This window comes from Pan paniscus, chromosome 15 (genome assembly GCF_029289425.2).
Source record: "Pan paniscus chromosome 15, NHGRI_mPanPan1-v2.0_pri, whole genome shotgun sequence".
In the NCBI taxonomy this organism is placed as follows: Eukaryota; Metazoa; Chordata; class Mammalia; order Primates; family Hominidae; genus Pan; species Pan paniscus.
The window spans coordinates 55,256,030-55,328,118 of NC_073264.2; positions in this window are offsets into that span (position 1 = coordinate 55,256,030).

A 72,089-nucleotide genomic window follows, 5' to 3' on the forward strand; every position below is an offset into this window, starting at 1 on the left:
TTAAATATTACTTTTTTGTTTTGTTTTTAGAGACAGGGTCTCGGCTCTGTTACCCAGGCTGGAGTACAGCTCACTGCAGCCTCGAACTCCTAAGCTCAAGAGATTCTCCTGCCTTAGACTCCTGAGGAGCTGGGACTATAGGCGTGTGTCACCACACCCAGCTAATTCTTTTCTTTTTGTAGAGACAGGTTCTTGGTGTGTTACCCAGGCTGGCCTCTAACTCCTGGGCTCAACTGATCCTCTTACCTCAGTCTCCCAAAATGCTGGGTGTGAGATACCATTCCCAGCCTCATTAAATATTACTTTGGAATGGAATAATTAAAGCTCAGAAAATAAATTTCCCCTAGATTGGCTATTAGTAGACGCAAACTCTAAGTTTTACCATCTTCCAATTCATTCTTTGCCATTAGATTTGCTCCTTTCCCCAAAAAGGGGGCAATAAAATAGTAGGCACTGACCCAACTCCTATGATTTCACATTGTCATATTTATATGACAAATATGTGTGTGTGTGTGTGCACTTGTGTGTTTATGTACATGCACATATATGCTCACTGTTACCCATTTCCCTTATATATAAGGACACTCAAGTGATGTCCAGGGTAGCACATACAATTTTTTAAGCACGTAAACATACTTGAATATACTCAAAAACATAAGCAACCATTGCTTTACATTTTGCATTAATTACCAAGACTCTATTTTAAAAACCAGTATCTTTAAAGATATTTCTGATAATGTGAGTAATACATCAATTGGGTAAAGGAGAAGTGTTTGATGAGTTAAGGATGACAATCAATGCTACCTGGATACTAGCCACTAGAAAGATTAAACCACTAGCCCACAGTCTTCAAAAGACTTCCAACTTTTGACTGACCAACTCCCTAGATACTAGCTCTAGAACAGCTAACTTGCTATTGAAGGCCTCTAATGAGCAACTGGTAATGTTCCCTGAGATAATTACATTCACAGCTAATTAGCCCTTCATTATCTTTTAAACAAATGAATTTCTTAGTTACCAGATTTCCTTGCAGAATTACTTTTTAATGCTCTAAAATGAAGTTCTGTTGATACTTTTAATAAACTGTGTATCAAAAATCATTCTACAAAATGTAGCCTCTTTAGACTTTTGCTCTGAATAAAAAATATACAAATAATAATAATTTAATCTGAATCAAGAAAAGCCAAAAACAAAAAAAAAACCCTCTGACCATGAACAGAACTACCAAGGAGCAGTATATACGGAACACACTGCCTATGTACATTAATGTTTCAGCTTCAGCTGACCCACATCTGTAAATCTAGACAGCTAGTTATCATGTGTCTTCTCAACTGAAAAAGGCAAAAGACAACTGGCTGCCACATGCTTTTTACAAATAAATTGTAAACAGGTTACTCAGTATAGGCCACATATACAGGATTTACACATGAGTGCCCCAGGAATAAATTTGGCTCAAAGTCTCCTTCAGCTAAAAAGCTTCAGGCATCACGATATTCCCATATGTCTACTGTATAATGAAATGTATAACAATTTTTACCCTGAAGGTTGTTTTGTACTAAGAATGAGATTGGGCAGTGGGTAACTCAGGCAACCATCCAAAGGAGTTCTTATGGCTTATCCATGTGTATGTATATTTAAACATGTGTACCACATTCTAAAGACTTCTCTTACCTCCACACTAGCTGAGGCTTACTAAGACGGAGAGGAAAGGTACCTGATGCTTTGGGAAGAGAGCTCTGAGTGAGAAGCCAGAATAAGAAAGAGAAGGTGGAAAGAGGCTGCTTTCATCCTGTTATGTTTCAACATCAGAGGGGGATGGTAAAGAGAATTCTTGAGGTTTCTATCTTGTCTGTCTTAGCTCAATAGAGTGCGAAAACTAAGAAGGATTTATGCAAAAGCTTCAACTACGAATAAATAGCACCCATCTGCTTGGAGTGGCTTGTGTCTTACCTTCCCAAGAACTTCAAATGGGGCAGCAGTTAGGAATTGAGAAGGATCTGGGGACACAGCTAACAGTGTTGCAATTCATGCATGCATCCATTCACCCAATGTTAACTGAAGTCCTACTAGATGTAGGGTCTTGTATTACGAAGAGAGAATTTTGCCAACATGTGTAGAAGTAAAGATGGATAATTACTAATACAAAATAATAATGATAAATGCCCCAAGAAGGTACAAATAAAATACAGTAAGAGTTAAGTAGAGATGGCTTCCAGCTCAGGAATAGGAAAGGAGTTAATAGCTTTTCCCAACCCTCTAGAATCTAATTTCCCATTAAGACTTCATCTTTTCAAAATGCCCTCATGGTTCCTCCTTACCCTTATCTTCATGGATACAAGTGTTCCTCCTTACTGTTCCTCCTTACTGTTCCTCCTCATTGTTCCTCCTTACCCTTATCTTCAAGGATACAAGTGTTGGAGGAGGGTGTTTATACAGTATGTTTTATTTGATCTCATCCCCTAGGGACACCCTACCTTTTACTTAAAATCAGCTGTCTCTACCTCCTTCCAGCCAGACTGTTCTGTCTTCCAGTGACCCATGCTCACTTTGAACTATGATTTTGCCCTCCGGAGTAAACTTCAGAGTTCTATTCCTCACTCAACAGCTCTTGAGCACCGCACCACCTGACTCATGTTACAGGAGTTGTGAAATCCCTCTCACTCACACAGGGCAATCCACATGTGATAAGCACCAGTGTCTTCACAAATAGGTAAACCTGTCTGGTCATTAGAGCTCCACTGAGCAGGAAATAAAACTAGCTTTTCATTCATCTACCAGGCACTGGTTGATTAGTAACCAGTGTCTACGATTGTGGGTGACAATGTTTTACTGTTGCAATTTATTTTATCCTTTTTATGTTATTATGAGAGACAGGAGAAAGAGAGAAAAAGATGTGAGAAAGAGTAAAGCACATGCTGGGTACTGAGAAAATGTTCGTGGAATAAGTGAATTTTTCCATCTGTGCTTTAAAATATTTGTTGTTTTACCCACATGGAAGGAAATATTTCATATCAAGCATTACCAGTCTGGAAACTCACCCTAAGTCTCTATATGGTGGGGAGAAGAAGGAAGATAAAAACTGAAATAAGATGGTTCGAAATAATAAATAGCATACCCTATGGGTAGATCTAGCCTGTACATGGCTCAAAGGTGATAAGGAGGTTATTGTCTGGGAAGCAGAATGCAGCAGACAACAAAGCTCTCAGACAATAAGAAATATGATAAACCGTTACCCACTTCCATATGCTTTATGTTTTGGGACCATACAGAATCTTTATCATGAAGATATCAGAAGGTAGTACGGCAGATTGAGATTTGGTGCCTCTATTGACCAAAGATTCTAAAATTCAAGCCCTAGTGTTATCTCCTCTCACACTACCTCTAGGCTTGGCTATATGATGAGTTTTGTTCTCATAGAATGCACTTCTTTTTTTTTTTTTGAGATGGAGTCTAGCTCTGTCACCCAGGCTGGCATGCAGTGGCACGATCTCAGCTTACTGCAACCTCCATTTCCCTGGTTCAAGCAATTCTCCTGCCTCAGCCTCCCAAGTAGCTGGGATTACAGGTGCCCACCACCATGCCTGGTTAATCTTTTTGTATTTTTAGTAGAGACAGGGTTTCACTGTGTTGGCCAGGCTGGTCTCAAACTCCTAACATTGTGATCCACCTGCCTCGGCCTCCCAAAGTGCTGGGATTACAAGTGTAAGCCACCGTGCCTGGCCAGAATGCACCTTTTTATCCCCTAGCCACCATGCTGTAAGTAAACCCATGCAGCCATGTGGAAAGACCCACATGGAGCAGACTTGAAACCTTGGCTTACAGCCCCAGTTAAGGTCCCAGCCAGAGGCCAGTATATAAACTGCAAGAGATGGAACTGAGGCCATTTTGAACCTTCCAGCTGTACCCAGTGTCCCTGCTGACACCTTGCAAAACAGAACTGCCAGTCAATAGATTCATGAGAGTATAAATCACTTCTGGTTTAAGCCACTAAATATTATAGTAGTTTGTCATGCAGCAATAGATGACCAAAATATGTAGAGAGTGAAAGCAATAATCTACAAATTATTAAATGAGTTCAAAACCAGCCTTGGTACAGTTTTGACTCTCTTGAGTCCCCCCAAGTCCTGAGATCTTGGTCCAGCGGTTTTCAACCTGGCTGTCTGCCAGAATCACCTTCAGAGCTTTTTCGAAGTACATGTAACTGGGCCCACCTCAGAAATTCTGATTCCAAATCCAGTAGAGCCTGTCAACTTCTTTGTAAAACGTTCCACTGGTGTGTACCCAATGTCAGAACTCCCAGAAGAGTCTGTACTGACATGACCAGATGTTTTAAAGTGGACAATATCACATATGACCTCACATCCACCCTTGACACAGAGAATGGTATCTTAACAACAATCTGTTGTAACCAGTTTATTTTATGGAGCAATACTGCCCTTAGAGACTCTACAAGAAAAATAAAATGGTGTTGTGTCGGAGTATGTTTTCCAAACCTTCGTTGGAAAAAAACAGTCAACTCTATATACTTTAACCACTAAAATGTCCTCAAGGTCAAGCTGAGCACATAAACCTCAAATAAGGAGTTGATGAGAGGGGTTACCTAACAGGAGCAGAGGAGAAAGGAAGCAGGGCAGCATGAGAGTGTCGCTGCAACAATTGCTCCTTCTGTCCACCCTGGCTTAGTTATGGTCAGAGGAAAGGGAGAGGTTGTGCAATTGTGTACATAATGCTGGGTGGGAGTGAGGTGGGTTGAAGGAAGCGGGAGGTCAGGGTGGCTCATTTTCCTCATCTGCTCAACATAAGCATGTGAGGAAATAATAATGTCTTTTAATAATATCAATGAAAGACAAACATCAGGGGAATGGGCATTGAGGTTATGAGGTCCAGCCAGTCTCTTGAACAAGGAGATTCTCCCTTCACTGCCAATCTTGCAGAACCTGTACATGTGTTTATGAAGAGGAGAGAAGGGTTTGGGCCTTTTTATGTGTCACGGCAGCAGTAGCATGAGCAAGAAATCACCAAGGGGAAGACAAAATTCAGGGGTCAAGACCTCCTCCCAATGTGAAGATCTTCCTCCAGTGATAATTTTAGGCAATCTGAATTGACTTTATTAAGGGAGATAAAGGATTTCCCTAAAAAGTAAAATGGATTAATATGTCTGAGAACATGGATAAGAGTAAAAGGATGCTTCATGTCTCCTCCCTGCTTGGACATGTGTTAATTCAAGGCTCTCTTTGTTGCAAGTGAATGAAAACAACTCAAACTGCCTTCAACATAAATCAGAAGATGATTTTTTTAAAAAAATCTAAGGGTATTGTGAACTCCGTCATGGCTGGATCTGGGTGCTGAATTTTTCATGAAGTTGCCTCTCTGTGTCTTGATCAGCTTTCCTCTTTGCAGGCTCCATTCTCAGGAAGGTTCCCCAACCCCACCACCAGGCCACTGGGGGTGGGGTGTGAGAAGATGGAAGTGAGAAGCTCCAGGTCACTTTTTATCCTCACAACAACCTCCACAGAAAGATTTCTCTTTTTCTAACGATCTCCAAGAACTAAGTCTTCTCCACTGTCATTGGGTCACATGTCCATCATTGAGCCAATCACTATGCAGGAGAATGTAATTTCCAGTGTGGCCAGCCCTGAAGCATGAGGAGGAGTCAGCTCCACCCAACCTATGTGTTCTGACAGTGAAGGAGGGGCAGTTTCCCATGAAAACTCAAGGATTTGTTTTGTTTTACCAGAAACAGGGTGAATAGATGCTATACAGGTAAATGCCATCTCTGGCTTAAAGCCGAGAACTGAGCCTCTGGAAGAACAACTTATACATTTTTGAAGAGGGAGTTCTGTGTTTTGAAGTAGTGACTGTGCAGGCCCTGCACGCTTGATGGCACCCACAGATGCCTGCCCTGTACCCTCCATGGTAAACAGTTCTTGATCCTTCTCCAGCATCCAGCAGTCACCCTGAAACTGGCTGGGGTCATGGATGCTCAACCTCATCCTCAAAGGCCTAGAACAGAGCAGCTCAATTGCCACTTATTTATTCTGATGAAGCCAATCAGTCAAAACTCGAGGATTTTTGGTCTCAGCTCCTCCACTGGCTTGTTGCTTTGTGCCTGGAGAGTTCAACAACTGTTAAATCTTTCAGCTTTCACTCAAGTAAAAAAAAAAAAAAAAGAAAGTCCAAGATTCTTCAAAAAGACATTCTACTGAAATGAAAAACATTTCAAATATACTGTCATCACTCTTACAAGTCTTCTCACCTGAGCCAAGTAACAATGTGTGCCAGATGAATAAAAAGAAGAATGCCAACTTTATAGATTTTACCACCTCATACTTTTTCAGGTCTGTGAAAAATGTTTAACGGGTGAGTAATTTTTTAATAATTCTCTACAAATCTGCTCCACATCAAAGATTGTTTTGGGGAGGGTGTTTCCAAGAGACAGAGCAGAATACTTAAGCTAGGATAGTTTGATATTCACCATTCTGGTATATTAAAGTATTCGGTGATGTAAGGAATAAAAGTCTCCAGATCCCCAGCTTGGTGGTCAGCATATTTTATAATCAAGCCAGAATCTTGTTAGTTTCTCATAGTATCTTAACATATGTAGTTGAAGGAGTAAAAAGCTATCTCTTCTTCATTCTTCTTTTTCTATTCTTAGCCTCCACCTTGGCCCAACTCCATCCCCAATTTGAACCTAACCAAGTAAATATTACGTGGTGTTATCATTTGTGAGCCTTGCCTCAAATGCATAAGCATAAAAGAATGTGTGATTGGGGCACAATAAAAAGAAGGCACCATGAGAAACATACATCCTGTCTACCTTATTGACAATCCTCTGGCCTCCACACTGAATGGCACTAATAACACGGACAAGCACACAGAGAAAAAAGAGTGAAGAAAGACTCCCCCTTTCACTTTCACTCTCAGAAAGGCTTAGCAGGGTATCCTCTTTGGTACAAAGAGAAGGAATAACCTCATTCCAATTTTTGGTATTGGTGAGACAACCTAAAATCCCCTGGTATAGCAGTTTTTAGATTGTGTTTCATGGATCCCCAAGATCCCACATGAAGAAGAAATTATTTGAATGTCTGTATGTTAAATTTGTGCCTGCCCTATCATTTCGTGCCTCCCCTTTCCTCTCTCTCCAGCCAACACTCCACCAGCTAGGACTGAGATCCAAGCCACAGAAGACAATGCAAAAACTTTCTATAGTCCTGGAAAGTCTGATGAACTGTGAGCTAGACCACAGAAAGTCATGGCCACATGAATCTAGTTTTTGTACCCTCACTTTGATCCTTCTTGCCAGTCTGGCTCTTTGTTTAGGTGACCCTTGGCCTCTGGAGTCAATGTTTGTCTTCTAAACGGTATTTCAACACTAACATCTGGTGATGTCCCCCAGCCTGACATTTGTGAAGCAGATGCTTCCAGTGGCCTGGAGTGTGCCTTCTGGGTCAATGTTTTCAATAATGCCCTCTGGCATTGATCTCTGTGGTACCTCTCCCTAGGTAAGAAAAAAATGCCACTAGGAAATGGCTGAGAAAGAACACTTCAGACCATCTGGAGGTAATCTTGGAATATAAAAACCCAGAAGTTCTTGTATAAAGAAATACCTAGAGGAAGGCAGTAGGGGAAAAAAATCAAGTCTGTGGTATTTTTTTAAGTTGTACTTTAAATAGTCCAGCAGTTCAAACCTTACAAATCTATGCTTCATTTTAAGGAATGTCTTTCTGTTCAGGGTCATCTCTGCTGAAATGCTGAAGTAACAAAGAATAGAATCTCTTGCTGAGAAAAGTAAGCCCTCTCTCCCTACTCAGCCCCACTCTCCCTCCATGCACACACATGGGCCCACACTTTACAGTACTTAGTAAGAGGCTCCTCTCATTGTGGGCCTAGATAAAACTTCAAGGAACTAGAGCATAAATTCCACTAGCCTACATTTGGACAATGATGTCTTTTCAAATTACGGACTTTTCCTATGTGTCCTGTTAAGCTTTCAAAAGTAGGAAGCTGGTCAATGAGAATTTCTTGCTTCAATTAGATGAAGACTTCTCATCTCCACCACTGTGTCTCGAGATCTGCTCTTACTTATCACCAGAACCACCTGTAGAGAAGGTCGGAATCTCCTCAATCCACTCAGGAGTTCAGTATAGGCAATGTACTCATGAGGCTACTTTGTAATATTCACCATACTGCTGTATGGTTTTTCTTTCTAAAAAGCTTAGAATCCATCATTCTCTCATTCCAACAGCCTCTCATGTTCATAAAAATCCTGTTATCCAAATGGTAACAAGGGCAGGGCAGGGTAGAGGGGTGAGCACTACACAAACCAAGTTGAAGGGGTATGGTAGGCAGAATTGTAAGATGACCCCCAAAGGTTCACACGCTTGTACAACCACCTCCCTTGAGTGCATGCAGAACTTGTGACTTGCTTCTAACCAATGGAATATGGCAAAAGTGATGGGATACCACTCCCATGATTATTACACCATGTTATATGGCAAAGGTGAAGGAATTTTTGCAAATGTAGTTAAGCTTCCAAATCAGGTGACTTTCAATTAATAAAAGAAGATTATCTAGGATAGACCTGGCCAATCAGGTGGAGCCCTTTGAAAGACAGTCTAGAGGACGGAAACAGTGGCTCATGCCTGTAATCCCACCACTTTGGGAGGCAGAGGCAGGAGGATCACTTGAGCCCAGGAGTTCAGGACCAGCCTGGACAAAACAAGGAGAGCTTGTCTGTAGAAAAAAAAAATTGTTTTAAAAATTAGCCAAGCATGGTGGCATGTGCCTGTAGTCCCAGCTACTCGGGAGGCTAAGGTGGGAGGATCACTTGAGCCTGGGAGATGGAGGTTGTAGTGAGCTGAGATCGCACCATTGAACTCCAGCCTGGGTGACAGAGCAAGACCCAGTATGTATATATGTATGTATGAATGAATAAATGAATAAAGTAAAATAAATAAGGTCTAGAGTCAGAGAGCCCAAGCAAGAAAGACTCTCTTTCTGGGTTGAAAAAGTAAGCTCTCATGTAGTAAGAGGATTTGTGAGAAGTCCACATGGCAAGGATCTGAGGATGGCCTCTATTTTCTAAGAATGATCCCTGGCCAACAGCTAGCAAGAAAACAAGGACTTCAACTATACAGCTGTGAGGAAACAAATAGTGCAAACAAATTGAATGAGCTTGGAAGCACTTTATTCCCAAATCATGTCTCCAGATAAGAACACAGCCTGGCTGACATCTTGATTTCAGCCTTGTGAGACCCTGAGCAGAGAACCCAGTTAAATCATGCCTAGACTTCTGATCTGCAGGAACTATGGGATAATAAATTGGTTATATTTGAAACTGCTAAAGTTTGTGGTAATTTGTTATGCAGCAATAGAAGATTAGTTAAGGGGGTTGACTGGGAAGCAACTCAAATATATAATATCCCATAAGTCAGTCCGCTAACCACTGTGTACTTTATGGAGCTTGGATACAGTTCTTTACTGAGAATGAGCAGTCCCATGGGACAGAGGAGAATGTGACTCTGCTTCAAAATATAGATGAATGGACGGATAAATAGCTACATAGAGATACACACATACATATAACAAGGACTTACTGTGTACCAGGATCTCTACTGAGGGTGTTAAACATTTGATCTTGTTTAAATGAGGGCTTAGAGTTAAAATGGTGTAGATACTTTTAATGCCAGAAATTTACTGAAGCTAATGGACTCAAAGGAAATAAAAACTAACAAAGCAAAGCAAAGGACACATGAATCCACCCCTCCCAAAATCACAGGTTAAGATGTATCTCCCAGTCTCTATAGCCCTTCAAGAAGAATATGAATGTTATAGAAAGCAAAGAGGACAAGCTAGATGGCATAATCAATCTGTTCAGAAGAGTTTGATTACAGTTTTAAATTAAGAGTTTGCCAAATTACGCTGTAAATAAAACTAACAGTTTTCCTGGTGACTGAATTTGAGTGGACAGTGGGCAGGTCTGTATTTATACATGTTGGTATGAAATGCATTTAATGGGATGTTTTAAAACTGTTAGTCACAACCTATTAGTAGGTCATGAATCCACAATCAGCAAAACATGAAATCTGCCACTGACATGGAACCCATTGCTGTGTGAATTGCTAATGTCAGTATTTTAAAGGAAACAGTTATTGTTTTAAGAATGCAACTTACTGGGCGCAGTGGCTCACACCTGTAATCCTAGCACTTTGGGAGGCTGAGGCAGGCAGACCACAAGGTAAGGAGTTCGAGACCAGCCTGGCCAACATGGTGAAACCCCATCTCTGCTAAAAATACAAAAATTAGTTGGGCACGGTGTCAGGTGCCTGTAACCCCAGCTACTCTTGAGGCTGAGGCAGGAGAATCACTTGAACCCCGAAGGCAGAGGTTGCAGCAAGCCGAGATCACACCACTGCACTCCAGCCTGGGGGAAAGTACGAAACTCCGTCTCAAAAAAAAAAAAGAATGCAACTTACTCTCAACAAAATAGATGCAATGTAGTCATTAGGATAATGTTAACTGCTAAACAGCTAACCCCTAAATCTCAGTGGCTAATTCAATAGAAGGTTATTACTTATTCATATAAGATCTAATTGGCAGGGCATGGGGGTTATATAATCCTTCAGAGACCCAGATGGACAAGGCTTTATCATTTTTGACCCATGACTTCTGAGGCTGCTCTAAACATCAACATCCAATCTGTACATGGGAGAAGATTTAAGATAAGGACCACAGCAAGATCTCAGAAGTAGTGTATCTTCCACCCTCATTCCACTGGCCAAAATTTAGGCAAATAGACCTTCCTATCTTCAAAAAGAGTCTAAAGTCTAGAATAAATTCTCAAACCCACTTTGCTCCCATTGTCTGATCTCCTGCAAGTGCTCCCCTTTGGAGGAACCCAAGCACAAGCCACAGGCCGAGGTGACCCATTGATTCAGTCCATAAAGGTCAGCTTCCTGTGACACAGGCCAAGGTAGAGAATGGCAGCAAGTGAATTTAGAGGGGCCACTGGAAGATATCCAGCACAACGAGATATTACATGGAGCCAATGGACTAGCACAAGTTAATCCTATGAGTGAAAACACCTAATTCCCATAAAAGGTTTTCACTAAGTTAATGACTGAAAATGTTGCTTAAACACAAACTAGGTCTTTATTGGGTGTTGCCTTTGATCTGGGATTTAGAGTGTGGAAAGAACACTAGATTAGAAGTCAGAAGAAATGGTTTATGGTCCTGACTCCAGTTCATACTAGCTCCAAGACCTTAGACAAGTCATTCAACTTGACTGAGCCATGGTTTTATACTGGTAAAAATTTATAATACTCATACATTTCCCTGCCTTAATTATAGACTTGATGTGAGAAGATCCAATGAGAACATATACTTGAAAGCACTTAGTAAATTAGAAATGTGGGTCACAAAAAATACTGCTGTGTTTGAGTTGTTGTTGTTGTTGTTGTTGTTTTTACTCAAATTATGGTATTAGTTTGTGAGAAACAAGTAATCCTAATTGAACTGCCACTCTCCCAGCAACTTTTGCACCAGATATAAGCCAGAAAGATCAAATTTCAATGTAAAATTCATCTCTCCCATGAACCTTCTGAAGGGTTTCCTGCTGATATTTGGGTATATCGCATGGAACATTTCCTTTTAACCTGGAATTGTCATTAAAGCCTATGTATGTATCCCCTCAAACTACAGAAACCTACAAATTAAACAAAGCTGCCCATAGCAGGGTCAGGTACCTTCCTATTGGCTCTACTAGGAGATTTCAGGGCTGGGAAATGAAACCCCAAAACCCACTCACTCCCTTCCTAGTCTACAGAAAAAGACTTGGAATGAGAGAGGAGGAGAGAGAATGAAGTTTGTGGGAAGAGAGTGTTCATGGTGAGGTGGCTCCCTCTTTTCCCTCAAGGTTGCCTTCCCGGAGGGAACTAAGGGTGTTTCTGGGAGTCGATGTAACATTGTGGTTGCCTACAGAAAGGAACTCTGTTCCTTGGTTGGATATCTGCTTCAACTACGGATTTGCTGATATGTGTCATGCCTGACTGGGGTGGGAGTGGGTGCGCAATGTAAAAGGAGAGGACTAGAGAGAAAAGGCAGAGCAGAGAGAAGGGAAAGCAGAAGAGCAGCCTCCACTACTGCCATTTAGTAGTTGATCTATTTGTCTAATGCATCTTGACCATCTCCAGGGCAGGGAAAATGGTTCACTAAGCCACTGAAATTTCCATTTCATTCAAACAAATGCAAGCAAGTTTTACGTCTCCAATAATTAACTGAAGGAAAAGAACTGAGAGTGTGTTAACTGATGGAAGACTCATCATCTGATTTCATGTTCTATTTTATTTCAGTCATCAGGGTTCCTTTATCCCTATGTAATAGTCACTATTGGCTTTAAGTAAAAATGGCCTTCTTAAAGCAAAACTTAAGACACCTCAATGGAGCATTATTTTCTAACAGGAGGACAAAATTATGATGTAGTCATGAAAGCCCAGACAGCTTCCTCAGTCATATGACTGCCTCTTTTCATTAATATCTGAAATATTAAACGATAAACTTAGACATGTAAATTTTTCTCAATTTCTAATTTTGGGGTACAATTTTTATACATTTGCTGAGGTAAAGTTGAATTGTGTTTAAAAATAAATCTTTTATGATAAAAGATTCTAGCTTAATCAAAACTACTGGAATTAACAAGAGAATTTTATAAAGTAACTGGAAATAGGATAAATATGTAAAATCAACATACTTATTTGTAACCAGCAATAAACTCCTGCAAAACAATATGGAGAAAATATTCCATTCACAATTGTGAAAAAATTTAAAATTACTTAGGAATAAGTTATAAAGAATGCCTCAGAACCAGTATGAATAAAGTTATCAAGTGTCACTGAAGGACATAAATAAGGATCTGTACAGTTGGAAAGACAAATGTTGTTTTTAGGTGCAAAAACATCAAAAAAGCAACTTCTCCCCAAATTTATATACAATTTAATTCTAATTAAATTTGTAACAGGCTTTTTTTATTTGGATAAAATTAGCTTTAAGAATAAACATAAGGAGATCAACTTCTGGCATGACATCACACAGAGCAACACAGTCCTGCATCCCAGAAAAACTGGTGAAAACTAATCTTTTAAAAAGTTAAAGTCTCTAGAAATGGCCCTAAGAGCATATAGCAAATGAAGACACATCTACTCAAAAAAAAATCTATTAAAATTTGTTAAGAACTAAGAGAGTCTATAGTATTTGAAGCAAGACTGCTCCTTCCCACTCCCCTACAACCTCAGAAAACAGAAACTCCACTCCAGACTGATACAACCAAGAGCAGAGATCTCCCTCTCCCCTGAGATCCTAGTCAGAGGGCTATCTTCACAGGATGTATAGAGCATTAGCATTTTTCAGCCTGTACCCAGCTGTCCAATGCTGAGGCTAAGTTTTGGGGGACGAAAATGTGACCAAGAGGTGGGAGTTCTATTCTGCTCAGCCCCCAATGATGGGGTGGATTCTATGGGATATGAACTGTATCTCAATAAAGCCGTTCTTTTAAAAAAGAATAAGTGGCAGAATACATGCCCAAGAAAAGCCAAGAAAACTGTGAAAAAAAAAAAAACTGACTCCCCAGATATCAGAACACAATATAAGGCCACTATTTCAAATCAACATGGTATGAGTATAGGAGTAGGCAAATATATCTGAATTGAGATAAAGGAATAAATCCCTATTCATATGATGATTTCATACATGACAGTGGCATTTCAGTTTAGTGAGCATGGATGAACTATTTTGCCAATAGTGCTAGTGCAACTGGCTCGACATATGGAAGGCAAAAAATACATCAGACTTCTATATTACTCCATATACAAAAACAAATTACAAATATAGAAAAAGATGTAAATGGGAAAAAAATAAATTTTGCAAGAATATCCAGGAGACTCCCCATACAGTCTAGGGTTAGGGAGGCTTTACCAACAATGGAAACCCTGATATGTTAAAAAAAAAAAAAAAAGACCTATATTCTGCACAGCAAAAGATAGTATAGACTGAGAATAGACAAGAGTCACAGAAGAGCAAATCTAAATGTCAATAAATGTAATAAGAAAATTCTTGGAAACTGGAAAAAATGGCAAACAGGAGGCAGAACTAACTTGTAGCTCCCACTTGGATGGACAGAACAGCATGTGGAGATTCACATCATCAACTTTTGCACAAAGAACTACCACAGGAACATAACATGAAAACTGAAAGAATTCACAGACACTTTGAAAGAAGCAGCTTTCTGCTGCAAACTCTGTAGGACAGCCAAAAAACTGTAAGTGCCCACAGTGTGAGGGGAAAAGTCTGCCTCCAAACACACATTCCCACTGCAGAAACTGAAAATCCGGATCACGGGAGAATAATTTAACCTTACCTAGAACTGAAACAAATTTAGGGAGCTGAGCAAAATATAAAAAGTGTAAAAAGCAGCAGGAAGAGCCCTGCAGACAGGGGTTCCTTCCCAGTCTCCAGGGAAGCCATTTCTGATTTTTTCTGACAGGGGTCCTTTGGGAGGGCTGCCAGTGGAATTTCGAAAGGACCACAAAGAGAAGAAAACTTCCAGCTGAACCCTATAATAATTTTGACCAAGTGTGAATTTTCCTGGGCAGAAACCGGGATGGGGGTTGAGGGTGAATGGAAGTCCAGATACTACCATGGCAGAGAGGGAGAGGCAGGGCCTGAAATCTCTGCTTGCTTTTTCAGCAGGGAGGCTTGTGTCCTGGGGCAAGATTTCAGCTCTGCTCACTGGCTGCCTAGATATGAACTCAGTGCTGTTGATGGGGCATGGTGGGAGTGAGAATGGCCTTGCTGGCTGTATGGGAGCTGGGTGAGGCCTGTCACTGCTGGCTTTCCCCTACTTCCCTGGAAACCTGTATAACACAACAGAGGTAGCCATAATCTCCCCAGGAACATAACTCCATTAGCCTGAGAACCACATCCCTATCCTCCACAGCGGCCACAGCAGCCCCACCCAAGGAGAGTCTGAGCTCAGAGATGCCTGTCCCTCCCTCATCTGATGGTCTTTCTCTACCTGCCCTGGTAGCCAAAGACAAAAGATATAATCTCCTGGGAGCTCTATGGTCCTGCTCATCACCTGAGAAACCCAAATACTTATCCAGGTGATCTTAGGGTAAGCTTGTATCCCCACTATACTACCAAAACTGATGCCCTCTTGAAAGTACCACCTCCTGGCTGGAGGCCAACAAACTCAAGTCGTTACAGCAACTCATAAAAGAACAACCCTGTTCCAAGAAATGAGAAAACGACAGCTAATTCCACTCTCTGTAACATCCTGGCCAACCAGGGGTCCTGAGTCTGTCCATGTGACAACTTCGCTGCTAGCACAACCAGTGTATTAGTCCATTTTCACCCTGCTAGAAGGAAACGCCCGAGACCAGGTAATTTATAAAAGTAAGAGGTTTAATTGACTCACAGTTCCACATGGCTGGGGAGGCCTCAGGAAACTTACAATCATGATGGAAGGTGAAGGGGAAGGAAGCACTTTCTTCATATAGCAGCAAGAGAGAGAAGTGCAAGCAAGGGAAATGCCAGATGCTTATAAAACCATCAGATCTCGTGAAAACTCACTCACTATCATGAGAACAGCATGGGGTAAACCACCCCTATGATTCAAACACTTCCCACCAGTTTCCTCCCTTGATATGTGGGGATTATGGGGATTACAATTGAAGATCAGATTTGGGTGGGGACCATATCAACCAGTATTCAAGAAAATGAGCACACTAAACAAAACTACAACCAAGGACCCTCACAGAGTCCATTTCACTCCCCTGCTACTTCTACCAGAACTGGTGCTGGCATCCACAGCTGAGAGACCTGAAGGCAAATGAGATCACAGGACTCTGAAGACACTCCCCAGTACTGGCCCAGAGCCCAGTAGCTCCACTGGGTGGCTAGTTCTCCAGAAGAATGATAACAATCACTGTAGTCTGGGTCTCAGGAAGCCCCATCCCTAGGGGAAGAGCAGCACATCAATGAATCACCCCATGGGACAAAAGAATCTGAACAGCAGCCCTTAAGCCCCAGATCTTTCCTCTGACATAGTCTACCCAAATGAGAAAGAACCAGAAGAACAATTCTGGTAATATGACAAAGCAAGGTTCTTTGACACCCCCAGATCACACTAGCTCCCGAGCAATGGATCCAAATAAAGAAGAAATCTCTGAATTGCCAGAAAAAGAATTCAGAAGGTCGATTATTAAGCTACTCAAGGAGGCACCAGAGAAAAGGTGAAAATCAACTTAAATTTTTTTTTAAAAAGGACAGGATATGGACAAAAACATCTCCAGAGAAATAGATAGCATAAATAAAAAACAATGACAACTTTTGGAAATGAAAGACATGCTTAGAGAAATGAAGAATACACTGGAAAGTTTCAACAACAGAATCAAGCAAGTAGACGAAAGAATTTAAGAGCCCAAAGACAAGGTTTTCAAATTAACCCAATCTGACCAAACAAAAAGGAAACATGAATTGAAAAAATGAAAAAGCCTCCAAAAAGTTTGAGATTATGTTAAACAACCAAACCTAAAAATAATTGGTGTTCCCAAGGAAGAAGAGAAATCTAAAAGTTTGGAAAACTTATTTGAGGGAATAATCAAGGAAAACTTCCCTGACCTTGCTATAGATTTAGACAGCCAAATATAAGAAGCTCAAAGAACACCCAGGAAATTCATTGCAAAAAGATCATCACCTAGGCACACAGTCATCGGGCTATCTAAAGTCAAGACAAAGAAAATAATCTTAAGAGCTGTAAGGCAAAAACATCAGGTAATCTATAAAGGAAAACCTATCAGAGTAACAGCAGATTTCTCAGCAGATACCCTACAAGCTAGAAGGGATTGGGCCCTATTTTTAGCCTCCTTAAACAAAACAATGATCAGCCAAGAATTTTGTAACCAGTGAAACTAAGCCTCATAAATGAAGGAAAGATAAAGTCCTTTTCAAACAAACAAATGCTGAGAGAATTCACCACTATCAAGCCAGCACCACAAGAACTGCTAAAAGGAGTTCTAAATCTTGAAACAAAAACTCAAAATACACGAAAATAGAACTTCTTTAAAGCATAAATCTCACAGGGCCTATAAAACAATAGCACAATGAAAAAAAATACCAAGGTATTCAGGCAGCAACTAGCACGATGAATAGAAGAGTACCTCACATCTCAATACTAATGTTGAATGTAAATGGCTTAAATGCTCCACTTAAAAGATAACAGAATGGCAGAGTGGATAAGAATTCACCAACCAAGTATCTGCTGTCTTCAAGAGACTCACATAAACTTAAGGTAAAAGGGTGGAAAAAGATATTCCATGCAAATGGACAACAAAAGTGGGCAGGAGTAGTTATTCTTATATCTTAGACAAGACAGACGTTAAAGTAACAACAGTTAAAAAACACGAAGAACATTATACAATAATGAAAGGATTAGTCAAACAAGAAAACATCACAATCCTAAACATATATGCACCTAAAACTGGAGCTGCCAAATTTATAAAACAATTACTACTAGACCTAAGAAATGAGATAGATAGCAATGCAATAGTAGTGGGGGACTTCAATACTCCACGGACAGCACTAGACAGGTCATAAAAAAAGAAAGTCAACAAACAATGGACTTAAACTATACCCTAGAACAAATGGACTTTACAGATATTTACAGAACAGTCTACCCAACAACTGCAGAATATACATTCTATTCATCAGCACATGAAACATTCTCCAAGATAGACCACATGATAGACCACAAAAGCAGTATCAATAAATTTAAGAAAATCAAAATTATACCAAGTCCTCTCTTAGACCACAATGGAATAAAATTGGATTTCAACTCCAAAAAAAAAAAAACCCTCAAAACCATGCAACTACATGAAAACTAAGTAACCTGCTCGTGAATGAACACTGGGTCAGCAGTGAAATCAAGATGGAAATTTAAAAAATTCTTTGAAATGAATGATTATAGTGACACAACCTATGAAAACTTCTAGGATACAGCAAAAGCAGAGCTAAGAGGAAAGTTCATAGCATTAAATGCCTACATCAAAAAGTCTGAAAGAGTACAAATAGACAATCTAAGGTCACAACTCAAGGAACTAGAGAAATAAGAACAAACCAAACCCAAACCAAGCAGAAGAAAAGAAATAACAAAGATCACAGCAGAACTAAATGAAATTGAAACAGAAAAAAATACAAAAGGTAAATGAAACAAAAAGCTGGTTCTTAGAAAAGATAAGCAAAATTGATAGTCCATTAGCAAGATTAACCAAGAAAAGAAGAGAGAAGATCCAAATAAGCTCAATTAGCAATGAAATGGGAGATATTACAACCAATACCACAGAAATCCAAAAGATCACTCAAGGCTACTATGAACACCTTAATGTGCACAAATGAGAAAACCTACAGGAGACGGATAAATTCCCAGAATTATGCAGCCCTCCTAGATTAAACCAGGAAGAAACAGAAACTCTGACAGGCCAATAACAAGCAATGAGATTGAAATGGTAATAAAAAAATTGCCAACCAAAAAAGTCCAGGACCAGATGGATTCATAGCTGAATTGTATCAGACATTCAAAGAATTGGTACAAATCCTACTGAAAGAATTCCGAAAAGATAGAGAAAGAGGAAATCCTCCCTAACTCATTCTATGGAGCCAGTATCACCCTAATACCGAAATCAGGAAAGGACATAAAAAAAGAAAGCTACAGACCAATATCCTTTATGAACATAAATGCAAAAATCCTCAATAAAATCCAACAGCATATCAAACAGATAATCTGCCATGATCAAGTAGGTTTCATATCAGGCATGCAGGGATGGTTTAACATATGCAAGTCAGTAAATATGATAGACCACATAAATAGAATTAAAAACAAAAATCATATGATCATCTCAATAGATGCAGAAAATGCATCTGACAAAATTCAGCATCCATTTATGATTAAAACCCTCAGCAAAATTGGCATAGAAGGGACATACCTTGAGGTAATAAAAGCCATCTATGACACACCCACAGCCAACATTATACTGAATGGGGAAAAGTTGAAAGCATTCCCTCTGAGAACTGGAACAAGACAAGGATGTCCACTTTCACCACTTCTGTTCAGCATAGTACTGGAAGTCCTAGCCAGAGCAATCAGACAAGAGAAGGAAATAAAGGACATCCAAATCAGTAAAGAGGAAGTCAGACTGTCGCTGTTCACTGATGATATGATCATATATATACCTAGAAAACCCCAAAGACTCATCCAAAAAGCACCTAGATCTGATAAATGAATTCAGTAAAGTTTCAGGATACAAAATCAATGTACACAATCAGTAGCACTGCTATACACCAACAGCAACCAAGCTGAGAATCAAATCAAGAACTCAACCCCTTTTCCAATAGCTGCAATAAATAAATAAATAAAATACTTAGAAATATACCTAACCAAAATGATGTGAAAGATCTCTACAAGGAACACTACAAACACTGCTGAAAGGAAGCATAGATGACACAAATGGAAACACATTCCATGCTCATGGATGGGTAGAATCAATATTGTGAAAATGAGCATACTGCCAAAAGCAATCTACAAATTCAGTGCAATTCCCATCAAAATACCATCATCATTCTTCACGTAACTAGAAAAAAACAATCCTAAAATTCAAATGGAACCAAAAAATAGCCTACATGGCCAAAGCAAGACTAAGCAAAAAGAACAAATCTGGAGGGATCACACTACCCAACTTCAAACTATCCTATAAGTCTATAGTCACCAGAACAGCACAGTACTGTTATAGAAACAGGCACATAGACCAACTGAACAGAATAGAGAACGTGGAAATAGAGCCAAATACTTACAACCAACTGATCTTTGACAAAGCAAAAAACAAACAAACAAACAAACAAAAAAAATAAAACCATAAAGTGGGAAAAAGACACCCTATTCAACAAATGGTGCTGGGATAATTGGCAAGCCACATGTAGCAGAATGAAACTGGATCCTTCTCTCTCACCTTATACAAAAATCTACTCAAGATGGATCAAAGAGTTAAATCTAAGACCTGAAATCATAAAAATTCTGGATGATAACTTTGGAAAAACCCTTCTTGGACACTGGCTTAGGCAAAGACTTCATGCCCAGGAACCTAAAAGCAAATGCAACAAAAACAAAGATAAATAGATGGGACTTAATAAAACTAAAAAGCTTCTGGACCGCAAAAGAAATACTCATCAGAGTAAACAGACAACCCACAGAGTGGGAGAAAATCGGATGCAAACTATGCATCTGACAAAGAACTAATATCCAGAATCCACAAGCAAATCAAACATGTCAGCAAGAAAAAAAAAATAGGCCAGGCACTGTGACTCACACCTGTAATCCCAGCACTTTAGGAGACCGAGGTGGGTGGATCACGTGAGGTCGGGAGTTCAAGACCAACCTGACCAGCATGGAGAAACCCTGTATCTACTAAAAAATACAGAATTAGCTGGGCATGGTGGCACATGCCTGTAATCCCAGCTACTCAGGAGGCTGAGGCAGGAGAATCGCTTGAACCCGGGAGGTGGAGGTTGCAGTGAGCCAAGATCACGTCATTGCACTCCAGCCTGGGCAACAAGAGCAAAACTCCATCTCAAAAAATAATAATAATAATCCCATCAAAAAGTGGGCTAAGGACATGAACAGACAATTCTCAAAAGAAGATATACAAATGGCCAACAAACATATGCAAAAATGCTTACCATCACTAATTATCAGAGAAACGCAAATCAAAACCACAATGTGATACCACCTTACTCCTGCAAGAATGACCATAATTAAAAAATCAAAAATAATAGATGTTGGCATGGATGCAGTGAAAAGGAAACATATTTATACTGCTGATGAGAATGTAAACTAGTAAACCACCATGGAAAACAGTATGACGATTCCTTAAAGAACTAAAAGTATGGTCAGGCATGGTGGCTCACGCCTACGATCCTAGCACTTTGGGAGGCTGAGGTGGGCAGATCTCCTGAGGCCAGGAGTTTGAGACCTGCCTGGGGCCAAAACTGCAAAACCCTTTCTCTACTAAAATTACAAAAATTAGCTGAGCATGGTGGTGCATGCCTGTAATCTCAGCTACTGAGGAAGCTGAGGCACGCGAATCGCTTGAACCCAGGAGGCGGAGGTTGTGGTGAGTCGAGCCGGGATCATGCCACTGCACTCTAGCCTAGGTGACAGAGTGAGACTCCGTCTCAAAAAAAAAAAAAAAAAAGTAGAGCTACCATTTGATCCAGCAATCCTGCTACTTGGTATCTACTCATAGGAAAAGAAGTCATTATGTAAAAAAGACACTGGCACACACATGTGTATAGCAGCATAATTAGCAATTGCAAAAATACTGAACCAGCTCAAATGCCCAACAATCAACAAGTATATAAAGAAAATGTGATACACACACATGCACACACACACACACACATACACAGCATGGGATACTACTCAGCCATGAAAAGGAATGAAATAATGGCATTCACAACAGCCTGGATGGAGTTGGAGACCATTATTCTAAGTGAAGTAACTCAGGAATGGACAACCAAATATCATATGTTCTCACTTGTAAGTGGGAGCTAAGCTACGAAGAAGCAAAGGCATAAGAATGATACAGTGTACTTCAGGGACTCAGGCAGAAGGGTGGGAGAGTGGTGAGGGATAAAAGATTATACATTGGGTACAGTGTACGTTGCTTGGGTGATGGGTGCACCAAAATCTTGGAAATCACCACTAAAGAACTTGTCCATGTAAACAAACACCACCTATTCCCCCCAAAACTTACTGAAATAATAATTTAAAAATTACTAATACTATTACATCTATACTATTGTTCTATTACAACTTTTGAAATATGTGAATGTAGTACTTTAATTTTTTAATTAAAGATTTCAACTGGCTGATGAAAAAAGCCATAGAGTTAAATCAAAAACAAAAAAAGAAAATTGTCACATTGTAGCTAAAGTAGCAATAAAGCATTATTTATACCTCTTAGAATAGAAGAACTTTAAAAGAGGGGTAACATATCATAATTAAAGTTAATGGAGAAAAGAATGTGCCCATACTTTGCTGGTAGAAATGTTGAGACCTTTTGCAGTCTGGCAAAATCTATTCAAACTAAAAAGACATATGTTAATTTGGCTCAGTAATTCTATTCCTTGGAATCTATCAAAACCACCAACATGAAATGAATACATGAAGATGATCATTGTAGTATTTTTTACAGTGGATAAAAAGAACCAAGCCAACCAAATGAATTCTCATCAGTAAGGATTAAATAAATTCATAATTCTTATGGATATCACCAATTAAATGTAACATGTGACTTAGTAGAATTTCTATAAGGTATTCTGAGAGAAGCAAGACACAGAAAACTGGATATATTATTGTATCAGTCAATTTTCACACTGCTATAAAGATACTACCTGAGACTGGGTAATTTATGAAGAAAAGAGGTTTAATTGACTCACAGTTCTGCATGGCCAGGAGGTCTCAGGAAACTTACAATCATGGCAGAAGGCAAAGGGGGAGCAAGACATGTTTTACATGGTGACAGGAGAGAGAGAGAGAGCACAGGGGAAGCTGCCAGACACTTATCAAACAACCAGATCTCATGAGAACTCCCTCACTATTACAAGAACAATAAGGGGGAAACCATCCCCATGATCCAATCACCTCCCACCAGGTCCCTTTCTCAACATCTGGGGATTACAATTCAGATTACAATTCGAGGTGAGATTTGGGTGGGGACACAGAGCCAAACCATATCAAATGTATTCCTAGTTTTACTTTAAAATGACTAAAAAGCATTCAAGAATATATATACGTGTGTGTGTGTGTGAGTGTGTGTGGTATATCTTTGTAATGTATGTATATTTTATTTCTTAAAAAACTTTTAGGCTCAGGGGTGCATGTGCAGGTTTATTATATAGGTAATCTTGTGTCCTGGGGGTTTGTTGTACAGATTATTTCGTCACCAACTTACTAAGCCTAGTATCCATTAGTTATTTTTTTGCTGATTCTCTCCCTTCTCTCACCTGCCACCCTCAAGTGGGCCCCAGTGTCTGTTGTTCCCTTTTTTGTCCATGAGTTCTCATCATTTAGCTCCCACTTATAAGTGAGAACATGCAGCATTTGGTTTTCTGGTTCCTGCGTTAGTTTGCCAAGGATAATGGCTTCCAGCTCCATCCATGTGCCCATAAAGGACATGGTCTCGTCCTTTTTTATGGTTGCATAGTATTCCATAGTATATATGTACACATTTTCTTTTCTTTTTTTTTTTTTTCTTGAGATGGAGTCTCATTCTGTCACCCAGGCTGGAGTGCAGTGGTGTGATCTTGGCTCACTGCAACCTCCACCTCCCAGGTTCAAGTGATTCTCCTGCCTCAGCCACCCAAGTAGCTGGGATTACAGACACCCACCACCACACCCTACTAATTTTTGTGTTTTTATTAGCAATGGGGTTTCACCACATTGGCCAGGTTAGTTTTGAACTCCTGATCTCAGGTGATCCACCCACCCCAGCTTCTCAAAGTGCTGGGATTACAGGTGTGAATCACCACACCCGGCTGCACATTTTCTTTATCCAGTCTACCACTGATGGGCATTTAGGTTGATTCCATGTCTTTGCTACTGTAAATAGTGCACAATGAACATTCACGTGCATGTGTCTTTATAGTAGAATAATTTATATTCCTTTAGGTATATACTCAGTAATGAGACTGCTGAGTTGAATAATAGTTCTGTCTTTAGGTCTTTGAGAAATCACCACAGTCTTCCACAACGGGTAAACTAATTTACACTCCCACCAACAGTGTATAAGCATTCCCTTTTCTCCACTACCTTGCCATCTGTTATTTTTGACTTTTTAGTAATAGCTATTCTGACTGATGTGAGATAGTATCTCATTGTGGTTTTGATTTGCATTTCTCTAATGATCAATGATGTTGAGCTTTTTTTCATATGCCTGTTGGCTGCATGTATGTCTTCTTTCGAAACCTGTCTGTTCATGTTATTTGCTCCCCCCACCTTTTTTTTTTTTTTTTTTGAGACAGGGTGTTGCTCTGTCACCTAGGCTGGAGTGCAATGGCACAATCTCAGCTCACTGAAGCCTCTGCCCCTGGGCTCAAGTGATCCTCCTACCTCAACCTCCCAAGTAGCTGAGACTACAGGCGCACACCATCACGCCATTTTTTTTAATTCTGAGTAGAGACAGGGTATCGCCATGTTGCCCAGGCTGATCTCAAACTTCTGAGCTCAAGTGATCCACTTGTCTCAGCCTCCCAAAGTGCTGGGATTACAAGTGTGAGCCGCTGCATCCAGCCTCACTTACCCACTTTTTAATGTATTTTTTTTTCTTGTAAGTTTATGTTCCTTATAGATGCTAGATATTAGGCCTTTGTCAGAGGCATAGTTTGCAAATGTTTTCTTCCATTCTGTAGGTTGTCTGTTTACTCTGTTAATAGTTTCTTTTGCTGTGTAGAAGCTCTTAAGCTTAATTACACCTGATTTGTCAATTTTTGCTTTTGTTTCAATTGCTTTTGATGTCTTTGTCATGAAATCTTGTCCATTCCTCTATCCAGAAAGGTATTGCCTATGTTGTCTTCCAGGGTTTTTATAGTTTTGGGTTTTACATTTAAGTCTTTAATCCACCTTGAGTTGATTTTTGTATACATAAGAAAGGAGTCCGATTTCAATCTTCTGCATATGGCTAGCCAGTTATCCCAACACCATTTATCAAATAGGGAGTCCTTTCCCTATTGCTTGGTTTTGTCAGCTTTGTCGAAGATCAGATGGTTGTAGGTATGCAGACTTATTTCTCACCTCTCTATTCTGTTCCAAGTAATGTATGTATATTTTCATTTGATTGCACAAGCATACAGAAAAAATATGGTAAATTATAAGCCAGGTTATTACTGTTACAGGGCAGAAGCAATGCTCACATTTATATACATATTTTAAATTGTATTTATGCATATAGATGTAAGTTTCAAAATAAATTTTTTAAATGCTGTAAAAATGCTAACTCCGTTAAGACATAGCTCTTAATGGCTAGAAAGGACAGACAGAAAATCAAACTCTCTGTGGTTGCATGTTTAATAGAAGCACTTGTTTCTATCGCCCCAAATCAGCTGTCTTTCATCAGTAACATCTAAATCTGATCTCTCCAGCTTTCTTACCTTGACCTCTGAAATTATGCATAGTAGCCCCAACCCTTGTCTTACTGCTCCCCCTTCTTCACAAAAGCTAACACTTCATCTCTGCTCTAGAGACCACCATCTCCTGCCCTTTCCTGCAACTATCATACATGTACTCTCTTCTGTCTCTTCAGTCCCTTCCTCCAGCTATGGGCTCAAATCTCTTCTCCCCAAGATTCTTTTCTACTTGAGAACTCCTTGCACAGTCAGATTTCACAAGAGTAAAATGGTCTGTTTTAATCATCTATTGATGACTTTCAAACTTCAATCTTTTTTTTTCTAGTCTAAGCTCCCTATATCCAATAGCCTACACATCATCTCCACCAAGGTATCTCAAGGCATTTCAGACTCAGCATGTCTGTTAGTCTGCTACAGTTGCTATAACAGAATACCACAGCCTAGGTGGCTTAAACAGCAGAAATTTATTTCTCACAGTTCTAGAGACTGGAATTTCAAGATTAAGGAGTTGGCAGGTTTGGCTTTTCCTGAGGCCCCTCTCCTTGGGTTGCAGGTGATCACCTTCTCACTGTGTCCTCACAGAGCCTTTTCACAGTGCATGCACACATCTGGTGCCTCTTACTCCTCTAAAAAGAACACCAGTCATACTGGAATAGAGCCCCACCCTAACAGATCTCCTCTTTAAAGACCCTGTCTCTAAATAAAATCACATTCTGAGGTAATGGGAGTTTTAGGACTTTTCCTATCCATTTGTCACAGAAAAAGGTATTAACCCAAACTCCAGAGCTAGAAACCTGAGAGTTATCTTTGGTTCCCCTTTTCTTTCCCCATGCTCCAATTCTTTCCAATTGTTCACCAAATGCAGCCTCCACATCTCCATTACCACTGCCATGGCCAGAGATCATTACTACCTTCTTAGACTACTGCAACAACATTCAACCATTTTTTCTAGCAACCAGCCAGCCCCCACTCAATCTAGCCTCCACTCTGCTAGTAGAACAATCTATATTCCTTCAATAATAAAACCTAGTAATGGTGTATCCTGCTTAGACACCTCCACTCTATCATTCACAGGAAAAAATCCAAACTCTTTTGCTTGGCTTAAAGCTTTTCCTATTAACTGTCTTCAATCTAGGGTTTCATCTTATCTTCCAGCATTCTATCCACTTATAACCTGAGTTCCAACAGCACAAAACAAATATGTCACCAAATCCATCCTGCCCTCTCACCCTGCTTTGCTCATTCTGTTCCCTAGCCCTGGAATGCCATTGCTTCTCTTCTCCTTCAGGTAAGGTTCTAACTATTCTTCAAGGACCAAATCAAAGTTCCTCTACAAAGTCTTTTCAGTATTCTTCAGTCAGTCCCTCTTCTATTCCCCCAAACTCTGTATCTATATTATACACATTTATTCAATTATAGTAATTTTACGGCTTATTTTTTCTTTCTTCTCCACCAGGCTATATATGTCTCAAAGATAAAGGCACTATTTCTTTGGCACTCAATAATGTTTTTCCCATGAATGGTTGCAGAGCATTCAGACAGCCCTTTGACCCATAGCTTCCCAAACTCAACAGTCCCAAATGGAACTCACAGTCTCCGCTTTCATGAGTTCCCCTCCCAGTGTTCATGTTCCTGCCATGGAACCCACTATTTTTCTTGGACATATGGGGTTCAAATCTTGGACTGCTCTTGAATTTCATCTCTGCCTTCATTACCAAGATAAAATCAGCTGCCAAAGTGTAGATGTTTGTTCTCAAAAAGTCGCTGCTCCTACCAGAAACTAAGTCTGCACCACTTCTACCTGCCTGCCCTATCCTGGCATCCCTGCTTTCAGCCTCTCTCAACCCAAATCCACTAAATGCCATTTCTGCACAGTTTTCCTTAAACATCACATTTAAGTATTGTTTTAGAGGATCCCTATTTCCTAAGGAGTTTATTTCAAACTCCTCACTCTGGCATTCGGAGAAGTAAAATCACGGATCTGCCCTTACTTCCCACAGCTACCCATCATAGACTCCAGGTACATCATTCACATTCCCTGAAAACATTCTCTCTCTTTCCATGCCCCACCATTCATTCAATACCCTGCTCATTTATTCATTACATATTTACTGGGAACCCTCTCTATGCCAGCCACTGTTGCAGGCTCTGGTGATAAAAAGGTAAGGTTCATGCTTTCATATAAACCAGTTGTTCTCTAATTTTACTGTACCCACCAAATAACTAAGGTGCTGTTAGAATGAAGATGCCTACAGTACCCTCCCCTAAAGATTCATATTTGTACATGCAAAGTGGCACCTAGAAAAGTTAACGCTTACCAAATACCTAAGTGACTCCAATAGACCCCACTTAGAGGTACAGTGATATAAACTGACAATAAAACCTAAGAATCATGCATGAAGTAAACATAGGTTATTACGGGAACACACTATACTACTTGAAAGTCATATTAGTAAGGTAAAGAAGATGGGTATGGAGAGATTGCTGAGGGGAGGACTTTCCATGAAGAGGGAACAGCTGTGCAAAGCAAAGTCTCAAAAGGCTGGGAACAATGACGGTGCTGCAAATAGCTCAACGAGGTTGGATCAAAGAGTCCAGTGGGAAGGCATGGGAAATGAGAAACAAGGCTGACCATACAGTACGGACCTGTCTAAAGACAATAGAACTAAAGTAGGGGAATGACATGATTAGATTCATTTCATAAAGATCAATCTGAAGGATGGTGTATGGGAGGGCAAGTCTTGAGCCCAAGAGAACATTTAGAGACAATTGACACCATCTAGACAAAAAATGTAAAGAAACCCAGAATAACAGCTCTGTCAGTTACTCCTTCTGTAACCTCTATTCAGTAACCGTGCTCCCAGAATCACTACCAAGATAGGGCCTCAAACCTCTCCCCACTGCTACACTTAACTGTGCCCCACCTCTCCATTCCCCCTTCAAGGTCCTGGAGAAGGGTGACAGAAGAAAAAAGAAATTATGACAGTACTGGAAGATGCCCACCAACAATTGGAATTGAGAATTTCACACTGTTCACTCCTCAAACAGCTGGTGAAAATCTCCATTCTATTTTGTGCCCTATTCTGCAGTAGTGATGCTCATGGGTACATGCCTCAGGCCTCTGGCTGCATCTCTGTCTTCAGCTTGACTGTTGGTATTTCAATCACAGGACGTTTTTTCTTGTTCATTGTTCTTTACTTTTATTTTTTCAAATAATAGGCACACGTTTTTAAAACTGTTAATGGTACTAAAAGGTTTATAATGAAGAACAGCAGTACTCCCCACTCTCTCCTTCCCTATCCCAGCATCCATCTCCCCACAGACAACCACTTTTAGCTGTTTTTATGGTTTCTTTTGGTACTTTAGTCCATATTTTTAAAACTTTCCCTTTATCGCAGATTTTACATATCTTGATTATGCCTTGGTGTAGTTTATTTTCATGCTTCTTGTGCTTGGGGTTTGTTGCACTTCTCAAATCTGTGGGTTTATAGTTTTCATCCAAATTAGAAAAATTTTATCATTACATCTTCACATATTTTTCTCCCCCAACCCTCAGAGACAACAATTACACCTATATGTATCTGCTTGAAGTCATCCCATAGCTCACAGATGCTTTCTGTTTTAAGTCTTTTTTCTCTGTGTTTATTTTGGATGGTTTTGATCATTATCTCTTCAGGTTTATTCATCTTTTCTTCAGTGATGTATAATCTTCCGTTAATCCATTTGGGTGCATTTTTCATCTCAGATTTAGCAGTTTTCATCTATACCTCAATTTGGGTATATCTTCCATGTCTCTAACATGCTGAATTTTCCTTCTACCTTTTTGAACATGAGCTCTTAATCATTCCCTCTAATCCTTCCTGATGATCCTTTCCCTAACTGTGGTTCATTTTCTCAACATGCAAATACTGATCAGCACCCAGCTAACTTGAGGGAACCTCTGCAGATCTCTGGAGCTCTCATTTGGTGAACTTTTTTCCCTCTGGTACCCTTCCCTGAGAACTCCAGCCACCCTGGTCTCCCTCCCCAGCTCCATTTTCTCAACTCAAGAGTCCACCAGGCTCTACCTGCATTCCTGCTCCCTGCACCATGATCTCAGATTTATCTCAAGGCAGCAATCTGGGGCAAACATAGGGCTCATCTCATTTGATACCTGTATCTCAGACATAATTGTCCCTGTTTGCCTGGGTCTCAATATTTTGAAATATGCTTTTTCACATATGGTGCCCAGGTTATTTTTATTGTTTTAGCAGGAGGATACATGGGATCTCTGTTACTACTTCTTAGCTAGAAGGAGAAGTTCAACAGCACATCTAAATAAAAGGCTTATGCTGACATTTTTTGATTTGTGCATTTTAGGCATTAACAATCATTTTCTTAAAGTGGTCAATGAGAATTTAGCCCTCTTCTACCACTAACACTCCCATTTTCTCTCAACTTATCCTCCCAATATGGTTTCCTCAGAATGTTCAGTTAATCAATCTTCTATGTTTATATATATATATATATATATATATATATATATATATTTTTTTTTTTTTTTTTTTTTTTTTTTTTTTTTGAGACAGACTCTCGCTCTGTGGCCCAGGCTGGAGTGTAGTGGTGTGATCTTAGCTCACTGCAACCTCCGCCTCCCAGGTTCAAGTGATTCTCCTGCCTCAGCCTCCCCAGTAGCTGGGATTACGGGCACCCACCACCATGCCCAGCTAACTTTTGTATTTTTAGTAGAGACAGGGTTTCACCATGTTGGCCAGGCTGGTCTCGAACTCCTGACTTCAGGTGATCCGCCTGCCTTGGCCTCCCTAAGTGCTGGGACTACAGGTGTGAGCCACTGTGCCCAGCCCTACATTTATATTTTTATACCTACTAAGCATGTTTCACTGCTGAGTCTTGTGGTTTACTTTGTTGTTTTGTTATTTTTGTTTTTCCTAGAATTAACATTTGCCTTATTTTTATCTGCTCAGTTTTCCTTTTACTAATTTTGCTCAAACCGATCTGTCATTTTTTTTCCAAATGCACAAACATACTCCCAGTTCTATTCCCCACCCCTTGCCTCTACCTAGAGTTCTGCTCTCCAGATTCATTTTGATTCTCTTGTTCTCTTGGCTTACTTCATAGCTGTCATTCTAGATGTCCCTTACTAAACAGCCCATTACCTCTCTCTCTTAGGTTTCTCTTTCTTAGTTACTCCCTTGTTTTGCTAAGGAACTGCCTCTAGTACCCTCCTAAGAGGGCTCTTTCAATGTAGAAATTTGTGACTTTCCATCCTATGACATCTTCTGTTATTTATGTAATAATCTCCTCTCATTTGTTTTTTCTGTTCTCTATGGAACTTACAGAAGTCCTATGCTTGATATCCTGAATTAAGCCTTCAATTTTATCTTCTCTCTTCTATGTTCCATTTCTTTGTATTTTTGTTCTGCTTTCTAAGAGATCTACTCAATTCTACCTGTCAACCATTCTATATCAATTTTATATATATATTTTTTTCCAAGAGCCTTTTCTTAATAACAGCACTTAATAACTAATCATAGTACTACCAATAATAATAACACTTATAAGCCAGGCATTGTCTGAGTGCTTTAGATATATTACTTCATTTAATCTTCAACAAAGGAAGATACTATTGTTATTCTATTTGGTAAGTGATCCAGAGATATTAATAACTTGTCCCAGGTCACATAGCTAATAAGTGTCTTATTCTCTCTCTCTCTCTTTTTTTTTTCTTATAATATTGTCTTATCTTTCTGGGGGTATTAAAGTTTAGAGTTGAGGGGTTTTTTTGAAGTTGTATTTTGTTTCTTATTCTGATTCTTCTTCCAGGTTCTCATTTGTTTGTTTGTTTGGTCTCTGTCTTCCCACCCCCCTCCCCGCCCACTTCTCTCTCTCTCTCTCTCTCTCTCTCTCTCTCTGATGTTGGCCTCTTTTCCCAAACATCTGGTGACTCTTGGTTGTCCATTCATGTTTAAGACTGAAGGACTAAAAAGCTGAGAAGGTGAATGGGGTTTGTCATTCGGTGGGTTTCATTTCATGTTGACCAAGAAGTGAGCCCATCTTTGCGTTGGGAAGTCACCATATATCAGTATTGGAAGGTCTTACTCCTAGAGTTGTTACAGTCTCTCCACAGAAGAGTCTCCATACTCGCCTTGAGGTTAGAAATTGTGGAGAATGCCATTATAAGCTTAGCTTCAGGTCTTCTGTGAGTAGAATAAACATGAGGACTAAGGACCCCAAAATTCAGTATATAGACTTCTCAATGTATTTAATGCCAGTTTTCAATCCCATACCTCACCCTCCAATGGCATCAGTAACTGCACATCTAGAAACCTACCAAATCATTTTCTCCAGAGAACCCTGGGTCTCATGTTGTGGGGAGAAGAAGCCTGGCTACCTGAATGATGGGAAGAAAAGGGATATGGAGGAAGTCCAATCCCTATGCTCAGCCCCACACTGCTTTCCTTTCTGAGGCTCCTGGTGCCTCAAGGACAGCATTGCAGAGGTTCTCTAGGACACACTTGTTCACTTTTGATTGATTTTCCCCTCAGTCTATACCTTCTTTTCCATTTACACCCTAACTGGGTGAACTGCAATTCTATTCTGACACACTTAGCTGGAGTAACACCTACCTGGAGTAACATTAGATTCTTAGTGCTCCACACTAAGCTCTACTTCAGGTGCCAGCCACCAATGAAGTCCTTAGACCTCCCACACCTCTGACCAGCTGACTACAGATTGGGGGGTTTCTACAACTTCCCATCAGGTTTGGTAATTCACTAGAATGACTCACAGAACTCACTAAAACCACTACACTTAACAATTATAGGTCTATTATAAAGGATACATATAAGGTAAGGTCTGGGAGGGTCCCAGATATAGTGTCTATGCCATCTCCACTTGGAGTCAGGGCATGTCACACTCCCAGCACAACAATGTGTTTAACAACAGGGAAGCTCCTCCAAACCTCAGTATGCCAAGTTTTTCAGGGTTTCATTAGGTAGGTATGGTTGATTTCATCACTGGCCATGTAGCTAAACTCAATCTCCAGCTCCTCTCCCCTCCCTGGAGGCTGGGCTAGCTGAAAGTTCCAACCCTCTAATTCTGTGCTTGGTCTTTCTGATGATCAGCCTACATCGTTAAGCTATCTAGGAACCCATAACGAGCCACCTCATTAACATAACATACCTATCAGGAAAATTCCAAGTGCTTTTGAAGCTGTGTGACAGGAGTGGGGACAATGACCACATTTATTATTTATTAGAACATACTTTCTCTACTTATTTTACTTTTCCTTTTTTTTCTGTCTCCCAGGCAGAGTATAGTAGTGCAATCACAGCTCATTACAACCTGGAACTCCCCAGCTCAAGTGATCCTCCACCTTCAGCCTCTCAAGTATCTAGTACTACAGGTACCTGCCACCATGCCTGGCTAATTTTTAAAAAATTTCTTATAGAGACAGGGTTTTGCTATGCTGTCCAGGCTGGTCTCAAACTCCTGGCCTCAAGTGATCCTCCCCCCTCGGCCTCCCAAAGTGCTGGGCTTGTAGGCATGAGCCACTAGACGAAGCACTCTACCTATTTTCTATATTTCCAATGTTTCCCATCTGTTAATATCTCATTCACTGTATTATTTGTCCTTATGCTTAATATCTATCATTTTTTTTCTTAGTTCCCTTGGAACATGACTGGGGAGAGTAAAAAAAAGGTAGAAGATTGCTCCTCTGTGTTTACTGAAAATCACCATCACAGCAGGCTCAAGTCGTTGCTTTTCTATTAACTTACTGGATGATCTTGGAAAAGTCACTTTATTGCTCCAGACTTTAGTGTCCACAACCATAAAATAAGAGCATTTAATCAGAACTAAGAAGATCAGATAGATATCACCAGTTCTATGACTCTTCCCATACTTCTTGCAGATACCACCAGCTGGTCATAGAAGTCTTTTCCCCTAAGCCAGACCCAGCCTCAGAGTTATTCTCCAGAAAGCACTCTAGACAGCCAGTCTTGACCAACAGATCATAGCCAGCAAACAAATTGAACCACATTTGACATCCTAGGACTAGATGCTAAAGTGCCTTCCAGCTCTAAAATTCTAGGTGATCCTGGTTAGACAGAGTGGTCAAAAGATGAAGTAAAAATCACATAAGTTATTATAGCTAATTGGAAACAGTCAGTAAAAGTTTCCTCAATGTCAAAGTGATAACTGGTGATTAAGTTAACATTTAGGAAAAAAAGCTGTGAGATCACTTCTTTTTTCAATTAATATTAGGAATACTAGAAGTTGTAACTAGGGGTTGAGAAGAGTTAGAGGAAAATATAAAAGATGTAGCTTATAGGATTTTTCACTTTCTACTCAATAATATAGGGAGAGAATGACAAAACCAGGAGTCTCTGTCTAGGATTTTCATCCACAGAAAATACCATAGATTTGCCATCTGACAGAATCCATAGGCTGGGGGTCCACAGAATCTACAGTGAAAACCTATGGTGATTTCAACCTCAGAATTAAACAATGATTACATCATAGATTTTTCTAATCTATAAATGCTCATATATAATGTTCATTTAATTCTTTGCAAAAAGAAAAAAGTAAATCTTCAAAGAACAATTAACTGGAAGAAAGAATCACTAAAAAGTTATATTATTTGTTAAAATTAATTTGTCTAAATATGTGGAGAAAAAATCCTGGAGAGTGCCAGTTAAATCAAAAATTTCCATATAAATGAAACTGGTATAACAATAACAACAAGCACAGTGGATCATACAACAAGCAAGAAAAATAAAAGTTCCCAACAATTCTTGCACTGTTGAGACAAAAGTGCTGGCTCTACATACTCCCTCCCTTTCCTGCCTAACTTCCTCAACACCTCAAGGAGGGTTCTGCTCGTATCACAGCCATCACGGAGCCTCACTTTGCAGGCAGAGGAGGCAACAAATACCTCTCCTTCTGCCCCTTCTGTCTCCTCAGACAGGTATGACATAACTGGTAGATGCTCGAGGAGGAAGCAACTGTGGAGGAGAGACTCTTGGACATCCTTGCTGTTCTCTCTCCTTTCCTAGAGGAAACAGCTGGAGGTCCTTTTATGTGGGGAGCTCATTTGCCTTTGTAAAATCAAATGGAATCAGGAATTCAGTAGTTGTCTCTTTGAGGCTTACTCAAGTCAGGACTTTAAAAGAATGACTGGAAGAGTCCAAGCATGTTTCCCAGCTAAGACTTCAAGGGATCTGCATGTGACAGGGAGTTGGGGTAGCAACTCTCTTCAGGAATAAAGAGTGTACTAGAATACACAGAGTGGCCAGAGGATCCCCAAAGCTGAAACCCTAGGGAGTTCCATCTCTGCATCAGGTTACTGTATCAAAAGGAAACGCCTCCTCCCCCAACAAAAATTATACAAGCCCCTACAGCTGGAATTCAGGAGGAGAAAGAAGAAAGAGAAATTCTTTGTACACTTTTCACGTGGTCCCAATTCATTTGTATGCCTTGTTAAGGATTAAGATGATTCCTGCTCATGCTTGCTGACGTACATCCAAGATTATCCTGCTAAATCTCCAGAAATGCCAACTGGGAAACAAATGACGATTGTTCTCTTAAAAGATCTTTGTTTGACTGTGTGACTATAATGGCCTGTTGGGCTCCTTCAAGTGCCAGCCTGAAGACAACAACGTAAAAAGGAAGAAAGAAAACCTTTGCAGAGCAGCAATCAAGGGCCACTGCAAGTCCAGCTCCACAAACCCAGTGGCTGGCCTTTTAGCCAAGTGCTGAAGCAGAATGCCAGAACCAAGAGCAAGACAGACAGGCACCCGCGCATAGAGCCAGAGTAGTGCAAGGCTTCAGCACAGAACTGGGCAAAAGTTTCAGCAGTTGGGGCCAATTGTGCCCAGAGCTGGATTCAAGGCTGCTGAAGGAATCAGAACTCTTGGCACAGGAGAACTAGAGGTAGCCTTGCCAGCAGGTCCTGAAGAAGACCTGTGGTTCGCACACACACATCCAGCAGTGCATAAGGCTAAGGTCTGACTGTCTACAATGACTCAACACCATCCAAGTTCCCTCTTCTGTCCTGTTCCTGTACAACCTTTCCCTTGCAAGGCTGCCCTCAGAGTTCATTTCACTCCATTTCCTCTGAGGAAAATTTCTCAGGACTTCCTGGGGAGAAGAGGCAAGGGAGAAAAGGAAGGCTTTACCGCACAGTGCAATTTCCTCTGCCTAGCACTTTCCCCTCCTCACCCTTTGCCTTAGGGGTGGTTCCACTTCAGCTCTGGAGAGGGTCTTGCCTCCCCTTCTGAGCTGCCATATGAGGCCCCATCTGCCTCCACAGCAAGGTCAGCACACAATAAAGGGACACTCAGAGACCTACCCTTGCTCTCTTCCCATCTCTCATTGCTGTGATCAATGGAAGAAGCCTTAGCATCATGTCTAGGGTTCCCAGGAGCCAAGTATAGGACTGTCCACTTGAGGAAACTCCTGTAGGTCCATCCACTTGGAAAGGCTCAGCCTTTAGAGAACAAACTGAAGTATTTGTTAAATGAAATGTATTTTCACTGACATTTGGGCTCTCGATTTCTGTTCTACCAGATTTTTCTTAACCCTCTTATTTTGTAATGGAATAGCTAAGATAACAAGGCAAGAGGAAAATGTACTCTTTATTTTAACAGTAGTTAATAAAGAGTACATTTATTTAATGTTTAACTACATTAAATCTTGCTTTAAAGCATTTGTTTTCATTATTGTACAAAGCCGATGGACAGGAATGCAAAGTTGGGAGCAAAAGCCAAAAGAAGCTTAAAGGTCTTATTTTAAACACACAACCTTTCTCTCAGAGCTGGCTCAAGGACCTGAATGAAGACAGACAAGTGCCACAGGTCCACTGCAGTCCTAGGGTGTCATAAGACAAAGGTCTTGGGAAAACTATGGAGCCAGGCAAAGTGTTTTTAATCCATATTCCGAGGACTAGGTCCTGAAGGAATGTGTTTTCCAAGAGCCCTCAAGAATCCTACTAGCATTAGCTTGGTGAAGCTCAGTTATAAGGGGCAGTAATCCTGATGAAGGTCCAAAACAGGAAGGGAGAGGGTTCAGACTCCAGAGTTGGGCTCCAGAATTTAACTACTTCCAGCTGTGAAATTGAGGGATGATACTGAACTTCTATAAGTTTCTACTGTCCTGGGCATACAATGGGGATGATAATAATAACTACTACCTACTGAGCACATAGCACATGCCAGGCTGTGTCTGAGATTTTCCTACTTCAACTCAGTTCATCTTTGTTCACAACCCTAAGTTTTTTACTCATACCAACCCATTTCATCCTTACAACAATCCTAGGAAGTAGATTTTATGATTATCCCTATTTTATAGATTGAAAACAGAAACACAGAAAGGTTTAAGTACCTCATGATAAGATTGCCTGGCATATAGTAAGTACTCAATAAATGTTAGCTATTGTTACTTGCAGTAAGGATTTTATAAAGCCTTAAGCAGGTTGGAAGGATACACTGAATGAACAGAGCAAGATCATATGCTATGTAGTGTCTTTCAGACTTCATTTCTTAGTTCCAACTTCTTGCATAAATTTGTGTAAACCAGCCACCTGCTTTACTGTCTCTTTTATTTCTCACTCAAGCACACATACAGACATATTTTCTCATACACATGTGCTCAGGCTCACCACACATGCCCAGACACATAGAGATGCTCTGGCAACTCTGAACTAGCTTGAAATACAGAGTTGCTTTAATTCACCAAAAACTTTAGATAAACGGTTTAGTTTGATTCTTTTGTGGCCTAGTTGATCTTAATGAGCAAATTCAGGAGATACTTTGACTTTAGAGGCCTTAGAAATACTTCCTGGCTTTTTCTTAACCGGCTAATCTGCAGCAATATTAAGCCTTATAACAACACGAATCACCTAAGTGTCAATACTCTGCTGCAGTAACTGGTCATGTTTCACGACTGCTCCCTACCTGCCCATGATGCTCCTCATCAGGAACTGACCGGACAGGTTCCTGGGCAGACCACAATACTTTAAGACAAGGGAATTGAGACTACCTCAGAGAAAATATCACATACACCACACACATGTGCTACAATGAGCAGGAAGAGAACTTAGCAGATACCCAGTTAAGACCCATCATCATAGAAGTGATACCTTTGGACTCACAGAGCTTGGAGGGGTTTCCCAGAGATTACGCTATTGAAAGGGGCCTAGAACTGAAGTCTCCTTATTCAGAGTCTGGCTTTTTTTTTCCATTATACCTTATACTGCCTTCTTCATCTATAAAACAAATGTGCATTTATCCCTTTGGCTACATAGCATTTTCCCAAGAGGAAAAGAGGAGCCTGAGAATGTGAGAGGAACAAGAAAGAGGGCTAGAAGACAGGCCCACAGAATTGTGAAAGAATGCTTGGCATGGGCCTTAAGGAAAATAAATTTTGATTCCAAAATTAAAAAGAAAAATGTCAACTCCCTAAAATCTATTGAGACCCCAACAATTGTCCTTAATGAGAAAGCACAGAAATCACTCAGACAGTGAATGAAATCTTTCCAGAATGTTCTTCATGCTAAATCTCAACTTTTAGAAGTTAAATATTTGTTCTGTGCTTGTGGCTCCTTTAACTGGATTCTTCACAGATGGGCTGCAGAACAGGACATGTGTCTGTACCTTCAGGGATGGGAGCAGCACTTTGCTTCCTGCACCATCTGGTTCACTGTTCCTAGCTGTAGCATAGACCCCCACTACAGCCGAGTAATCAGAAAAAGTCAGAAGAACACCTCAGGGAAAACAATCTAGGATTCAGATTTAACTTCCTCTAAGGAGGATCAAACACTGAAAGACTGTTCCTTTTCAAGTTTTATTAATCCTGGTTCATAATTTCCACCACATCATTAGTCATTTCCTATTTCTGAAGGGCTGGCAGCAGTTGCCGAGGCATCAGGCAGTACATGGCAAGACAACTGTGCCACCTGTGCACCGTATTGACAGTTACCCACAACCACATCTGGGTGAAAGGCTAATGTGTTTTTTTCTAAAAGGCAAGCCATTTAGAAGTGCAGCCCAGTTTTTGATCTCTTGCTAAATACTTTTATCCACATCATCTCCCCTTTTGGGCCTGGAAGTCATCATGTGACCTATGGTACTTTGAAAAGAAAGCAGCAACAGCAACAACAGCAAATCTACTGTAACCCTGGAGTAGGGTGAGCTCTCGAACTCCTCCCCCGCAAAAAAAGATGGGAATCTGCTTCTCACTGAGACAAACCCAAGAGCTGAAATTTAAAGAATGGAAAGTGACAAGAATGATGTCCCTTTTTAAAAGACCCCTTTTTAAAAACACACAGATGAAATGTAACTTATAAAGCACTTGAAAGCTGCCTAGTAAGACTAATTGCATGAGGGGTTCACCCAGCTCATCAAGGCATGTAGGCAGCCACATCCCATAGGGCATGACACCTCGATTTCCTAAGGTCAGAGAGTCTCCCATGTGACAGATAGAAAGGGTCTTTTAGTTCTGGGAACCAAATGGAGGGCTAAAAATGGGAAAAGGTACATAGCAGCTCTGTTGGCCAAGCCCCTGACTGGTGACTCTGCCTCTGATCCATCCCAAGAGCCATGGCTGGTCCCAGAAACCTCTGAGCTACATTTCCTCCCCTGGCAACTTCCTGTAACAAGGACTTTAAAGGAAACACAAATAAAGCTCATTTGGGGATATTTTAATTTTTAAAAGGCAAAACCCTAATACCTAGCCCTTAAATAGCATTTCCATCTGGATAATCCCAAGCACCCTGCCAACAGTTGGGTAATCACATCCCCACCTAGCAAAGAGGGAAATTCCCAGACTTATTACATCTCTCATGAAGGAATGAAAATTGAAGATAGCAAATTAAGGGGATAGATAGCTTTTCTCTATTACCATTCAAAACACAGAAATTTTCTTCAAGAACTATAACTTTGAGTGCCATGTGGGGTATTAAAACTGAGCCAGGACAAGTGTTCAGATACACAAGATAGCCCCCATCCATCTCCAACCCATCCAGCAATGGTAGCACCAGGAGGTCATAAAAATGCAATTCCACAGGGTGGTAGCATCAGCTACCATAGGAACAGGGGTGGAAAATTTGGAGAAATTAAATCTCTTGTTCTTTTTTTCTAATACTGGTCCCTGCTGTTACCTGCCAGCCTCAAGGTACAAAAAGCATCACAACGTTCATCCCATTACATTTTAAGAAGTCTGTTCTGTACATCTGACCTCTTTTGATCTTTCAGAAGCTTCTAGGGAAATACTAAATGTTCAAATTATAATCATGAATTGGAATTTTTCTTTTTGACTACATATGCATACATACAAACACGCATGCAAACACTATCCCAGCCTTTGACCTTATTTTAAATCCTCCAATTCCACTCTGATTTCCCCCCTCTGGATTTTATGTGGTAGTCAACAATCTATTTATTAACTACTTGTCAAAGTATCAGGAAGGAGTAACTACCATTTCTTATTTTTGCCAATTACAATATTCCTCATCTTAGAGCGTTATCCCTGGTTTTACCATGAGGATAGTAAAAGGTTCATACAATAGGACTTGGGCTTTTATAGCAGACCGATTGTCAGGATGGGCCCTTAATTTCCTTTCTACAATTTAATTCATTAAATTCTCATTATCTCTGTAATTTCCCTGTTCATATCCTCTCCAGCAAATCAGATATTGATGGCTAACCCTCCTGTCTGACTATTTTAAAGAGAATCTGCCTCATTGATATACCCTTCTGAGGAGCTAAGGGATTCTAGCTCTCCCAGTGAGCTTAATCACAATGAAGCCAGCACAAGAAAAGGAACTGTCTCAGAGTTCCTGATAGGCTTGGTGTTTAGTCACAAGACCTTTAAATAACTCTGCCAAAGTCACTAGGGCCTTTCGTCCCGATTCCAAACCTCTTCCAAAGGACCCCCTACTATCACTGCAATTGCTGCAGTAGCTGAAACCAGTGTTGATTTTTATCTGCATGGCAACTTCATGCTCCCTCAGGATCCAAACTAATCAAGTGGCCTTCAAAAATGCCACCAATGCTTAAAAAGGCTGAGCTAAGCTCTGTACGATCAAGACAGAAAACGATCCCTTATCATGTCGGAAGTACTACTTGTGGTTATCTAAAGCAATGGTAATCATATCATACACTTTATCTGTGAGTGGCTTTTTCCTTCCAGGGGTAGGAATAGAAACTTCTTCTCCTTCATAATGAGCACTATTGAAACTTCAGCAGGCAGACCTCTAGCTTTGGCGACATGCCATTCCCTAACGTAAGCATGTAACCATCTCAAAAAATGCAGCATGGCAGAAAACAAATACAAGTATTTTCTGAAAATATTATTTGTAAAGGTCTTATTTTATAATAGGGATTGTTTGTGTTAGGGCCTTGGGGCATGTATGGTTAACAAGAACTTGCAGTTCTGGTGCCAGCTTACTTAATCTCACAGGGTCGGTGTAGGAGTGTAGGGGATGGGTCCAAGAAACAATACAAGCTTTTTCCTTCGCAAGTACTGCTACACCTACATCATGAGAGAAAAGCACTCTGCTATTTAATCTCTCATAGTTCCTTTTGACAGACACTGTGGCTGTCACTGCACCACATCAAAACATATGCTGTACCAGATTCTCAGCACTCAAGAAGTCTTTAAAATAAAATCATCAAACAGTATTATTTGTTGGAAATGACAATTCAACTGCAGTTTCTTTGTGACTCCTCAGTCATGTAAACACCACAGCATTAGGTGCACACAAGCCACAGACATTATAGGTCAAGCCCTCTGATGAAGGAACCACCACTGTCTATAAGAACACATTTTTAGGAGAGAAGTAAAATGATGGCTCCTTCTGCAAGAGAAGAAATTTATATTGGAAACCCAGAGCACAGTGCCAGGTACCCTGTGAGCTTGGCAAATATTAGTCCAGAGTGACTAAGGACTATAGATTTTGATTTTCCCCATATATCCCTCCTGGGCATCTGTCCCATTTGCTCCTGCCCAGTCCCGCAGACTTGCCTATCACTGCAGTTTTTGTCCCTGGTCCCAGATGATTATGCAACACTTATGCAAGATGCAAGGAGTAAAATGAACCCATTTGCCTATAGATATAGTTTTATTTCAGTGAATTAATGTCACTAAGAGAGAAACATATTCTAATGCCTAGGACAGTTGTGGTCCTTTTTGTATCTCTGTCATTGGGCTAGTGTCTTTGCCTACCTATAATGTAAATATATTATAGAGCAATATTACATATAATGCAAAGATAATCCAGACTACTTGCTCTGCTTTAGAAATGAACTGTGAGGATCAAATTTGTACAAACATGGGTCAAGCAAAAGCATACAGACTCTAGTGAAACCTAGAAAGTGTTTTTGGAATATTTTTGCTACAGATACTTTTCTATTAGGCTTTTATTAAATTGAAAGTAGTGTTGTTCTTATTTAGGTGTTAATTATTAAATTATGTACAAGTTTAGAAACTAGGCCATTGAAACACATAAAAGGTAGTTATTGAAAGCTAATCATAATAAGCTGTTGTCAACCTTTACTGACTAAAGAAGCAAAACATTTTAAATACATTGGAAAGTTATATAAAACGAAGAACTTCTTGACAATGAAGATTGTTAAACATGAGTCCCTGCAATAAATGTCCTAAATAACTATTCCCAGGAAACTCTAAGATTGGGCTGCCTTAGGTGGTTTAAAAATATGGTCAGAGGCATGAGGAACTATTTCTAGATTTCTTATTGAAGTCCCTTTAAATAACATGGGTCTTCAGTCAACACATATGCTTGTACATGGGTGCCTGTTAGGGAATTCAGAGTCATAAGCAAACCCTGGGAAATGGACTTGATTGCTCAAAGTTGGACATTCATAAACAAAATGTATGTACTTTTCTCTATATGACGAGATGGCTACAATCACCACTCTGAGCTGAAAAGTGGTATAAGAAAGGCCGGTGAGAAGATAAATTAATACCAATAAGATCGCTGATCTGTAGAGAAATAGAAAAGGCAAAGGGGCTCTTGAAAATAAAAGTTATTTGTTCCTAAATCCTGCTTCTTTGCTTGAAGCTATTTCTTAAGAAAGAAGCTGCTTCCTTCCCTAACCATATAAAATGATCCCTGAAGTTATTTATAGTGTTCATGGCCTGGAGGCATCACTTGGTTCCCCCACCACAAGCCCAACCATGTGTTACTATATTAAAAAATGTGAAAAAGTAATTATGGGGTATGGGAGCCAGTGTCTGCAGACACAACCTGCCAAAGAGGAAGTGACAGGAAACTTATGCTCCTTGTTGCTGCTCAAGCACTGCCCAGGCTCCAGACTCAGAAGAAGGGAATCTGTTCCAAGAAATAGGAGAGGGGCCTGCCCTGTTTCTGAATATACAGTAAACTGGTTTCCATTCCTGGGTCCCCTCAGTTGGTCAAACTTTCCAGTCACGTGGAGAGACCACTCACAGCGTCCTCCCTCAGCAACTCAGCCAGATGGCTGCCTCAGCTCCCACCAGACCGGGCAGGCTAGAACATGTAAGGTTCTGAACTTGGGCAAGAGTCTAAGGTCACTATAACTGGCCCCTAAGATTCTGACCTGCCACTGTCAGATCTCAATTTCTGCCACCTTATCCTAAACCTAGCTTTGTTGTTCCTCTTCCCACCTCCATCCCCAGTTCCTTGCCCTCAGGTAGGATGCGATAATCAATCTATTACTGATTTCTACAGCAGTCCTCCACATATTCACAAACCCCTCAGCTTTCCTCTGGAACAATGGACTCCACCAGCATGGGGACACAATTGTTTTCTACCGCTGGAGGCAGAGAGGAAAAGTAGCTCAAACATCTGCCCCCAGAGAGCATAAATTTGTCAGGGAGAGAAGTCCACATTTCTGCAGAAAGGCCAGTGTTTCCAAGAGGCCTTAGCTTAGGAAATGTTTATTGAGAGGAATTACATTTCCTTCTCAGGACCTGCCTCTGCCTCTGGTCTAAGCTACAAAAGAAGTTTTCTTCTGATGTCTCAGGAAAAAAGAAAAAAGCACCAACCCTCACAAAAGAACCCTGGTAGTATGGACAATTCCTACTATCTCAAGAAGATTTCACTTGGAAGTAAATAATCGTTGCCACCTCTGAATTCAATTTGATTACCCAGATAAATCACTACATGAACTTCCAAAGAAGCAAACTTTACCCCAAAAAGTATGTTATAAAAGTTGATTTACAGAAGTCTCTTTCAAATAAATTCTTAAAGAGAGTCCCATAGACGACAAAGAATGCAGAAGCTAATGCAGGTCAAGAAAATGTCCTTACTGTCTCTTTAATATAATAAAATAAATCAAATTAACATGTTTCCTTAGTGAATAATATTCTCTAAGCATGAAATGTAATTTTTAATACTTTATATACACCAGGCTTGAGTTCCTATTTTACATGCTATGGTTTTAGAATATGTGTAAATGTTTACTTCTAAAATTACCTGAAAATCTTCTGTTCAAGTTTGTTTTTCAACTCAGGGCAGTAGCATATAAGTAGAATTTAAGCAGATATCAATTGTACCACTGGAAAGACTTTAAAAATCAGAGAAATGTTCTTATAAGGCAAATCCATGGCAGCCTTCCACATTCAGAGACTGGTTTATAGCTTTCTGAGATGCACTGTTAACCTCTCAAAGATCTGTAGACTAGCTTATATTATCTCATTATCCCAGTTCTCCCCCCTTTCATCTTTGCCTCCTATATCCCAGTTTCTTCACCACTGTAGTATCCACAGTGCCACCTGCTGGTTGTAGAAAGTATTTTTGTGGCTCCAAGGTCTCCCTCCAGGATTTGTTTAATTAAAGTCTACCAATGACTGCTAGAAAAGCCACAGCCATAGTGGACAAATCCATGAAATGAGCAAAATGTCAATTCATGAAGGGTTAACATGACCCAACATATGCTGAGGCAAAGGTTTGGCTATTTTAAAGGCAAACCTAAGTTGCCTAAGTTAAACCTAACACATGCAAATTTGCCTCAGGCAGCTTGGCAATAGGGCTCTGTGTAAGAATACAAAAAAAAAAAAAAAAATGATTACCAAGACTAAATGCCTCAGAAAGTTTCCAAAATCCTTTATTTCCTCGTACCTGTCAATCCTAGACTTCCACTTTTTTTTTTCTTTTCTTAGACAAGTATTTTCAACTTTCCAAAGGTATGAAATTTGCCATCTTAATTGTTTAGACAGGAATAAAGCATTAACTCAGTCCCTTGACTTTGATTCATAGCAGCTCTTCCTTCACCAAAAGTTACAGTCTCCCTCTCCACCCCAGCCTGAAGTCTGTGGACCAGCACACAAATGACAGGCACCAGAGCATCTGCAGGCATGTGAAAATGCAGTGCTCCCTTCCCATACTTAACCTTTCAGATGGTTCAACTATTTCCCATGTGTCAACAATCGCCATTCGCATCTTAGGCCTTAACCAGGCAAAAGATAAGAGAGAATAACCTTTAGAACCCACAACTAGCCGGACGCGGTGGCTCATGCCTGTAATCCCAGCACTTTGGGAGGCCGAGGTGGGCGGATCACTTGAGGTCAGGAGTTTGAGATCAGCCTGGCCAACATGGTGAAACCCTGTCTCTACTGAAAAATACAAAAATTAGCCAGGTGTGGTGGTGCGTGATTGTAATCCCAGCTGCTTGGGAGGCTGAGGCAAGAGAATGACTTGAACCCAGGAGACTGAGGTTGCAGTGAGCTGAGATCGTGCCACTGCACTCCAGCCTGGGCAACAGAGCAAGACTCCGAAAAATATATATATATATATAAAGAAATAACTATCAACTAATGAATAAGAAGTCATTCCTGCAAGCTTCATCATGATGGGGTACAGTAAGGCACAGGGAAAATGTTTTTGCCTTAAGACTCCTGACAAGGATTAATCAACTTTTTTAACAATCCCCTGGGGTGTAGACTGGCACAGGGTCATTACCCCTCTTTAGCAGGTGGGCGAACTAAGATCCACAAAGTTTACCATTTCATCATCAATTCTGTTCAGAATATCATCAATTCGCTGATATTCTGATGCGACAGTGAAAAAAAGGTGCTGCAAGAAGCTTCTCAATAACTAAGCTTGATGCAGAAAACATACCCAAGTCAGGAGGTACAAATACGCTGGACAAGTATCGACCCAACTCATAGTCATTTTATCAGAACAGGTTATTTGAGAAACGTAGTCATTTTATCAGAACAGATTATTTGAGAAACATAGATTCTCTACCTATGAATCTGCAAGATTTAGATTAGATTATAACTGAGTAATCGTTTTTAAGAAATTATTGTGTCTATTGGCATTTAGTTGAGGGGGTTTCCTTTTTCTCTTCACTCTTCACTCACTCCCATTTAAAGGCTAAACATGGAACTGCAGATAGAGGACAGAGATCACAAATGTTCACCTTTAGCTCTATCTGGCACATTCTCCCATTTTAATTGTCTTTGCTTTTGTGTTCCCCTTTCTAAAAGTATAAACTATATCCTGACATTTTCCTGCCTTCTGCCAAATTCGGAAACTGTCACGTTTTCTTTTTTTCTTTTGGTCTATAAACTTCAAAATATTTTCTGTCAAGCTGGCAAAGCTCCAATCTGCCCTTCACCGCTGCAATTAAAGTGATTTTCCATCTGAATATAACCCTGACATGGAGAGGAATTATAAGAGTTCTATATAAATCTATTTTGATAGATTAGTTCCCTCACTGAGCATATTTTTGTACTCATCACAAGCATTTATACATATCCAGATTATTCTAAGAATTGTGAATCGAAATAAGAGCAGGGTTACTACTAAAAGGAAAAGCTGAATTTTGGGTCTCCCTTTAAAAGAAGCAATAACCTAGAAAGCAAAAAACAAAACAAAACCCAAAGAAATATTTTATTTCTTTCACACAGATGTAACGAAATAACCTAAAACCATGGTAGAGCCAGATAAAGTCAAACCATACATACAACCTAGAGGAGATGGTGCAGCAGAGAATACTGTTATAAAGCATTATTCTTATGTCATCATGGCTTCCAGAAAATACTCAACGCTCCAATATTTGTCCACTTAATACAGGATTCACTTCTCAGCCGAGGAGGACCTTAGTAACAGTACACTTAGCACTCAGCAGTTATTTGACCTATTTTACTAATGTGTTTGGGAAGGAGGTTAATTAACAGTGGATGGCTATATCCTTAAGCTTAATTTTTCCAACAGCCCTGCTCATAAAAGGAAAAATTTAGTATGTATTGAAGGAAGCAAGCAATTAAGTTGCACAAATAGTGAGCTCATTGAACTGCAGCTGACTTCTATCATGTCAAAGAACAACTAAACACAGAAGCAATAAAAAGATTGTTGCCACGACCACCACTGAGAACCGACTGGCAATAAAGATGAATAACTTCCTACTTGAAGATTACTGATTAAAGCTTTTTAGAAACCAAATGTTACACATAGGCATAAATGGAGCAAAATATTTTAATGCGTGTTTGGCAGGTTCAGAAACACTTTATAGTCAATTTTAAATGAAGGTTTATACAACAACAGTAAACTCCACTTAAAACAGCCTTTCCAATTGCTGCTCCTGCAAGAAAGCTGCAGTGCTCCTCAGGAAGGCTTGAGTCATAACTGTGGAATAAAAGTCCCATACCTAACAGTAAGGGGAGGGTCGATGGGGAGTGGAATTCCACAGGACCGAGTCCTCTGAAATCAAACCCAAGAGCAGAGCCAGAGAAGTCCATTCAGATGCCTGTGACCCTTGAAGGCAAGTAAACAGACTCCCTATAGCAATAACCAGGAAATCTCTCTCTCCCCAGCAGCCCTCTGCTCCTCTTCCCACCTCTCAAAGCTCCCAAAGGTCAAGTTTTAGCCCAACCTGCCCTTCAAGAAAGTGCACTCACATCTAGGAGTTCAACACAGGTTGGCATCAGAATTGGCTCCCAGGACTATCAGTGTCAGTGAGGTGGGACGGGCATGATTTGACAAGGAAAATGTGTCTGACAGAGGATTTGGCTCTCAACTTACAAGTGTATATGGAGGTGGGTGGAGAATATCAGCTTCTTTGAGGGCTGGACCCTACCACTTACCTGCTGCCTTTGGAGGGGATACAATGGAGGGTTAAAAAAAAAATAAAAAGACAAAAAGAGGAGGATTTTTGCCTTCAAGGTTGCTTATAACCTAACATTAAATAAATAAGTTGTCCTTTGCATTGCATTGCCCTCAAACTCACTACTGTGGAGAATTAAAACCAGCCTATTGCAAATAAACCAGTTTGCCATCCCATATCTATCCTTCTCCTCCTGCTAGCTCCATCTTAGAATGTCTCTAAAATGGGAGGGGGCTAAAAATACACTTTTCTTCTGACCACTTCCTCCTCAACTTGGGCTTTAAGGGATCAGAGTCCAGCAATGAGATGATGATATGCTTTTCCCTTTCCTGAGCTCCAACCCTTTACTCCTTCACTCAGATATGTCTGCAGTGAGCTCCTATGGGGCTTGTTTCTTCTTTCTGTACCACACAGCACCCATCAATGTGCTGGGTATTCTGTAGTTGTTTAGTATATGCTTTTTAGCTACCATCAGTGGGAAAGGCTTACCATATTTCTGCCCCTTTCAAAGATGTATTTTCTCTTACTCATTGCTGCTGCAATCATCAAAGTAATTGAAACTGGAGAAACGATTTTGTGTCATAACATGAAGGGAAAAAAGTAAAAAGCAAATGTAGTGTTCTCAACTTGCTTGGGTGGGAAATGGGACACAAAATGGTCTGAATAAATTGTTAATGCTCAGATAAAGCAGACGGCACCTCAAATTTACACTCTAGTTGGATCGATCCACCCATTACATGCTATTTTCCAGAGATTCAGAGCTGAATTTGCTGTTTGGGACTTGTATTCAATGTGGGGAATTCTAACTGCACATCAAATTCATACTGCAAACATCAGAATGGCTTTATCAGATGAGGAGTAGATATTTGGAATTTAATAACACTTCCCACCACCTTTCAAGAGGACTTGTCATTGAATATATGGTGTGCAAATCTGGTAAAGAAAAAAGAAGAGTTTGATTATTTGTACAAATTACATTTCATTTGCAGGAGGAAATCACAGTGGCACAAGTCCTTCCTTCCATTTAGGTTTCTCCACCTAGAAGTTGTACAGGGCCTTTCAGCTCCAGGCTCTCCATTAAGACATTCTAACACTATACACTAAAAGTCTGGAGATAGAATGAATTGTACAGCACAGGAAGGGGGGTGGAAGAAGAAAGTAACAACAGTTCAGAGATGGGAATTGTCTGCTCTCTGGAAACCCCTCCAGCCTTAGATTCACTATTCAAACTCCAAAGGCCAAGACTCTCCAGTTCCCCTGTGTAAGAGAATAAGAAAAATGCCCAGGAAAGCCCACGATTTCCTTCCTTATGAAGGAGAGGAAGCAGCAGCGGTAGCAGACGCCCAAGTGCAGCCATCACTTCCTCGGGAGCTGGTGTCCATTTCCACCCACGGGGATGGGGTCTGGCAGCTTTGTAACCGGGAGGAGATACATGATCCAAGAATCCACTTTGGCTCCAATTTACCTTTATAAAGGCCAGTTCTGTCTAACTCTGAGAATCCTATAAGCATTAGTGAGGATTTCTAATTGTCTCATCCATAGGAGCATGGCCAGAGAAAGGGGAGTTAGGTCAAAGAGTCCACCTTGAGTAAGGCTCAAGATACTCCTCACAGACACATTGAGATTATGGTAAATAGGAATGCATTCATAAGTAGTAGAGAGCAGATATACCTTTTCTTCCCCTCTGAGGAATGAGAAAGTGTCAGGGTCCTACATTTAAAGGAAAATAGAGTATAATTCTAACAATGGAATCCAAAAAAGAATGGCTGTAACAATCTAGTTCAAAAGAAGAAAGAAATGGTATGTATAATCATAGTGTATTATAAATGTCAATTTACACAATCATTGTTTTCTCCTTCAAACCTTCTTCTCTTAAAGTTCTTTCTCTCAGTTCATGGTTTCTTCTTTTGCTAACCACCTGAATTACAAACTTCAGAGTCATCTGTAAATCACCTCTGAATCCCACCACATCCAGTTCTAGACTCAGAATGTCTCTCATTTCTGCTTTTATTATCACTGTCCTACGTCACTTCACCTATACCTGGATTATTACAATAGCCTGCCAATGGATCCCTGTCTCCACTTGCTTTGTCTCTACCCCAAGTTATCTTTAACATCCTGAACAGTTACCTTTCTAAAGTCAGTTATAATCATGGGCACCTCCTCACTCGAAACACTTTTACCAGCTTTCTGGGTTTTTTTATTAATAAAGTCCAAATTTCTTAGCATAATGTTCAGTGTTCCTCAGGAACTGAAAATACTCTATTCTTTGAAACTCATCTGTCATTTGCTCCTCATACACACCTCGCACACAGCTAATGCTCAAGTCGAAATAGACCTCTCTCCTTTCCTTGATTGTATTATGGGCTTTCACTCTTCTGAACTTAGCACATTTCCTCCATCTTTGCCTATTCAAAATCTTGTTTCTCCTTTAAGGACTAATTCAAATGTCACCATCTCTAGGAAACCTTACTGGATTCCTAGGCAAAATAAATTGTCCTCTCCTCAGGGAACATATGACACTGTGTTTACCCCTTTTTACCATGTTTATCCCAATCTGACTTACATTCATTATGGCAGAATTTTCCATCTCCTTCTAAAGGACAGAGACAGTAGTTAATCCCTCCAAAAATGATCCCAAGTACCCAGCATGGTGCTTTAAACAGCATAGGCATTTTATAAACATTTGTTATATTAAACTGACCAGTACACAAATTAGGAATTTTCACTAAAAGTTGACTGGATGGAAGACCAAGCTGAGAATCATAATCAAGGACAACTCACAGGGAAGGAACGAATTTGAGTAAATGCTGCCCAGAGGCCCATGAATAAATATTTTATAAATTAATACAGATGGCCTGATCCATTACTTATCAACATTTTTGTCATGGCACATACTTGTGAAGGGGTTGACTGTGATTGAGAACTGCCACTCTAACTAAATGGAGAAACTACCTCTTTTTCACCAGTAGGAAGGTAAATGCTGTATTTGAAAGAACTCAATCAGGGATTGACAGATAAACAACACAATAAAAAAACTGTATATACAAAATATAAAGATTATATATACCATATAGTTGCATAAATATATATATATATGTATATATTTTTTTGAAACAGGGTCTTGCTCTGTCACCTAGGCTGTAGTGCACCTGTGCAATGATAGCTTATTGCAGCCTCCAACACCTCGGCTCAAGCAATTGTCCCACCTCAGCCTCTCAAGTGTCTGGGACTACAGGTGTGCACTGCCATGTCCAGCTAAGTTTTTTTATTTTTTGTAGTGACAAGGTCTCGTTATGTTGCCCAGGCTGGTCTCAAATTCCTGACCTCAAGTGATCCTCCCACCACAGTCTCCCAAAGTGCTGGGATTACAGGCATGAACTATCACACCTGGCCAGATATTATTATATATCTGAGAAACTATTTCATTTAAACATGTCTACACACAGAGATATAATGATGTCTTAGTAAAATAAATATTTAGTTCACCTTTTTGCCATAATTCCAAAGGGGGAAAAAAAGCCAAAACCAAAACCACCTCTTTAGCCTTATTAGCATTAAGTAATCAAATTCCACTAGCCTGAGCAACATAACGAGACCCTGAGTCTAAAAAAAATTTTTTAAAAATAGAAGGGCATGGTGGCACTTGTCTGTGGTCCCAGTTACTGGGGAGGCTGAGGTGGGAGAATCTTTTGAGCCCAGGAGGTCAAGGTTGCACTGAGCCATGATCGTAGCACCACACTCCAGTCTGTGCAACAGGGTGAGATCCTGTCTCCAAAAACAATCAACAACAGCTCCCTGTCACTCAGAAATCTGAGACAGACTCATTGCAGTTCTCCTCATTCTTACCTGGAATAAAAAATGAACTCAAACTTCCAGAAGAAAAGCACAATTTTTCAAAATCTCCTCATACAAGTCTTGCCTCTCCCCTAAAACTTTTCTGAGTCAACTCTTCCTGAGATGAATCACATTAAGAAATGAATCTCTTAATTGTACCACATAAGCTAAACAGTAAGCCATGACCTCATCACCCTGGACATAATAAAAGGGCAGAAACACTTGGGCATTTCAACAACATCTTAATTCCTGCACTGTTCTGGTTTATTATAAAGCAGGCCTGTGTGCAGGAAGACATTTTTTTAAAATGCTTTTATCTTCTTTTTGCATGTTAGCAGATCTCATGGTCTCTTTTCGTTGCAGATGGAAGCCTGAAATGTGCAAAAGCCAGGCAGACAGACCAATGCATTTATTTGAGAAATAAAAAAAAACCCAGTCATGAAAATGACACATGGATTCAAGATGAGCTAGAAGCAGAAGGACCTTAAACTACACAATTACTCCCCACAAGCTCAAGCCAGAATCAAACAAAAACCAGAAATAAACAAAACCTGGAGCTGAACAAATATCTGAATGCCACAGCCAGACTAAAGAAGAAACAAGAAGAAACTGATGTAACTGGGCTTGAGAAGAAACAAGGTAGAAGCACAATGCCACATCCCTTAGGTAGCATATCATTTTCTGAGCCTTGATTTACCATGACATCCTTTGTGTGATGATTACTGGTAACATTCTCATTTTGCTAGAGGTAGCACTAGTAGGTCCAATCTATATGTGGATACTCTACAGAGTGCATCCCATATGGGCACAAATCTTTATCAACTCTATCTGGAATTGATGAGTAAGCGTCCCTAACATAATGGTCCAATGAATTATTTGAATACTTTTCTGAAAAAGTTAATTGCTCTGTATGGAAGAGAATGTACTTGTGTTAGTTCTATAAGTAATGCTAAATATAGATATTTAAACAAGAGTTAACACTTTAGCCTGTTAAAATCACAAAATGCATTTAACGTGTTTAGGGGGATGGAAATTGCCTCCAACATATCAGAGAGGCAGCAAAATCAACAATATTAGCTAATTCTATAGGCTCAAACACTGACCCAGAGTGAATATTCTTCCTTTGCATCAGTTCTTAGCCACATAGGTCTCTTCATTCCAAGTGGTTTTAGATGGTGCTATTGCTTGAAAATAGCTGTGAGCATGCTATTTTGCATTCCACTGTTTCTCGCAGTCAGAGAGTCTCAATCAATGGGCCCTTCTGTCCTCAGTGTCCCAGTTAGGACTCCACCTTAAGACTAGGCTCACAGGAGAGAGTGGCAAAATGGAAAACTTACCTGGAAGCACATAGACCTGGGTTCAAAATTCACCCATAATATATTCCATAGAGCTGCATGGATCCCAAAATCTCAGTTTTGCCACCTGTGAAAAGGGAATAACCATTTTTATTAGCGATCTGAGACTCAATAGCTATGAAGCAGTGATTTAGAAATGGAGCTAATTCTACAGGAAGACACTGTGGTAAAGATGAGGCATATTTCTCATGAAAACTCTTCAGAAAGAGTGGACCAGATTGTCAGAAGTGACCAATTCTCAGAAAGATTCTGTTTCATAATCAAAATGAAATTCCTTTCTGTAACTGTCAACGTCAAACTTTAGTTTCATGATTGATGTGGGCTTTAAGTTGCTAATATTTAAAAAGGCACTTCATTGACTGTGGCACACACTTACATTTTCAGCAATCACATTTCTACAAGAAAGATAGCACAGGAGGAAAAAAGCCTACTGTAAAAATCTTTTGTATATATACCTTGAAGAGCTCATTTCTAGGAATAGTCTGACACCTTTAGAAGATAAACAGTATTGTCTCAATCAATTACAAAGATTTTAAGGAAGACAATACCGCTAAACCCTATGCATTGGTGGAGTTATAATTTATTCATATATCATTTAAGAAAAGCATTGAACCAAATACTTTCCTTCCTTCCATGTATTCAACACTGAAAGGCAGCAAAAGGAAAAGGAGAAAGGAGGTCCAACTTCCCAGGATTCCCTTCCTGAAAAGAAATTTCCACTTTACTAAGTAGGAATGAGGAAAGGCGTGTGCATTTGCATAATTTCCAAGACATTTCTGGACTCCCTAAATAGGAAACAGTATATTTGGAATACTTAAAAAAAAAAAAAACCTTTGTACTTAATTTAACTACAAATTGGTTGGGTTTTCTAGAGAAGTGGAGGGATGCTAATGTGAGAAACAAAGATTAAATATTCAAGGCCATAATAATAATATATGAATTTAATGCTATTCTAGGATTTTTTCCATCCAATTTTAAGTACATAAAAATGATTTGCATATAAGGATTTGGGGACAGAAATATTCTTGTTACTATTTTCACGATTTACACAATATCCTTGAGCAGCCTTATTTTATCTTTGCTGCTGTGTTTGCTGACTTGTCGGTGTTTAGATCAAGTTTTAATATTTGCATCTTTAGCTCACCACACAAAGGCAGCTGGTCCAGAGAGGTGAGGAACAGGGAGAGAGGAGTTGCAGGGCTTATCAGGTTATCCAAAAGGCCTTGTGCTCATCCTTTGTAAACAACAAGACATGTCAGCATCCCTGGTTGCTGTCATTGCTGACAGTCCTCTGAAGACCAGTAAGTGTTGAATTCTTTAAAGCTGGATTGTGCCCAGTGAGAGAAACGATGGTGTGAGATGAGGAGGACTTCGTGGATATCTGAGTACCTTGGGAAAAGAGAGGAATTGAGGCTTTTCACTCAGCAACCTAATGAAAACTAGACAAATAGTCTTGCATTTAATATATAGTTTTCACCAATTCATGCTTCTTTTGTTAGGAACAATTCTAGCCTGTATAGGAAAAAAGACAGATATAAGGAAATAATTTCTCATTGACAAGGGAGCTTCAGGTAAAGCAATGCTTATGAAAGGACAAGAGACTAAGTTTACATTGGTAAATTTCCATTGTGCAACCATTTCATTACTTTAACTTCATAGACCCCAAAACTTTATGTGCTTGAACAAGTAATCAAATGCAAAGGATAGAACTAAATAATCCATCTGGGATAGCGAGGACTGTATACAAAACACAAAGAATAAAATACAAGTCTTTAAGGAATATGAATAAGAAATCGTGGCACAGAAGGGAAGACTTGAAAATAAGTTCCAAAAGCAGTATCTAGTGCTTTAAAGAATAATGAAATTTACATGCTCTGCTTTAAAATCCAAAAAGGTATATTTTGAACAAAGATACACTTGTATAATAGGTTCAGTAAAAATTCTAATCCATGTGATTCTTCATTATATCTAACCTCAAACTTTTAAAATGTATAAAATGAATATCAAATTCTTTTCATGGAGACTGATAGCATACGTTGAATTAGAATAAATTCCACATTATAGTATGAAACACTCATAACAGCAACGAGTAATATGCTATATTCAAGACTTCCTTTGTTATGACATTTAAGCTATGGATTTTGAGGTTAATAATGATTCAGGGGAGTAAATTCTTTTCCAGTGTTTCCATTTTCTTCTTCTTAGGATAATCTCCTAAAAGTATTTGCTCCATTAAATGATCTAAAATGTTTGAGAGGACAAAATGTCTTAGGCCTACTTGTAAAATATTAGGCTCCAAAACTTTGAAAAGGATCATCCTTCCAATATAAAATCCATCCTTGAAATAAGGATTATGTATCTCTAAAACAAGGCCAGGACTTAGCATTCCATTAATCTAACAATATAGTATTTAACTTGGATTTTTATTTGTTTCTATATCATAAACACTATTTGATGATACAGAATAGAATCATAGATTAATCTTCCCAAGTTGGCTTTTTCTTTTTTTTTAAGCCTCTTCAATCTTCTTGACTGAAACTACCAGACCATTATCTTACATAGCTATAGGTTAAGCACAGAGCCTGGAAGTCCGTCTGAACCACAGAATGCAGAGAACAATTTAGAAAAAAAAAATTGCAAATTTCTGGGAACTAAATAAAAAGTCACTCGTTTTCCTAATTTTTCTACAAGCAGAAAAGCAAAAGACCCATTGGCATGGCCCAGGCAGATAATACCGAACAGCTTTCCAAAGAGCAAATGGTAAAAATAAAATAAAATGAAAAAGATTTGCCTGTCATGGGAGTTGGTCAATAAAATGCAACAGTGTTTATTACAACATTTAAAGTCTGTGATTAAGAACACCAAAAGGCCTAAACTAGAAAGGTTTTCAGCCTGTAATTTCCCTGCAGTCCTGGCCTGTACTTCCTTATGAGTTAGCTCAGCGGGGCTTTTTTTCCATGTCCATCATCAGCTTGTAATTATTGCCATTCTCAAAGCTATGCCAGATGGGTCTTTAGAAGCAGGCATGCAGCTTGTTTATGAGAGAAAGAGCTGTAATATTACTCTACACAGAGACCTATCTGGTCCTACTCAAAGAGCGCTGCTCCTCCCTCCCCTCCTCCCCCAGATCTCCCCTACTACCATTCTCTCTGCCTTCCCTAGACAACCTCTCATTTTCAGCTCCCTGTCCCAGCTGAATGGCCTGGTGACTGGCTGGGACCATGGGGGCCAAGAGATAGCTATATCTTAAAGCACATGGTCTAATCATCACCTTTCACCATTCACATATGAAAATGAGGCAACACCCAGGGAAAAACAAACTGTGGACTCTTTCTCCTACATAATGTTGTGCAGAGGCTTATTTAAAACACCACAGCTGAGCATCTACCTTTCGGAATACAGATCTGCAGAGATGTCAAAATGATGCATTCCATTTCGCTTTTCTGAAAATTCCTCATTGGCTAGAAGCGAGATTCCCAGCAAGATTCTCCCTTTGCCTGGTAGGAAGGATAAACATTTGTAAGAAGGTTGAGGTCAAGGAGCTGTGCAAAGCAACATAGGGAAAGGCAAGAGCGCCTAAGCCGGGTTCATCTGGTGATAGGCCCTGGGGTGTTAGGTATCCCAGAGGGCCAAGCAGAGCTTCAATCAGCAGTTAATGAGGCAAGACCTGCAACAGATAGCCACTTTTAACTTACAAAAGCTTTTAGATGTCTCTGTTTACTTTGATCCATTTCAGTTAATTTGAGCTTGGTTAGGGTGCATTTTCCTTTTTTTTCCTAGATAAACCCCCTGCTCCCACCCCACCCCCACCCCCACCCCCACCACCACCCTCACCCCCACCTCCACCTCCCAAACAATAGTATCATTTACCAACTTTATACTTAACAAGTTTTGAGGTCTTCTGTGAAGGTCGGCAACAATTATATAAAAAACAAGGAAAGAAGGACCTGTACCATAGTCTGACTCTAGAACGAAAATTTCAAAATCCCACCAGTGTAAGATAAATGAAAAGGGTGGCGGGACAGGAAAGGCTGAATTTTGAAGGGAGATTTAAAGTTATTTGTTTCTGATTAGGTGAAGTACATGTTCTTTTATCCCTTGTTATTTTACTCATGTGATGACCAGAGAGCTTTGTTAAAATGTTTCAGAGCGGATAAAACTAATTTACTGGAATGTGAAATAATCCAGAAAGAAACCGTACCTGATGGTCACAGGCGGGGAAGGCACTTTAATAAACTGGCCGGAGTTTCCAGGCCCCGGGGCTGCGGCTGGGATTCCTGATTTGGGAAGCAGGGAAGACTCCTGCGTTAATGGATTTGCACGTGGGTCAGCCTGTTAATGGGGATGGGCTAGTGTAATGAGCTTTTAATTAGGTCAGCTAGATGCTTGACCCCACTATACTGTGTGCCTGCGCCTGGGGGTACCTCCCCACCCTCAGGAGCGGGATAAACAGTCCTGGGAGCCTTCCCAGCATGCCCCAGACAACCTCGATCCCGGCATGCTCCGGGCAGCTGCCTTCCCAGCATGCCCCGCCGGCCTCTCCTGTGCCCTAGACCCGGTAGCCTCTTGCAGACACCCTTTTCTTAATTCCCTCCCCTCCTTCCCTTGTGTGCCATGTTCTACCAAAGCAGTTTTTCTTTTTAATTTTTTTTTTTTTTTTTTTTTTTTTTTTTGAGACGGAGTCTCGCTCTGTCGCCCAAGCTGGAGTGCAGTGGCGCGATCTCGGCTCACTGCAACCTCTGCCTCCCTGGTTCAAGAGATTCTCCTGCCTCAGCCTCCCAAGTAGCTGGGACTACAGGTGCCCGCCACTACGCCCAGCTGATTTTTGTATTTTCAGTAGAGATGGGGTTTCACCATATTGGCCAGGCTGGTCTAGAACTCCTGACCTAGTGATCCGCCTGCCTCGGCCTCCCAAAGTGCTGGGATTATAGGCGTGAGCCACCGCACCCGCCAGTTTTTCTTAGTAAAAAATACATAAATACGTGTGTGTGTGTGTGTGTGTATGTGTACATATATATATATATTATTTGAGACAAATTTGTATATTTATAAAGCCCCCGGGTCTTCTAGCTGGTAAAATTAATTTCACAAATACACATGGACAGGTTTGGTTTGATATATATATTCCTCAAAAATAAACTTTTTTCAAATGAACCATATTCCTATTCTCCACTCCCTACCCCTGCCCTGTCTTTCACATTTCCAGGCAGTATTATGAAGACACGTAAGTTAATAGAAGGAACAGGATGAAATCCTTCTGCACTTCTACTCTTAAATAAATTGGAACTAGTTTAAAGTGTTCTCTTTGAAATCCTGTCTACTAAGACCCTGGGGATTCATCAAGGAACTAAAGTTAGGAAACCTAATTTCTGTTTTGGGTTCTTTTTCTTGGGAAAGGGAAAAACTAAGTACCCAACCTTCCAGGAAGGGTTCCAGACACTAAACATGCCTTATCTGTAGCCCTCACATTAGGGTCTCTGTAGCAACAGTTTACATTTATTTTGCTCTTTACCAAGTCTCGAAAATGAAAGTAAAGTTGGTTTACCACTGAAGAATACTAAGTTCTTTGGTTAAAGGGCATTAAATTCAGAGAAAAGTCCAGATGTCTTCAACTATAACAATAGTAGTAACAGTTAATATTATAATAACAGTAACCGCTAATAACAATAATAGTAACAGCTAATATTTATTCAATGCTTATTAAGGGACAACCGTGCTAAATACTTTAGGATTCTGCATAATTTGTAGAGTGTTTAACATACAAGCTTACTAAATTTTTCAGTTAATGATGGTGGCATTTGCTAAGCTGTAGGCCAAGTTATTCCTTTCATTCACAGTCTAGGGAGAGATGACACGGGCATGCTGAGTCACTCAAAACATGCTCAAACCACCCTAAGGAGTTTGCCTGATGAAAGGTTTTCCTTTCCTTCAAAGCCACTTCCTGTGTCACGTGACCTATATCACTCCAAAGATAATAACACTTCATGTTTCCAGAATACTTTTATCCAAAGATCTCAAAGCATTTTCAAATGTTAATTAAACCTTCACCATCCTGGAAGATAGCAATGCCAATCTCACTGTTTAAATACTGTATTCCAGAACACAGGTTGTTCTAATCATTGAGAGGGAAATGGAGGCCTCTCTAAGTAAATCCATTATGCAAGCCACTACCCAAACACTTATGGCACCCAAAATTCTCTTGAGTTTCCTAGGAAACCACCGCAGCATCTTGATTCTAAATTGTCCCCTACTCCCATTGATTGTTTCTGCTGAAAGAAATGCAAGAAAAAAGGGGGTTGGGCAGGAGGGAAGCAGAAAAAGACTTTTGAAAAGTTCCCACTTTATTCAGGGATAGAAATGTAGGTAGAACGATATTCAATATATTTCTGCAAATATATTAGTTCTCTCATCAAACAACTAAGCACCTTTGCTATATGCTTTTTCATGCATTGTGGTGACCACATGGGGAAAAAAATAGCCAGTTCTTCCCAAGACTTAGATGTGACTGTTCAGACTGCAGTTTACCTGTCCTCCTATTTAACAGGCATCAAGAACTTACTCTGATACAGAGAGCAGTCAGATTTTAGTCAGTTTGTGTGTCCTTTTAGTCTGGATAAAGGAAGACCATATGGCAACAAAAGCCCTGGAAGATCTTTTCCTGCCTTCTTTCCAGCTTCATCTTTCTCCACTATGACACAATGGCTTTTTCTCTGTCCTTTTAATGGGCCAAGCATTTTTTCTACCCCATGGTCTATGTACAGGGTTTTCCTTCTGCATGGAGTGCTTTATCCCTATTCTTAATGAAACTCCTACTCTTAGTTCTCAGATCAAAGGTCACTTCTTCAGAGAGGCCTTACCTGATTCCCAGATCAAAATTAGCTTCTTTCTATTATTTTCTCTCATGGCAGACTGTTTTGGTTCGTATAATTTATGAGATTTTCTTTTAACATCTCCCTTCTAGACTATAAGCTCCAAGAGAACAAGGATGGTGTCTATTCTGTATACACTGTATAACCTATATCTGGCACTTCGGATGCCTCAAAACCAATTCGTTGAATAAAGTAATGAGTGAATGAATCTTTTAACCTGGTTTCAAATCACATTTTTTTTTGAAGTGATATTACAGGGTGAAGACGACAAAAGAGAAATTGACCTCAGAAGTTTAGTTGTAATCATTTAAGGTCTTAACTTATTTCTATGAATACTGAGAATAACAAACAGTCCTTGAATGATTTCAGTAAATATGATTTTTGCTAAATATTAAGCCTGTGAACTAAGTGTTTTATCTACATTATCTCACTTATCCCTCACAACAACCTGAATAGGTAGACACCACTACTATCCATTTTGTGATCATGAGGACTAAGTAATTTGCCCATGTTTCTGAGACTCCTCCTTTGTTTATTCATTTATTAAGCCCTCACTGTTTGTCAGGCACTACAGTGGGTAGAGCAATGGAAAAGACAGGCATGGCATTCTTCTTGGAGCTTTTGTCTTGAATCCTCCATAGCAATAGCACAGTGCATTCTGGCAAGTAGTTAGTGCTCAACAAATACTTAAAACAGTATAAACCAAGTTAAAAAAAAAAAAAAGACTGAAGCACTGCGATTGAATCCCTTCAGAGTTTGACTTTTCACAATACTGCTGCAATACTCGTGTTTATTACATGACTTGCCTGGGGGGGTTGCAGTTTGCCATACATTCTATAAAGGTATGACATGCAGAAGGAATCATGAGTCACTCCAATATTCTAATAAAAAATACAGTGATCATGATAACAAGAGTTTTCATTAATGGCACCACAGAGCAGCCAAAATGATCCTTCTAAAGCACAAATCAGATCATGTTTCTTCCATGATGTACAACCTTTAAGTGTTTCCCATTGGCCTTACTTTAAAGTCCAAATTCCCCATCTCCATAACATGGATTACAAGAACTTGATCCTCTTTCTGGAATCACGTCCCTCCTCCACTGACTTCAATTACACATTCCAGACTTCGTAAAAATCCTTTCTCTCCCGCCCCGCAACACCTCTAGGCCTTGAACAAGCCATTTCATCTTTTAGTAACATACTCCCTGCATCCTCACCATAATTACCATTCTTTTCCTATGTTGAGGAGAGGGTTTATTTGTGTGCAGGATTTTTGTTGAGCAGTACTCTTGAGAACAACATCTGTAAAGAAGAAGGGAAGCAGGATTGGGCAGAGGGAAAAGTTAAACTGCCATGGAGGTGCAACTGAGGCCTCAGCCGAACATATGAGGAGCTTTGGAACTAGGATGGCCCTTCAGAATTGTCCTAATTGAGGCAAGGAGGTGGCCCTTTTACCCCGCCTGTCCCTGGAGATGAGAAAACCTTGAGCAAGGCAGCCTCCTTCAGCAGAAGGCAATTCCTGGATAGGACTTCAGCTAAGAGCCATCAAAGGCAAGACTACTGCCACCTGGGGGATAAGTGGCCCAGTCCTTAAAGAGGTATATGGTGGTACACCACAACATCCACTACAGTCTAGTTACCTTTAGTCATCTTTCAGGTCTCAACTTAGAGGTCCCTTCCTCTAGGAAGTTTCCCTTGATTCCCTAAGCCTAGGAGAGGAGCTCCTCCTAAGTGCTCCCAAGCACCCACTGCTTCCCCATCGTGGCGTTCTCCATTTTATATAGTAATCATCTGTTTGAATTCCCTGAGGAAATTATAAACTACATGATTAGCATTCTATCTATTAATACATAAATGTGAACAACTTAAAGAATGACTGAAAAATTCACAATTCTATTTTGATTTTTTTAAATTATTCACAAAAAACAAAAAAGTCTGGATGATCATTCACCAAAATATTGTTAATTCTTATCTCTTGCTAACAGGATTATGTTTGATTTTTATTTTCTTCATTATACCTTTTGGTGTATCTAAATTTTTGTGAGCACATTTGATTTTTGTAATTTAAAGAATGTATACAGTAATCATTTTGAAGAAAAAACATAACTCTTACTATAATAATAACTAACATCAGTAGTTATGGTGTAGTCACCCATATTATGGTGTAGTCACCATATTGTTATTATTTTGTACTGTAATTTATAGTTTATCATGCAGTTCATCAAAAACAATTTGACATAAATTATTTTGTTTAATCTTGACAAAATTTCAACTAGGAAGGCAGGTATGGTATTCTAATTCCTACTGGATTGCAAAATAAAGGCAATCCTCTCAATCAGAGTGAGTTAGTATATCCTCACAGCCTAGAAATTCAGAGTCTAATATGAGTACTTCTCCAACATGTTCATTTTTAATGAGGTCTTTCCAGACTTTAAAGAAAATAGTGATATAGGAAGAAAGTATAGATGCTGTCCCACTCTATCTACCTAGTGCTTGCTGGCTACACTCCCTGTTCTCACTTTTCTCAATCTCCCCATTCTTATTAATAAAATAGAGTATAATGCCTCTCCCTGTCTTTATTTTCATCATTTGTTTGCACAAGCCTAATCTACAAGGCCGGCTAGATTTGAAAGCCCTGTTTTCCCCTCAAATCTCATGTCACCCCTTCTTTCCTATGATAACATTTCACGTATGTATAGCACTTTCCAGAAGGCTTCCCCATATATCACCTCACTGCATCCTTCCAACAAAGCTTTGAGGTCTGCACATCAGATAGCATTACTCCCATTTTAGAGATAAGGAAACAAAAACACAGAGAGTGTACGTGACTTGCCAAAAATCACAGTTAGTTACTGATAAAGACAGGACTAGAATCCGGGGCCTTACAGAAAAGCTCAGAACCCTCTGTGTTTTTACTTTGATCTTATAGTCTAGCATGTAGCCCACTGATAGGGTCCTACAGGACCTAAAACTGATTACAAAAAAACTGATGAAAGCAAGATTGTGGGTTCAATCTCTGGGTAGGCCTGCTATGATCTTTGCATTGGAGTGGGTGAATGCATGCAGTAGACCTACAGATGCAAGGTCTAAGTTACAGAGGGACTAGTTGAGAGTGTGTAGATGATTCAGCTCAATTCCATCACCACAATAAGTTAAATAATTTGGTTACTATTCTTTTAAGGCTATATAAATACATACACATAAATATATAAAATAACAATTTCTCTAAATACACTGCAAGAATATACATTTCTATAATTGTCAGTTTCTGTATCTTTCTCTCAAGTTTTCCCAGGATAGTTTCAATTTATGCCTATTGTCCTGGCACAACTATTAATGGCATTTCCTTTCACTCTCAAAAATGTCCCAGTGTGGAAGATAATTTATATGATCATCCTTATATACAGCTTAGAGAGAACAAATGAGCAATTTCAGTAGACACTGAATAGTATCGACTTTCAAAGTGGCATGCCCCAAATGTTGTAAGAAGGGTTACTGTTATTGAAATACACTGTTGGAAAGATTCCCAGTGTTAAATGGCCTTTACTAAAGACATAGTAAGACACATATTCCTTTGTGTTATATTGGGCTTACGTTTTAAAATGTAGTGAAATTCTGGCTAGCTTCAATCCATTTACTAAATGGTTTTGGTTTTTCTGCACTTCATCCCCTCACCTGATATTATATTTTGTCTCATTGCTTAGCAGAAGTGTTCCTTTCCACATTCATTTTTTTTAATGAGAAGGAACAAATTAGAATTCACATTGTTTTGGCTTAAAATTATAGTGTCTGCTACATTTCCCAAAGGAATCCTGCCAAGACAATGGCCTCAAACAATAACTATATGCCAAGGTTTTCATGGTAATTCCAGCTCGCACATTTTGAGCTTGTGCAAGTCTTTTTTCCCCTGTCTACAATATGGGGAGAATATCTGCTCATGAGTTGCTAAAAAAAGAAAAGAAAAGAAAAACCATAGATGATGTTGTAACTTACCCAATTAAAGAACTATTACATTTTGTACTCCTTAGAAGTCCCAGTACTGCTTCAACATAAAAGTCTTGTCCTTGTGGGAAACTTACAACCTTGTTACTAAAGAAGAGAGTAGTATATGTACTAGTAGTCAGAGTAGGTCAATATTAATACTTTCCCCAGGGAAATCCCCCAAACTACCTCAAGAAAAGTCTTTGACAGGGCCGGGCACGGTGGCTCACACCTATAATCCCAGCACTGTGGGAGGCCAAGGCGGGCGGATCACAAAGTCAGGAGATTGAGACCATCCTGGCTAACACGGTGAAACCCCATCTCTACTAAAAAATACAAAAAATTAGCTGAGCATGGTGGCAGGGGCCTGTAGTCCCAACTACTCAGGAGGCTGAGGCAGGAGAATGGCGTCAACCTGGGAGGCGGAGCTTGCAGTGAGCAGAGATCGCACCACTGCACTTCAGCCTGGGCGACAGAGCAAGACTCCAACTCAAAAAGAAAAGTAAAGTTTTTGACAGGTGTACAGTAATGTGTCTAAGATCCCCAGCAATTCCTAATTGGTGTTCAGCCAAATTTTTTCAGATTTCGATGCAGACCCTAAATGACTGTCAGGCATTTTATGGAAGACCCCCAACTCTTTTTAAATCAATCCAATTCATTCATCTGAGCAAGGAAAATGGAAAAATCCATATTCTGTTGAGAGATTCTTTGATCCTTTTTACAAAGATCTGTCTTATCCTATTATTGTAATAAAACCAGACTGCTGTTTTTCTGAAGAGTGTGTATGCATGTAGGTATATGTGTATGTATAACAATAATGTCTAGAAGACATAAGTAAATATATCTCCAACCCATATCCCAGTAGAAAACAGATAAAAAGAGACAGTAACCTCAGGTTCTTTGAAGCAAGAATTTAGTTATTCAGTGACAATGCATCTCCTTTATGACATTAATTATCCAGTATTTACTGAACACTGACTAGCTTCCTAGACTGAGCACTCTGATGAAGATCTTTGCTCTGCAGTACCTGAATTGGGAAAGTGACTGTGATAGGGCATCTCTACATAAGGACAGAAGAGACCCAACACTTGCCGAAGACCCATTCTAGCCATTCTAGCCAGACACTTCAATAGGATGTTTATACATGCTAGTTCTTGGATGATCTCCCCAGTAAGCCCCGTTTTACAGATGAAGAAACAAAAGCTCAGAAAAAAATATTATGCCAAAGTTTGCAAAGTGGTAAAGCAGGATTCAAAGCAGGGTTTCAAGATTTCAAAGCCTCTGCTTTTTTTTTTTTTTTTAACCATCCCACTTCTCCTTTGCTCTCATTCTGAGTATGCTGCTAGTTGGCACTGCTGAACAACGGTATCTGATATCTGGATGTTTTTCCACCAGGATCCTTGCAGCAGAAGATGTCTTAACTTCAGTGCAACAAAACCCCAAGTGATAACATCAGATTTTGCCGGAATGGAGTTACATCCTGGCTGTCATGCAGATACCCAGGCCTCCAACAACAGTGAGTACACTATCATGTCACATTCCCTCAATAGTTCCAGGACAATGGAGGAAAACAGTGACAATAATGATTTGAAATAATAGAGGATTTTTAAAAAAAGAAAATCCTTTGTATCTGGCCTTTGAATTATGTAATTATTTGAGTCCCAAACCACATTTTTCAAACATTCAGTTACAGTTTTTCTGCAGTTGCTGGGACAATGTTAGCTCGGTATTAGAGCAAGTCAGCCAAAGAAACTCTGGACAGCTGAGCAGCTTAATTCAAGGCCTCACTTCCATGATGCCAGCGTGCTGGTGGCTTTAGACAGTCCACTCACTTATCTGGTCCTCAGCTTCCTCAAGAATAAAATGATGGATTTGAACCATAAGATTTATTTGTTTATTCAATAGATTTTTATTATTAGGTATCAATACACAGGCCTGCCCTCGTAATATTTATAGTCTGGTGGAGGAGACAGAAAACACAAACAACAATTTCAATGAAGTGTGATCAGTGCTATAAAATAGTAAATAGGAGATGCCATAGCAGTCCCTAGTAGGAGCTTCTGATCCATTCTGAGGGACACAGGAGGAGGGTATACAGTAGCGGAAGTGACATCTAATGCACAGCCATAAAGAACCTATAGGAGTTAGCATTCTCGGAGGGTAGTGTGGGGACAAAGAACAGCACCCAAGGTGATTGCACAGCCCAGGCAGAGGCCTGGAAGGTCGCTGTCACAGCCTCTTGTGAAAACACAAGTAGTTTAGTACATCTGGTTTCTGAAAAGGGAGTGGGGATAGAGGAAATGGAAAGGGAGATAGGGGCAAGACCCATCATCAGGGGCCTTAGATATCAGCAAAAGGACTTTGGACTTTGTTCATTCCCTCAGGAACTATTTGTTGACCTTACTAGGTGCCAGGCATTTTTGTAGGCTCTGGAGTTACCAGAATAGTAAACAAGATAAATAGGCTTCTGCTTTACAAAGCAAAATAAGAATCTATTTAAGGGTTTAAAGCAGGGAAATGATATGATTGGATTTGAGTTTAGAAAGACCACATTGGCTACAGTGTTGGAATGGCTAGGACAAGAATAAGTCTCTTTCAGCCATAAAACTGACTCCATGATTTAAAACTCAGGATATACCAGATTATAAAAGCCCCATGTTGACATTATTCATGATAAATAAATACGTAACTGTATTCTTTTTCATATATATAATATCTTTGGTTTACATGATGTTGCGGGAAGTCAGGGACCCCAAACGGAGGGACCGACTGAAGCCATGGCAGAAGAACATAAACTGTGAAGATTTCATGGACATTTATTAGTTCCCCAAATTAATACTTTTATAATTTCTTACACCTATCTTTACTGCAATCTCTGAACATAAATTGTGAAGATTTCATGGACATTTATCCCTTCCCTAATCAATACTTTTGTGATTTCCTATGCCTGTCTTTACTTTAATCTCTTAATCCCGTCATCTTCATAAGCTGAGGATGTATGTCACCTCAGGACCCTGTGATGATTGCATTAACTGCACAAATTGTTCATAAAGCATGTGTGTTGAAACAATATGAAATCTGGGCACCTTGAAAAAAGAACAGGAAAACACCGACGTTCAGGAACAAGGGAGATAACCATTAGGTCTGACAGCCTGAGAGCTGGGTGGAACAGAGCCATATTTCTCTTTTACAAAAGCGAATGGGAGAAATATCGCTGAATTCTTTTTCTCAGCAAGGAACAGCCCTAAGAAAGAGATGCATTCCTAAGGGGACGTCTCTAAAATGGCCACTCTGCAAATATCTGTCTTATATGGTTGCAGATAAGGGATGAAATAAGCCCTGGTCTCCCGTAGCACTCCCAGGCCTATTAGGATGAGGAAATTCCTGCCTAGTAAATTTTAGTTAGACTGGTTGTCTGCTCTCAAACCCTGTCTCCTGATAAGATGTTATCAATGACAATGAGTGCCCGAAACTTCATTAACGATTTTAATTTTGCCCCGGTCCTGTGATCTCACTCTGCCCCCATTTGCCTTGTGATATTTTATTGCCTTGTGAAGCATGTGATCTCTGTGACCCACACCCTATTCATAAACTCCCTCCCCTTTGAAAATCACTAATAAAAACTTGCTGGTTTTGCGGCTTGGGGGGCATCACAGAACCTGCCGACATGTGATGTCTCCCCCAGACACCCAGCTTTAAAATTTCTCTCTTTTGTACTCTTTCCCTTTATTTCTCAGACTGGCCAACACTTAGGGAAACAGAAAAGAACCTATGTGAAATATTGGGGGTGGTTTCCCCAATAACATATTTCTTTGCAAATATTCTATAAATCAAGAGGGTCCTTTCAATTGTCACACATTGTATGTTCAGACACCAGAACATTATTTGATGGGGAAGGAAGGACAGTCAATATGTGCTGAACACAGTATGTACTGGGGGGCAGGGGAAGTATTAGAAATGAATAATATCCCATTTACAGATAAGGAATACTAAGCTCCAAATTCATTAACTCTGAATGTCACTCAATGAGAACAGAGTAAAGCCAAGATTCAGATCTGATTTCATGGTTTGTGTATTTATTTGCTGTACCTCAAAGCCCATACTGTTTAATGTCTACAAAATATAATTATTACATAATCTCCATTTTTCTGAGCTCTTAGAAGACTAGTAAAAAAAATGCACAAGTAGAGGATTACAATATAATGTTAAATGCTTACTAGGTGTCAGCTAGTTGACTCAGACTAGTTCTTTCTCATGTGAATGTGTCGTATCTTCAATAAATTGCAAAACTCCTGATGTTACGAGACCACATCAATCTCAAAATCCTGCTGAGAGTTTATAGAATATAGAACTCAAAACTTTGTTCACCAAATACATAGAGCAAGAGTTTCAGGTAAGGAGGAAGTAGTGTTTCCCTTGGAGTGGAAATGCACAGGCAGTGAGGAGAGAGTCAAAACTTGAAAAATACTGCATACTTCTTAGAAAGTTGTTTTCTGGTACAAAAAAAAAAATGTCCTTTTCAAGTCACAGAAACTCCCTGAGCTTCCTGAAAATAAACCAAAAATATATAATCAAAACCACCTTAGGCCTCAGAGCCCATTCCTGCTCCACTCACTTAAGTGTTTCCTCTCCTCCCAGCAGGTTGACTTCCATCTCTTCCTTGAGGAATCCCAGCTCAAACTCAGTGAAGGTCAGGGTTTATAAGACTTCCAGGAGGCTGGCAGCCTCCACATACTTCCTGGTCCCCATCTGGACCTGGAAGAACCACCCCCAGTCCTTCCAGAGTTCCCCAGAACTAAGCTCCCTTACAGGACACACAGGAGGTGGGGCATTTTCTTCCAAAGCCCCTGAAGGTGAAAGATGTCAATTCCTCTGTTTCTCTGCAAGTCAAGACACCTGCTGTACTTAGCTGTAGTTGTTGAGTGCAGGAAAGACTGAACATCTTATTCATTTATTTGTTTTTGTTGGAAGCACAAGGATTCAGCCATAGCTGGTCATGCACAGGTGTAGTCAACTTTATTGATTATCTACCCAAAATTTCTTTCTTTTTTAAAATACTCTTAACTTTTATTTTAGATTCAGGGGGTACACGTGCAGATTTGTTACATGAGTACATTTTGTGATGCTGAGGTTTGGGGGGATCCTATCACCCAGGCAGTGAGCATAGTACCCAATAGTTAGTTTTTCAACCCTTGCTCCCCTCCCTCCCCACTCTAGTAATCCCCAGTTTCTATTCTTGTCATCTTTATGTCCATGTGCATCCAATGTTTAGCTCCCACTTATAAGTGAGAACATGCGGTATTTGGTTTTCTGTTCCTGCATTAATTTATTATACTTAGCATAACAGCTTCCAGTTGCATCTATGTTACTTCAAAGGACATGATTTCATTCCTTTTTATGGCCGCATAGTATTCCATAATGTATATATAACACATTTTATTTATCCAGTCCTCTGTTGATGGGCACCTAGATTGATTCCATGTCTTCGCTATTGTGAGTAATGCTGTGAGGAACATACAAGCACATGTGTCTTCTTAGTAAAACAATTTATTTTCTTGTGAATATATACCCAGTCATGGGATTGCTGAGTCAAATGGTAGTTCTGTTTTAAGTTCTCTGAGAAATCTCCAAACCGCTTTCCACAGTCTACCCAGAATTTCTAACCCTGGATTTTCTCTGGGCAATCCATACACTATATATAGCCTGTGCTTCATTAAACTAGTCATGCTAATTCCATTCTCCTTGCTAGGAACTGGTTTTGCAATGAGTATTAGATGCAACTCTGACCAATGAGATGAGAAAAGTCTGCTGGGGGTTGGAGGAGTAGTGAGAAAAAGTCTGAGAAAGGTTTCCTTGCTCATAGAGACATCTAGGAGGAAGCAGCCTCTTCTTTCTCTATGTCAGACAACAGTAAACATCACAATGCTCTTGCAACCTCAAAGGGAATTAGTCTGAGGATAGAATTAAAAAGCTGAAGGTGGCAGAGAGAAAAAAATGGGAAGAACCAGGGTCTGTGACTTACCAACTCTGGAGCTGCCCGACTACAGGGCCTCCTCTAATGGGAAATGAGAAGATCTCTCACTGTTTAAGTTCTTTTGAGTTGGGCTTTCCTTGTCCTTGAAAATCTCCAAGTATACTGGAGAACCAATGAGTAGGACAACAAGTGGAACAGCTCTCTTGTTAATGCGAAATATCAAGAAGCCAAGCATAAAAAGATTTAACAAAATAGAAAGCTTTAGTTGGCAAGGCAGTAGCAATTCTGGGTGCAATATAATGTCTGTCACTTGAGTTTGTCTTCTGGTTGAGCCACCTATTGGATTTGGGGACCATGATTAAATATTGAAAGAACAATTCATTCTTTAAATTCAATAAGCAGCATCCCAACCCTTAAGGACTCCCTCTGACAGAGTGAATTGTACAGGAGGACTCTTCCTTAGTCTAAAATCAAACATTGTGCAGCTTAGGCAGTTCTAGAGCTCCATTGCTTCTTCTGCAATGAGATACTGGTGCTCAGCAGATAACCCATCAGAGGGTGCTGAGGATGAGAGCAGCAGTGGAGTCCATGGAGCCTGCAGCACCTGGTGGAGCAGTACAAGTTTTCCACCCCCATCCTGTGGCAGACACGGCGTCCAGCAGTGCAGTACTACTACCTGCCAGGGACCACAGTGCTCAGAGTCTCACAGCACCACCTGTCAAAGTGGATGGGGCTGGACTGCAACCATGTGTGAGGCCTTCCCTAGGGATACCCAGAGATACTTAGGGGAATATCGCTAGGAGATGGGAGCAAGACCCCTGCACCAACAGGTGGGAGCAAAAGCAAAGGAAATGTGAGTGATTGCTGTTTCTGTCACCTCATCCATCTCAAAGGTGGCTAAAAGAAAGTAACTGTGAAGAAATCAAGCCTTGGTAGCCCATTAGGAAGGGAGCTAGCATAATACAGTCATGCATCATTTGATGACAGGGATATGTTCTGAGATATGCATCACTATGCTATTTTGTCATTGTGTGAACATCATAGAGTGTACTTACACAAACCTAGATGGTGTAGCCTAGTACACACCTAAGCCACATTATGTGGTCTTGCTCCTAGGCTACAGACCTGTGCAGCATGTTACTGTACTGAATACCGTAAAAAATTATAACACAATGGTAAGTATTTGTATATCTAAACGCATCCAAACATAGAAAAGATACAGTAAAAATATGGAATAAAAAATTTAAAAATGGCGCTTCTGCATAGGGCACTTACCATGAGAGCTTGTAGGACTGGATGTTGCTCTAGAGGAGTCAGTAAGTGAGTGGTGAGAGAATGTGAAGGCCTAGGACATTACTGTACACTACCATAGACTATAAACACTGTGGACTTAGGCTACATGAAATTTATTTAAAATTTTTCTCTTTTCGATAATAAACTAGCTCACTGTAACTTTTTTAATTTATAAACTTTTAAATTTAACTTTTTGACTCTTGTAGTAACACTTAGCTTAAAACATTATAAAGTTGTATAAAAATAATTTCTTTCTTTATATCCCTATTCTGTAAGCTTTTTTCTATTAAATTTTTTTTATTACTTTTAAAATTTGCTTGTTAAAAACTAAGACACAAACACATACATTAGGTTAGGCCTATACAAGGCCAGGATTGTCAGGATATCACTATGCAATAGGAATTTTTCAGCTTGATTCTGATCTTTGGGACCGCCATCATAGGCGCGGTCTGTCATTGACAGAAACGTCATTTTGTGGCATATGACTGTATTTTAATGGAAGTTCCTGCAAAGTAATAGGTCAGTAGTTTAGACAGAGTATGCAATTGCCCTCTTAGAGTCATTTTGCTTTGAGTCTATCCAAGGCAGGATCGTAAGTAACCAGGGAAACAGATGAGGATAACTTGTTGGGAGGACAAGAGTCTATTAACCAGATCAGCCTTCAAATAATTCTGGTGATAGAAACCATCACCTGAAACTGTACTTAACATTTTAAATCAGATAAACTAAATAGGCAGGAATTACTAAGATTCAATCATAGAGGATTTGAAGTAGTAGAAATTTAGGACAATTGACCTGGGACTATAAAAGTGGCAGAATGAAGCCTCCCCAGATTCACGTGGAATCCGTGCTGAAACAATATCCTGAGTGACTGTGTTCCCAAATCTGCTGTCATTGTTGGTTCTAACCCAGGTAAAGTAGGGTGCGTGTGTGTGTGTGTGTGTGTGTGTGTGTGTGTGTGGTCAAAGACCCAAGGTCATGGTAAGGAGCACACCAGCTCTCTTACTTGGCCTTCATGGACCAAAAGAGAAACTGGGAGATCCAAACCCATATGCCTAAACCTGTAACACAGAGGCCTATTTTTACCCAGGCAAGAATCTAATGATCAGAGCAAAAAGGAAGCAATGTGAAGCCATCAAGATGAGACTTCAAGATGATCTGAGATGACAAAAAAATCAGTGGCAGAATTAGGGGAACTGGCCAGACCTGACTTCCCCCAACTGGGAATCTGAGACGGGCGGATTACTTGAGGTCAGGATTTCAAGACCAGCCTGGCCAACATGGTGAAACCACATCTCTACTAAGAATACAAAATTACCTGGGCATGGTGGTGTGTGCCTGTAATCCCAGCTACTCGGGAGGAGGGAGGGTCACTTGAACCCAGGAGGTGGAGGTTAACAGTGAGCTAATAATGATGCCGCTGCACTCCAACCTGGATTCTG